At 39.6% G+C, this 72,089-nt stretch overlaps 1 protein-coding gene across 1 annotated transcript; it reads left to right on the top strand.

Moving 5' to 3' along the window:
- The first annotated feature begins 30,679 nt into the window (after positions 1 to 30,679).
- Positions 30,680 to 40,487, top strand: LOC147604272 (uncharacterized). The gene is made up of 10 exons (XM_086795661.1): positions 30,680 to 30,914; positions 37,397 to 37,568; positions 37,989 to 38,414; positions 38,549 to 38,756; positions 38,902 to 38,987; positions 39,158 to 39,339; positions 39,518 to 39,666; positions 39,759 to 39,838; positions 40,113 to 40,305; positions 40,422 to 40,487. The coding sequence occupies exons 1-10, from the start codon at positions 30,680 to 30,682 to the stop codon at positions 40,485 to 40,487; spliced, it is 1,797 nt and encodes a 598-aa protein (XP_086651787.1).
- The last annotated feature ends 31,602 nt before the right edge of the window (positions 40,488 to 72,089 follow it).

Raw genomic sequence — 72,089 nt, 5'->3', positions numbered from 1 at the left:
AACGACTAGCTCGGAAAGTTTATCAAAATACAACTAAGCTTCATGCTTCATACAAATGCCTTTGGCATGTGCCTTTAAATAGGCTTGCTAGTGGCCTAGGGTTAGGTGGCTCCCTTAGGACCATTCACACCCACACACCTTCTACACCCTTGTTTATTAAGGATCCAAGGCCTATATCTTCTATATCTTAATATGCAAGGCATTGAATCAAATGTTCAACGACTAGCTCGGAAAGTTTATCAAACTGAGCAATATAAAGAATGCATGTCCAATTTTTCCCGAAGATGTGGTAATATCTATTATAGACTTTGCTGAGAATTACTCTTTTAAGGAGAAAAATGAGATACAATCAATGCACTGGTATTCAAGCCAAGTGTCCATATTTGTGCATATTACATACTTTTGCATTGCATGTGACATCCACAAAACGAATCACTTTTATATCTCTTTGATGATAAGAAGCATGATACCCATTTTGTGCAACATTGTTTCATGCTAAATTATAATTGGGTATTACCCCCCATGGTATTCCCCTACAACATCATTGGGTTTGGTCTGATGGTGCTTTGTCTCAATTCAAAGCAAAAAGGCCTTTATACTTTGTTTCTAGGTACAGTGCCATCATCACAGGTTTGCAAATGACTTGGAATTTCTTTGGATCTGGTCATGGAAAGGGAGAGCACGATGGTGCAGGGGATGTGGTGAAGAGAGCACTAACTCATGAATAACTCAGGCCTAATGGTGCTAAGCTCCAATGTGCAGTTGATGTCGTAAAGTTTTTGTAAGAAACGCTCACCACCACTGGAGCCGAGTCCACGTATGAATCACAAGCTCGGTACATTAGTAGAGTCTTTTGGGAGATAAAGTTGGGTGATATAGATAGAGATAAGGCATGGAATGTCAAGGATGTAACAAACACAAGATCCCTACATTCAGTCTCTGCATACTCTCAGCACAATACAATAGCATTGAGGGTGCATCGGCGGTTATCATGTTATCATAGTAATTGTATGGAACACTTATGGCATAGGTGCAGCAATCAGTCTCATATTCATAGCTAGGACTACATTTCCCTTGAACCATTGGTAGATGGCACAAAGAAGACAATGTTGACATTGATGTTAACATCGCAAACGTTGAGGAGGCCACCTACTAAAGGCACCATGATACCCTTCGTGATGTCCTTCTTATTACAGGAGATAATTTCGCAGTGACAACTGAAAAAGGAAATCCAGAGAATGCGGACTTCTACATTCTGAAATGCACAAAGGAGAAAGAGCTCTACAAGAAACCTACAAAGGATGGATGGGGGAATGCCATTGCACGAAGTTGTTTTATTGTGAAAGGGTTCTTCTATGCACCTAAAGATGAGAAAACCTATGAGTTATGGGATTACAAGTCAGAGGCCTTGATAGCGATGCATCTTGTATGAGCAATGAAATTTACAAAATGGACCCACACCAAGTTAACACATCGAGTTAACAAAAACATGTTTGTCCTATCCCGTGAGGTACATGAAGTTGTGTACAATAGTATGTCGTTCAATTTTTAGCATACTTGCTAGATACAAAGCTATGTAAAATAGTGTGCCATCCAATTGTGTGCATACTTGACATGTTTCTATCTGTGCTCCATGAAATTTAGTGCTCAGGGACTATGTATTATGTAGCTTCAATGATTGAATTCTTGTGAATTATGATTGGATGCACGTAAACCTTGTTTAGAATTAAGATTTTGATGATTTGAGGTAGTTATGTTTAGACGCTTTAATGATCCATTTGCCAAAAAGATTTCGCGCCCATGGGGGTTTGTTTAAAAAAAATGTCCTTATTACTGATCATGCTAATTCCCTTTCAACTCGATATTGTTAAAAAAATATAGAGAACACTTTCTTTGCAAATGAGTAAATTAATCCTAAATTAGGGATTCCAATTAATACAACATCGACAAACATGGAGACACTTAAGTAGTTAATAACAATAGTAGAAATGACGCACAAAGAAGAAGAAGATGACTTAAAATAATCTCAATACTTCGAGTCTAATTTATACATACATCCGATTTTGTTATGTTTATGATTGCAACATATATTGTGTAATCATACACCATACTTTACAGTTGATTTGCATTGGGAGGAAGTGGGTCTCTCCTTCGTCTTCCTCTTGAACGTCATCTGTTGGGAGATCTATTCTTGGTAGTTGCACCTTTGGAAGTAACAGTTTTGGAGGAACACATCAGCTCTTTCTTGTCCTCATTAGATATCTTTTTCCATAAGGAGACAATGAGTTTGGTTCATTTGACTAAACACCCGCAAAGAAAATTGTTTCTCCACCAGCACCACTTTGCTGAGCATTCAATGGCACATCATATCCACCACAAAACCTGGAGAGTACTTTCAATGCAAATAAAGCTAATTTCTCATTGTATTTTGAGAATTCTTTATGAAATATAATGATATGTGCATCAAAATTGTAAGCATCATGATTCAAGTCAACTTACTATCAATTATAAGCAAGTTTCATAAAATGTACACACCTTTTAATGATTCAAATGTCATATATTCAACGAGACCAGCATCCTTTCAATGACCTGTTGATTTTGAACTGCTAGCACCGGATGATCTTGAGCCTCTTGCTCTCTTCAGGAAATCATCATCATATACAAAAACCTGCAAACAAGCAATATAATACGTTTAAACTGACAAAATACACGTGGGTTAGTCTAAAAGGGAGGAGAGAGAAACACGCCCCTACTTTTGGAGGGAAGAGGAAAGTGAGGGGGGTAACTTTTTGAACTAATAGCTTAAGAAGTTTTCGATGCTGTTACCTATTGATTTTCATCACCTTCAACAGTTTTGCTAGTCCACAAAGGGATCGTAGATTTACTGTCTTCATGTATGGTAGCTGCTATATATTTGTCCATATCTAACAAATCAAGATGGTCTGCAATTATTGAAGCCTCCTCCTCCTTGGAAGGCAATTGGCTTTCATATGCCCTCGCTTCATTGAACATGTCCCTTAATATATCCTTGCCAGGCAGATACTCAGAATCCTGGACTGTAGAATCAACTAGGAGGTGTTTTAAGTCCTTCCTTTGCCCACCCCATGTTTGCTTCACTATAATTTGCTAAAGTAGCCAAGAAATAGTCTTCACATGAATATTGAAATGATGTATAATGTTTGTCAATAATACATAATCACACTAGCCTTTCATCGTAAAGCTAGGCAAAGAAGGAAGTGACAAGTCCCTCTATTCATTCTCATTAGGTGGACTGGCTTCCAATGGGATTATGCTCATGGGTGCTGCTACACATCAACAACAACCAAGGGATGTACTTGTGGGAAACATTTCCTTTTCGACCTCTGCCCTCGCCTCCATTGGATCGATAGCCACCTCTTCTTCAACTACATCATCCTTGATTGGCACTTGACTGCCCACCCCATGTTTGCTTCACTATAATTTGCTAAAGTAGCCAAGAAATAGTCTTCACATGAATATTGAAATGATGTATAATGTTTGTCAATAATACATAATCACACTAGCCTTTCATCGTAAAGCTAGGCAAAGAAGGAAGTGACAAGTCCCTCTATTCATTCTCATTAGGTGGACTGGCTTCCAATGGGATTATGCTCATGGGTGCTGCTACACATCAACAACAACCAAGGGATGTACTTGTGGGAAACATTTCCTTTTCGACCTCTGCCCTCGCCTCCATTGGATCGATAGCCACCTCTTCTTCAACTACATCATCCTCGATTAGCACTTGACTGCTTGGTAAACCAGTTGTCTGGGGCTCAGAGTCTTCAGTATAAGGAGATGCAAAAAACAAAGAAATCCATGACTGTATTGGAGAAGGCGACACTTCTTTGACTGTAATGGGCGTTTCTTCTCTACTCTACTGCCACAGCTAGGGATCTTTTCAAGACAGCAATTGAGCCTTCTTTTCATGACTTTGTCTGTTTGCAAAATCAGATGGATAAACATATCGTTCACCGGACGTCACGATGTTGCCAGAAACTATCTAGATTCATATTCCTACTCCTCGTCACCGAGAACAATCCTAGAAATCTTGATGATGTTCTCAAAAAAAGGAAATTCTGCATTTAATATTACAAACAATTTAGGAGCGCGGTGGTGGGCATGTGCATTGTCTAAGAACATATACGACTTTTCTATACAAGACTCTTCCGCCTCGTCACAAGATTCCAAGATAATGTCCAACTCAGGAGCCGACATGCCTAAAGAAACATTTCAATCGATTAGGAAGAGCACGCTTAATATACAAGGGGTTAGTACTACCAAGTGATAAGAAGCTTAGGCGATGCATGTGAGCACCTTGTCGCTTTGGTACTGAGCATAAATCAAAAGGATACAAAAGGGGACAATATCAAGCGATTGGGGGCTACTACAATGCCTACGAGCTCCCTAGTGCTTGGTATTGACCCCTTTTATATAAAAGGATAGACATGGGGGTAAACATGAGGCCATATGGATTGTGGGGTCAGTAGTACCAAGCGATAGCGGGATTACATGATGTCTGCGAGCCCCTTATTGCTTCATAATGGGAGTTCCAAAAAACCCAAAAACAAAACAGGGTCAGTATCACAAGCAATTAGGGCCTTATGTGATGCCTGCGAGTTCCCTATTGCTTGGTACTGACCCCTTCTATATAAAAGGATAGACATGGGGGGAAACACGAGGCCATATCGATCATGGGGTCAGTACCAAGAGATAGGGGGATTGTGCGATGTCCGCAAGACCCTTACCACTTTGTACTAACCCATATAACAAAATGGAAGATCCTGAAAGAAAAAAAACAAAAGAAGGTCAGTATGAAGTGATTAGGGGCTTACGCAATGCCTGTGAATTCCCTACCTCTTGGTACTCACCCCTTTTGTACAAAAGGATAGACATGTGGGCAAACATGAGGCCGTATAGATCATGGGGTCAGTACCAAGCACGGTAGGGGGATTACACGATGTTCGCGAGCCGCCGCTGTAATAATGACCCAGATAACAAAATTAAAGCAAAGGGGGTCAGTAAGAATAAGCTATAAGGCACTACAAGGATACCTTCTTGCGATGGCGACGATGATGATGGGCAGGGAAGCTCGACACCAAAGCAATGGCAAGGCACAGGTTAGACGATGGCGATGGGGTGATGCAGAGGGACGACACAAAGGGCAGAGAGCTCGATGATGCCAAGGGTTTACGGAGAGTTTAGGATGGGCAAAAAGCTCGATGTCCCCAAGGAGATGTGGGCCATTTTAGACCCACGTGGTTGTCTTAGCACCACGCGTGTGGTGTGTCCTATTCATAAGTGGCATTATAAGGTCTCACACATTTATAAGCCATTTTACCCTTCATATATAAGGTTACCAAAAAATTTAAGGGGGTGAATTTTTCAATATCCCCTTGTAATCCCCTTGTAAGGTGGTTGAAGATGGAGAAGAGTTTTTTTCTTTTTGTATTTTGTGTGTGTGTGTGTGTGTGTGTGTGTGTGTTCAAAATGAATATTGTGAGTGTTTAATTAGAGAAAGAGATAGAGAGAAAAGCATGCCTACAGATTTGATTAAAAGCCTCAGCTTGCTTGTGGAGATAGAAGAAGAAGAAGGGGTGATGGTGATATAGAGGGGCGCGGTAAAGGGCGATTGCAGAGGGAATAAATGTAGAAGGGCGACGTAAAGGGCGATTGCAGGGAATCGCGAATAAATGTAGAGGGGCGATGGCGATGTAGAGGGGTGACGTAAAGGGAGATTGCAGGGAAACGCGAATAAATGAAGCTCCCAAGGGAGATACGGGCCGTTAAAGACCAATGTGGTCCCTTACCACATAGTCATAGCACCACTCCCGTGGTGTGTAGTGATGATCATAAGTGACATTTATAAGGTCTGACACATGAATGACACATCAATATGCTAGGTACTCTCACTCCTCTCCTCTACTACATATGTGCTTGATTTCTTTTTGTAAACATTGCCTTTGCTTGTGACTGCATCTGCCTCCTCATCGACCCCCCAAACTTAGACAATGCCATCGCCTCTACATCCATCGCTTTTGTAGGTATTTTGTTTGATTGCTTCAATAAGTGTTCGTTTTTAGGTCATTACCGTGCGATAAGGGGCTTGCAAGCACTCCGTGAGCTCTTTATCACCTGGTAACGACCTTTTCTTAACGAATAATAGTTGTTAGGGTAATGTTGTTAAGGTTTTGCACCAAGTGATAGAAGACTCCTTAGCATCCTACTGGCCCATATTGCTTGGTACACCAAACACCCTTAGGGTCATGTTGCTCATCTCTCACGGGGTCACGTTGGCATCCTTAATACTAATCACTATTGAGATTATTTTCCTCAAGGGGATTCAATACCAAGCGATAGGAGGCTAGTGGGCATTGTGATGGCCCAATATCACTTGGTACTGACTCCCCTTGAGATCGTTACTCATGGGGTCAGTACCAAGCAACACAAGCCTCATTGGCATCCTACATGCCCCATATCACTTGGTACTGACTGCCTTTTGCGGGTCAATTTTCTCACGAGGGTCAGTACCAAGCGTTTAGAGTCTCATTTGCACACACCATTTTGCATGGTACTGCTCCCCTAGCGGTAACATGGATACCAAGCGATAGGTGGCTCATGGGCATCGCGTTGGCCCCTTATCACTTGGTACTGACTTCCCTTGGGACACGTTGCTCTGACGGGGTTAGAACAACCAAGAGACAAGAGACTCGTAGCCATCCTTCATGCCCCATTTTGCTTGTTATTGACCCCTTACGATTGTTTTGCTCTCACGGGGTCAGTACCAATCGATATAAGATTTGTTGGCATGTTGTTGGCCCCATGTCATGAGGCATTAATAACAACCTTTTTCGGTATTTTTTCTCATGGGGTCAATACCAAGGGATATACGGCTTGTGACATCCTCCAGGCCCCATTTTGCTTGGTACTAACCCCTTGCATCATTTTGCTCATGGGGTTAGTACCAAGTGATATGAGACTCATTGGCAGCCTGTTGGCCTCATATCACTTGGTACTGACTCCCCATGAGGTCATGTTGTTGCTCACAGACTGTACTATATGATCTTCTTAGCGTGGGGGGTCAGTACCACAAAAATTAATTGCGAGTGGGCATCCTGCATGTCCATTTTTGCTTGGTATTGACTCTTAACAATTTTTCAATTGTGATCTTACTGAGTTTATTTATCACATGGGCGCATACCAAGCAAATTACTCGAAGGGTAGATAGAAGCAAAAGGCCTATAGAGTCATTTTAGGTGCAAGGTGGGAGGAGAAGATATCAAACCCACATGGCAGTTCTATGAGAGCTTCAATAGATTGAGCGACATATGCAACCTGGCAGCAGTAGCCAGGATACCATTTTAGAGGCTTGTGCATGAAATATGAGAACACTAGAGTATTGGCATGCGATGGCAAAGTAGTCGCAGTTTTGGCATGCGATGATGGCAAAGCAACCGCAGTTTTGTGTCTTCTTCAGGAAATTACTGAAGACTAGCTCATAGAGTTTTTTGAAGATGGATATTTCCTTGCTGTCCATTCCCATAGGCTTACAGTAATGCCTAGGGATTTTGATACACTCCATAGATTGAGGTACAGATATGATAGACTATTAGCACCTGTCTCTATTAGTGATCGTCGCATGCTGGATATGCTGACGGTCCCACCCCTCCATCCTTGTGCAAGGCCAGTTGAGGACACTCGTGCTGTTCACGACAGAGACACCTGCTCTCAGACTTGGAGAAGAGAAGAAGCACAAGACCAGCTGCAGCAAGATGCCGCACAACCAGAACCTCACGCACAATCAAAACCAGAGGCACAATCGAATCATGTTGTCGCACAATCACAATTGTCCGGTTTTGCCACTGATGGTGATATTTTTCGCGATGATCAAGTAGATAATGGTGCATGGCAACAAGAAGCCAACAAGATTAGTATAGAAATCAATGCCATTAAAGCAAAAAATACTAGACAATTAAGGGAGTTGGAGAATATTTCTCCCCCATGAATATGGCAATTACAATTCCGAGAAGCAGGCTATTAGCAGCTTAGATGCGGCTAACTTACGAGTTTTGTGATGTGGCGAGATACTGGAAGTCACAAACATAGCCGTGCATGTATCACTATGGTATGTTGGCATGATTGTGCTGTATTCTATTTTTCACAATTTTTCACAAATCCTATTTCTATTTTCTCCCAAATCCTAATTATATTTTCTATTCATTGTTGCCTGCTACATCTATTGTCTCTCTCTTCTACCAGAAGAGATACAAAATATTGCATATGTTATAGACCCTCTCATATCACGAAAATTGCAAAATGAGGGGGACATCATTTTTTGACCTAATGGACTGGTTTCATACCCTAGGATCTCTCTAGATAATTGTTATGCATAAACATGCATAAATTAAGCATAAACTCATCCACCCAACCACCCCCGTGCCCAAGGGATGCACACATGAATTATAATGAAGTACATCATACCTTTACCTTGATGTCCCATACCATCAAGAGGTATAACTCCAATCGAGTAGCATGTAGCTATAGTGAAGTACATCATACCTTTACCTTGATGTCTCATACCATCAAGAGGTATAACTCCAATCGAGTAGCACGTAGCTATAGTGTGAAATGTTAGGTGAATAGTTATGATCCTCTACACAAGAGAACATAACAAAACCTAGCCTCAAGATAACATCAAAAGACCATAGCCTAAGCCCCCCCTTCCTTGAGTGTGAAATGGTAGGTGAATAGTTATGATCCTCTACACAAGAGAACATAACAAAACCTAGCCTCAAGATAACATCAAAAGACCATAGCCTAAGCCCCCCCTTCCTTGAGTGTGCCCCATGCCCCTTCCTTGAGTGCTCCTATTATATAATAGGAGGGCCCTCAAGTGACTCTTTACTCTCCATCTCCCATGTGTGACCCTTGGACGCCTGACCCTAACCTTTCTGACCCTAACCTTAACTCTTTACTCTCCATCTCCCATGTGTGACCCTTGGACGCCTGACCCTAACCTTCTGACCCTAACCTTAACCCTTAAGGTTAGTCCTAACCCATGCTCCATGAGAGTTTGTTCCCATGCTCCCATGCTCACAAGCCTAATGTGGGTTAGCCTCCTACTAATGTGGGTTAGCCTCCTACTAATGTGGGTTAGCCTCCTAGTATATGCACACATAATGTGCATATAACATACTTCCCCTCTCTCAAAACATTGCACTCTTGTAATGAAAAGAAGGAGAACTGCACCGAACAATCTCAACCGACTCCCAAGTCGAATCCTCTATGTTCCTATCTTTCCACCTAATTTTAACCTCAAGGATTAGTCAATTACAAAGATTCCTTTCCCTGAATTCAAGTACCTTATCAGGTTCATGTGGAACATAGGATAATTCTTTGACTTCAATGAGTTCTTGAGGAGTAACTATGTTATCCTCACCTCCCAGTTTCCCTTTCAATCTATTGATATGAAAGACTGGATGAACTCTAACATGTGGAGGTAGTTTAAGTTCATAAGCAACCGTGCCAATCCGATGTATAAATCGAAATGGACCACAATATCTAGAAGATAAACTCGAGCATTTTCCTATTGACAAAGTTTGAAAATCTTAAGAAAATTTTAAATAAACCAACGCTCCTGATTCAAAAGACCAAATTGAAAGTCCTCTATCAGCATAGAACCGTTCCCTATCTTGAGCACTCCTGATAGAATCCCGAGCTTCGTTCAGCATTTCTTGCATATCACGCAAGAAATCCCTCGATACATTAAGCTCGATGTCCTTTTTAAGACTGACATCAATAGGTGCCATGGGTTGATACCCATACATAAGCATGAACGGACTAAAACCAATAGCCATATATTTAAAACTGTTATAGGTAAATTCCATCATTGGAATATTTTTTTTAATATTTGATGCTTTTCCAGAGACATATATGCACAAAGTATATCCTCTACAAACTGATTCATACGCTCTGTTTGCCCATCAGACTACTGCGGATGATGAAAGGAACTCATACTCAAAGTAGTTTCCTCGTTGTAAACCATTCGAAATAAAGTAAGAAAACATGGCATTATAACAGCAAGAACCAGGTATCCATCGGTGGCCCGATGTACCCCACATCTGCTCATGGGATTGTCAGTGTCCTGAGTTACCCATATCAGGATAGAGAGTCATCAACATATCGATGAGTCACATATGTCCATCAGCATATCGATGAGTCACATATGTCCATCTGTAAACCATCAGGTTGACTGTATAAATCACCTAAAGTACGAAACTAGAGAAAGAAATGCCAACAAAGGAAAAATCCAAATTTCCTTAATCTGAACACAACATTATAAACTCGTTGAACTCTAAAGAAAGAGATTTCAACAAGTGAAAATGCCGACAAGATTACACTCATCAATACATGCAGGCTATAGATAAAAGAAGTTTATCTAGAGAATGCCCACATAACAACTTTAAATGAATTCAGAAAATGAGATTGCCTTTGAATGTTGAGATGATCAACATGCTAAGTGATGTAAGCAAAGCAACAATCTTGAGCCCAAATTATCCCATAAGATAATATATGTGAGGGATCGCTAGCATCCCATACCACCATGATACCACCCATACATACCTTACCAATTTGAAACTCCCTAGTATGCCATCTAGGAGATATGAATAAAATCCTTTATAAAAGAAATAAGATGGCCTTATCCCAAACTTTCACATACTAAAACCTGTCTCTATATTCCTGAGACCACATCAAGGAATAACTCTTTCTGAGTACATCATTAGAAAAGAAATTGAATTATTGGTATCTTTCTAATGATAACTACCCAATAAACACAATAAAGCTGGGATAGAAAATTAACTCACCTAGATACATAAACAACTAGGTATCCAAGTTGGAATATGTATAAGAGTACAAGCAATATACTCCAAAATTAAGTATAAAAAACAAAGGCAAATGCTACCTTCAAAGCAAATGATATTATCCAAAAGATCAAAATATCCTTATAAAACCATGAATAAAAGCATACAAGCTCCTTAAATCCATAACAACCATAGTTGATCATAACAATCAATGCATGCAATCTAATGGTCATTAATCATGCCAAAAGAAACATTAAAATTGGTGGCCAACTCATCAATCCGGAGTATATGAACATGGTGTCGTTCAAGCAAAACTCCAAAAAGTAAGCAAGTGAAACACGTGTGTAACACTCATTAAAAAACCCCTAAAACTTGGAAATCATCCAATAAAATCCATCAAAACAAACCGATCAACTAACCCATGATAGAATTTATCTTAGGCTTAGGAAATTAAGCATAGACCACACTTAAAAAAGTGTAAAATAAATTATCATGGAAAAGTGTCAAAGGTGAGACACACTTTGAACACAAATTATAGCCATCATTGAAAAACTTAAGGAACATGTCCAAAAAGAATGGCTAAACAATGAAAAAAAAATCATGCAAACATCGTTTAGAATTAATCCAAATAGAAATAACTATTAATACGAGATATAATTGTATTAATAGTGTATGCAAATAACCCACGTATCTATCTAATGTCAGCATGAGAAAACGTACTTCATAATTAAATAACCCTCAAAAATATTAAATTCTCGAGAAAAAGAATTATCATGATTTTTTTCTAATTTTTTCTAATTTAATAGGGCCTCAAAATACGATAATTTTGAACTCCACCAAACCTATCTTATGGCATTCCAAACCTATATTTTTCCAAAAAAATCAACAAATAGATTTGCTAAAATACCAATTTCTAGGATTTCTAAAAATAATTTCTAGAATATTCCTAATTTTTTTTGAGAATCCCATCGCTCTCACGAAGTTTCCAATTCTGCCTGACAATTCTCAAATCCAATGAAAATTTATAATTTAAATAGATTTTTTAATTTTCTCGATCAAAAAATATATTTTAAAGAAATTTGAATGGTCACGGGTGCCGGAATGGACACACCACATGCCAAACACTAATCCCACATTTTCCAAAAAATTAAAATAACCTTTCTCTAATTTTTTAAAATTTTTAATTTACCCCGAACGCATTTAGAATACGAACGATCAAAAAATTTTGGAATCCCAATGGTCTTCCCGGAATACGGAAAGCCAACAGTTTCAGGAAAATGAAAAGACAAAAAAAAAAATCGGAATGTGAAAGGTCAAAAGTTTCCAGAATCCGAAAGGTCAAAAGATTTTCCGGAATTCGGAAAGCCAAAAGGTTTCTCGGGAATGCGGAAAGCCAAAGGGTTCCAAAAAAAAAACTCAAAAAATTTCAGAGAAATTTTTATCTCAAATTTCATATTTTCTTTTTTTTTTCTGGCTTTTTTCCAAGCTTTTTTGAAAGCATTGAAAAGCTTTTTATAAAAAAGAAATCTTTTTTAAATTAAAAAAATAAGCTTAAATAAAACTTTTTAAAGCTTAAAAAAACCTTTTTTTTTAATTCTTGGGGGGTGGCGATTTTTTGCCCTACGCCCCCCTCCCACCTCCCCACCCCCGGCGCGTGTTGGGAATAAAATGAGAGAGAGAGAGAGAGAAGCCTCTCTCTGTCTTCTCTTCTCTCCTCCTCTCCATCTCCAACTCTCATACTCTCTTTCTCCACCCCATCTTCTTTTGTCTCTGTTAAGAGAGGATTAAGCCTTAATAAAGATTACCTTAATCATAATTAAAGTTTTATGATTAAAATTTAATCAATTTGTGCCTAATAAGAGGCATTCACACGCGGGAGAGGAAAATAGAAGAGAAATTCTGATTTGAGAGACGAAGAGGATCCCACGCACACGGGAAAGCATTCTATGCTTCAATTTTATGATTAAAATTTAATCAATTTGTGCCTAATAAGAGGCATTCACACACGGGGGAGGAAAATAGAAGAGAAATTCTGATTTGAGAGACAAGGAGGATCCCACGCACACGGGAAAGCATTCTATGCTTCAATTGACTACCCCACACTGCTTTTCAGGAAAAAATTGGTAAAAAATTGAAAGCATACCCGCGGAAAACCCGCAAAATGCATTAAAAATATATTTTTAACCATCAAAATGCTCAAACAATTTCTAAAAAATTAGAAAATATTTCCTAAAAATTGTAAGAATTCAAGAAATTCATTCTACCAAAATAATTTACAGTAAAATATGCGATATTTTGGTAAAAATTTCCTTTAATGCTTATTTTAAGCCATAAAAAATAGCATTAAACTCACGGAATTCCCCAACAACATTGATTCATCCATTGAATAGAAGAAACACGCATTCCAACTACCATATTGATGATCCACGTGTAAATCATCAACACAAATCAATAAAATAATATTTTTATTTAGTAAATATTAAAATTTACTTCAAAAAATACCAAAAATTACAAAAAGAAAGAAAAATCAAGAACAATTAACTAGAGATTACTATGATACCACTATTAAAACCCTAAGATCTCTCTAGATAATTGTTATGCATAAACATGCATAAATCAGACATAAACTCATCCACCCGACCATCCCCTATGTGTCCAAGGGATGCACAAATGAATTATAATGAAGTACATCATATCTTTACCTTGATGTCCCATACCATCAAGAGATATAACTCCAATCCAGTAGCATGTAGCTATAGTGTGAAATGGTAGGTGAGTAGTTATGATCCTCTACACAAGAGAACATAACATAATTTAGCCTCAAGATAACATCAAGAGGCCATAGCCTAAGCCCCCCCTTGATGAGTGTGCCCCATGCCCCTATTATATAGGAGGGCCCTCAAGTGACTCTTGACTCTCCATCTCCCATGTGTGACCCTTGGATGCCTGACCCTAACCTTAACCCTCAAGTGACTCTTGACCCTCCATCTCCCATGTGTGACCCTTGGATGCCTGACCCTAACCTTAACCCTTAAGGTTAGTCCTAAGCCCCATGCCCCTTGAGTGTGCCCCATGCCCCCTTGAGTGTGCCCCATGCCGCTATTATATAGGAGGGCCCTCAAGTGACTCTTGACTCTCCATCTCCCATGTGTGACCCTTGGATGCCTAACCCTAACCTTAACCCTTAAGGTTAGTCCTAACCCATGCTCCACTAGAGCTTGTTCCCATGTTCCCATGCTCACAAGCCTAATGTGGGTTAGCCTCCTATAGTATATGCACACATAATGTGCATATAACATTTCAGGGGGTCAACCTTGATCTAAATTATTGTGATGGCTTATAACGAAGAGTGAGTCTCGTGTTAAGTTATAAACTGAAAACATATATTAGGTGATTTTTATGTGTTTTTTTTATAACACCTATGTCTTGTTTGTTTTTTCAGCGCACATTGGAGTTTGCTTCTTTATGACATTAAACAAAATACATCTTACTTCGCATTTTCTGTGTCCGGATATCATGGTCGCGTTAGAGAGTAAGTCCCTACAGACATTTTCCTCTTCCACAATCATTTAGATAGATTTATTAAAGTAGGATAAACTAATGCTTGTTTTGTCGACCTTTCAGATGTGCTTGAAAGTTCGCATATCAGTTGTGGAACACCTAATATTGGAGTCTAATCTTATTCAAACCATGAAATATCAAAGGATCAAGGTGCTAGTCTAGCCAGGCGCGATAATAGTTGTGGATGGAGGACGTGCCTTAACCCATTTTTCCTGCTACATCAAAAAATGCAATAGAATGCATTTTTTAGTGATTTTTAGCTTTCTCTAGAGCTAAACATAGAACTAGAATCATTAATTTTTGCTTGATTTGTGTGTTTTTTCTTTGATGTGTATGCATTAGAGTAAGATGTGGATTGGAAATAGTGGCAATTTTTAAAAGAACTCGAATATATCTTCGGAATTGAACTTAGAATTTTGAAAAGTTCTTTTTTTCAATGCAATTAAACACGCTTAAGTTCTATTCTAGAGAATTTTCATGACGTTATGGTAGTTGTCATTGGGCGAGTTTTCTTAATTCAATAACCACTCTTCTCCATTTGAATTTTCTTGATTCAATAACCACTCTTCTCCATTTGTATTTTCCTCCATTCAAATCTCTAATCTCTCAAGGAAGCCTTTAAGCTTTCACTTGAATCTCCTCTTTCCTTACATACAATTTATGCATGGACAACAATGAAGAGAGATTTAGCTTTCTGATGCCTTCAAGTGAAACCAAAAAGTCATATTTCCCTTCATTGATTTTCTATACTCAATTATTTTGTTACCAAGAAGTGTTATTGTATCAAGAAGGGCATCAAGAAGTGTTGCTACATTGCTCAATGGAGGTATGGCATTAATTTTTATTTTATTTAAAATGCAAGTGTCTGAAATTAATGATAATGTTTTACTACACCGTATATTTTTGCAAAGAAAGGAGTTAGTTACAGTTTCAGTACTATTTCATGGTCTGTAGAACATAAGAGATAATTCTAAGAAGCGATGTACACATGTGGACATAGATGATGAGTATGCTCCTCTCTATAAGAGAACATAGGCTTCTTAAGGTCAACCCTTATGTAATGCAACAAGCGAGGGAATTAGGGAGAAAGCATGTTGATATATAGGTGGGGGGATCAATTTACCCATCTGATCCCTAGACCCAACAACCACCTAATTTTTTAGGCCTAACTTCTTTGATCAAATATGTTTGTGAGGCCAATGTTGGCTTGTTTGGTTACACAACAAGGCTTGCTAGTCAGGTGCAAAAGTATTTGGATATTGTCACAAAGGATGATGATGATGAAGGAAGCTCAGATCAAGCAGTTAAATGCTCAAGGAGAATGAATACAATGAATTGGTAGAAGTTTGATAGATGTGAATGTATGGATAGATGTGGATAGTCGTTCATGTGAATGATTGGATGGATGTGGATGAATGAGATGGGATGTGTATGAATGAGATATGATGTGGATGTGATGTAACATGGATAGAATGTATGTGATGGGATGGGGAAACAATGAATGTGATGAATGTGGATGTGATGTGAGTTAAGTATGAATGGGTGAGATGTGATGTAGAATGGATGTGATGTGACATTAGGGGAAGGTTGAGGTCTATAAGGGGCCCTTTAAGATGCCATGCGATTAAAAGGTTATTAAGGAAAAGGGCCAATCATGTGATGCCATGTATACAAAAATGTTGGGTGATTAAAGGTGGTCAAAATATTCTCTAGAAGATGCCTTTTTGTACTTTTCATTCCTAAAAAGTGGGGGGGGGAAGTTTTTGAAATTTCGGACATCCATAACTTCTACATATGAGCTCAAAATTTGTCGGAGATTAGAGATCCAGAATCTACTCGCTGAGCTCTTTGCATAGATATGTCACATGATATGGTTTTTCCCACTCAATTTTAAATTCAATTTTGGCGGGAAACTTTGAAATTCAAACTTCTAGCCATTTGAAGAATAAGAAGGTATCTAAAGTCAAAGAAACTTAACATTTTAACAAAAAGTCATTAAAATCATAATATGGCAGCTTAAAGGGCCCCTATAGACCTCAACCTTCCCCTAATGTATGATGTAAATTGGGATAGATGTGAATGGATGAGATGTGATGTCATGTGAATCGGGATGTGAATGAATGATATGGGATGTGAATGGAGATGTGATGCTATGTGAATCGGGATGTGAATGAATGATATGGGATGTGAATGAATGAGATGTAATGTGATGTGAATCGGGATGTGAATGAATGAGATGTGATGTGAATGGATGAGATATAATGTGATGTGAATCGGGATGTGAGGTGAAATGGATGTGATGTGAATGGATGAGATGTGAATCGGGATAGATGTGAATGAATGAGATGTGAGGTGAAATGGATGTGATGTGATGTGGATCGGGGTAGATATGAATGGATGAGATGTGAATGAATGTGATGTAATGAGATGTGGATATGGGTAGATGCTAGTGGATGAGATGTGATGAGTATAAATGTGAAAAGATGTGATGAGATGGAAAATGATGTGATGAGATGGAAAATGATGTGATTGGATGAGAATGGATGTAGGACGATGAGTATAAATGTAAAAAGATGTGATGAGATGGAAAATGATGTGATTGGATGAGAATAGATGTAGGATGTGATTGGATGAGAATAGATGTAGGATGATGGGAATACATATGATTGGACTTGGATTAAGTAATGTGGATTGATGTGGAACAATGTGGAAAGACGAGAGTTCGTTATAGAAACTGTATTTATGACCTATTTTTAAATGACTATTTTATGTCAAGAATGCTGGGGAAGCATTTTGACCGTCTTGTGAATGAGGCCGTGGATACCTAACTGATAAAGTTGCAACAGTTGACAGCAGAGAGTCAACGGAGGACGTCTCGCGTAGCAAGGTCGGCCGAGGTCTTGACTAGCCTCGGTTCGATTTAAATGGTGAGCTTCCGGTATGGTGGATGAGGGACCAAGGAAGCGGCCTAAGAGTGAAGTGCTAGGTGATCTACAAAGGATCCTAGAGGGTGCTGATATGGTCCTCGAGCTCTAGGTCACCGAAGATGCCCACACGTGTGTCGAGGAAGAGTTGTTTTCTGAATTTGGGCATGGATCTAGTTGATTGAGCTTGCTGGTCCTCAACGGATGAGTCCATGGCTCTTTTATATGGATCTGTTGGTTGATCTTGTTGATCTTCAACGGAGATTCCATCTGGATTTTTATAAGTGAATATATTACCGGGTACTATGAGCTAGGAGCCATCGAAAAGACCCTTGAGTGGACAAGTGGTGAGCATTCTTGTTACCAACGATGCCATAGGTACACCGATGAAGGAATGATTGGAAATTAGAATTCAACTGGATATTTTGGAGGATTATGATCAGTGATTCTATGGTTTCATTAAAAGATTGTTTTAAAGATAGCTGAATCTATGAAACAAGCAATTTCATATTGCGTGTGTAAGTGGTGTGACTAGCTTGAAGTTTGCATGAAACTCTGGCAAGGAGGCCTGATAACTCTTTTCCTTGGTACCTAAGACAAAACCTAACCAAATTTGCATGAAACTCTGGCAAGGAGGCCTGAGAACTCTTTTCCATGGTACCTAAGACAAAACCTAACCAAATTCCTAAATGGATCCCATCACTACAATGGTTGGGCGGTTGGCTAACCCATGGGGTTAGGCTGGACTAATGGATCCCTAAAACGAGACTCAATCCTGTTATGGTACGATAGATGAAGCAAATCCCGGATAGTAATTGTTCTATGGAAAAGAATCAATGGCTATGCCTCTCGATGAGGAAAAAAGCGTTGGTCTCTATGATCCAAGTGCAAGTTTCTTTCTTGATCTGACCAAGTGACTTACAGGTTCGGTCGACGGATTAGTTTGGTCAGTGAGATGACCTTGACTATGTTAGAGTAAAAATGAGTCTTGGAGAAATCGCCCGTGCTTTCTGGGCGAGGGAAGTTTTTTTGGGTTTGGTTTTGGAAGAACCGAGGGATTAGTCTCTTGTCCGGATATCCATGGGCGAGGCTTGGAGTGAGAGGCTCTGCCCTGCACAAGAAGTGCTACTTCCGCTGCTAGAACCCCTGAATTCATTGCGTGGAGTGGGCAAGGATCTTTCAAAACATATTTTGAAATCAAAACATGGCTTTATTGGGTTGGAGAACGAGGTGCGCACATACCTTAAAAACCAATTGTGAGAGGAGTGCCATGTGAAGCTTCAGCCACTTTGATCTGTTAGGTCCCTAATGAGTAAGAGCTTTCTTGGCCCATGTACGATCTGCATCACTAAATTTTAACAATAACGATTGTGGATTGACAAGAACCACACGTTGTATCATAAATATATCATGTGCCATTGTGTTCAGCACATGAATGGTAGTGACCTTGGCAATTTTACATGCAAAATAAATAAGGTATATGTTGACATATAAGATGTTTGTTCATCTCAATCACAAAAAACAAGATACAATCCACTTACTTGTTTATCATGAGCAGCACCAACAAGAACTCGGCCTCCTTCTCCTCAAGGAATTGGACCACCCCTCTACAAATCACCTTGGGAACCTTCTCTCTTTTAACTCAAGCAATTTTTTCCCATTCCTGCCATGCTTTGAGTCAATGGTTACCATCTCAAACAAAAAACATCTTCCCAACCATGTGCTGCCATCCTTCTGTCTGCTTATGTCAAACTTTGCTGATAATGATAGGTCGTGGTGGCTGACTACACTTCGATGGTCAAATGGAAAGGGCAATGCCACCATTGTTGACTCGTATGTGCTTTCTTCCATGATTTTAATAAGCCTTCAATGGAATCCTCATTCGTATGGATTTTCGGGTTTGCAAGGAGGTGGCAAAGAGACACTCTAGGAAGGCAGTTATGATTATCAACCAAGTGGTCCGATCCACCCAATTTGTGGAGATATGTGAATCAACCACTTGGCCAAAACTCTCCTTTATGAACTCCTCTTGGCAATCATGGTACTACTTCTGGCAACACAATTTTTGGTGGGTGTTGCAAGCGTAGGCCTCACAAACTTGTGACATGCCCACTTCCTACGATATTGCAATCTCATCTGGATTTTCGGTGAAGCCCTTGGATTCCAAATGCATCTCGGGGAGGCATTTTCTTTGTAGACGTGGAGGTTTGAGAACTCATGATGGAGAGAGATGGAGGCACTGAGAGGGAGAGGGCATTGAGCACATTGAGGGAGAGGGCGTGAGTGCATTGAGGGAGAGGGCACTTGTAAGGTGGAGGGCACGTTAAGAGGGAGGGCTCGTTGTGAGGGAGAGGGCACTTGTGAGGGGGAGGTCTTGTTGAGGAAGAGGGCGGTTGTGAGACTGGTTTTCGTTAGGCAGCGTGACATGCGCCACATTTGTGGCATGCATATGCCATGCAGCATTGCCATGTGTAATGCTCAAGCTCGGGCATTACATGTGATGCACAGGCATTATACGTAGCATTCCTACGTGGATTGCACTATCTGTGTAGGCAGTCTAGAGAGAGAGAGAGAGAGAGAGAGAGAGAGAGAGAAAGAGAGAGATCCTCTTCATTACACTCCCCTCCCAATGTCGTAGTTGAAAAGCCTACACATTCTATTATTATAAGTTGTGTTGCTCTCACAGAGTGATTGATATACATATCAATCTAAAGGAAATTAATTTAACTTAATGAGACATTTTCTAATGATATAACAGTGCAATGGAGTCAATGCTAAATGTTTTAGATGGAGAAAGAACAAAGCTCCAAATAAAGGTTAAGTAAAAAACTAAAGATTCCATCTCCACTTTACAAGATTGATCACTTACATGTCATAAGAGTAGATGTCATTGGGGCTACAATCATGCACTCTACATGCAAAAATGATGTATTGCTTTGAAAGGATATATATTATGTATATTGCAAGGTCTCTGATGGAGTAAATTGACATAATAAAACATAAGGTTAGTGGGTATATCAAGACATTGTATAGAGCATTGATTGTTACATTTATGTGAGCCTATAATGTTTGGTTATACACAAGGAGATACTCATTTTCTTAAATATTATATATATATATATATATAAACCACATATTTTTTTGGAATTAAAACTTTTTTTAAAATATTAATTACTTTAAACGGTTAAATAATAAATGCACAACTTATTTAAGGGTGTTAATCACCATTCATTTTGTGTGTACTTGGTACCTGTTATGTCATTCTTTTTTGTTCCTATTTAGAATGAGCTGTACAATCTTCTTCCCATCTTCTTGTTGGGGTTCATCAACACAAACACAAATACAACAAGCAGACACAAATTCTCCCCAAGAAACATGTTGATTAGGCAAAAACAGAAATTCAGACACAGCAGAAACTGAATATGCAGAGAGAAATCTGACAGAGCCAACTCACACAAGAGATAGAAAAAAACCTTAAGATCTGCTTCATTCTCCTTACATTACTTCCTTTCTTTTCTACCTTGCCCAAAACGTTACTCTTTCTCCCAAAACGTTCAAGATCCCCAAGACATTGTTAACTTCCAAGATCTCAAGACATTGTTAACTTCCAAGATCCCAAGACATTCATCAGACATTCCTGCCACCTTATAATTCCGACTTAGCACATATCCGACTTACTATATATCCGACTTAGCACATATCCGACTTACTTCAAAATATCCAACTAAGCAACATTCAACCTAAGAGAACTATGTCTTCAACACATGGCATGTCCCGGTGGTAGATTACAAAGAAATCTAACTCGGATCCACATATCCCTTGATCTGATCAAAATAATGTCAGAAAAAAGTAAAATCATGCTGCTTCATCAAATAGTTGTAGCAACATCAAAAGTCTGGTCCACCTCATAACATCAGGTTCAGCAACCTGAACATCCTTGTCTGTTGCTACTACATCCATACTTTGTCTGTTGCTACTACATCCATACTTTGTAATGAAACTGGTTCCTTGAACTGCTCAGCAACCTGTATCTGCTCTGCACCATGCATCTCTACATCAGGCACTTGGTCTGCAAACTATCTCAACTGATTCTTCCAGCAAACCTGCAACTTGTGTCTTGAAACTCCGATTCTTCTTCAAGTCCTGCACTTTCTGCATTGAAGGTGCTCTCCCCATAAAGTAATCATCACTCTTAGTGGGCATGCAGCCCCCGGCACGATCGCCAATTGTGTTGGGGTACAAATACAACACAAGTAGACACAATTTCTCCCCAAGAAACATGTTGATTAGGCGAAAACAAAAATTCAGACACAGTAGAAACTGAATATGCAGACAAAAATCTGACAGAGCCAACTCACACAAGAGATAGAAAAAAACCTTGAAATCTGCTTCATTCTCCTTACATTACATTACTTCCCTTCTTTCCTACCTTCCCCAAAACATTACTCTTTCCCCCAAAATGTTCAAGATCCCCAAGACATTGTTAACTTCCAAGATCCCAAGACATTCATTAGCCATTCCTACCACCTTACAATTCCAACTTAGCACATATCCGACTTAGCACATATCCGACTTACTACAAAATATCCGACTAAGCAACATTCAACCTAAGAGAAATATATCTTCAACACTTCTAAGAAGAATCTATGTTTTAGCACTTCAACCTAAGAGAAATATGTCTTCAACACTTCTAAGAAGAATCTATGTTTTAGCAAATGATCAAGTTCTCATGAGTGGAAAGTTCTTACAAGAACAAGTAGCTCCCTTATCATTTTATGGATTGCAGGAATAGTAAATATTGGGTCCCAAGAGTTGCATGTTCCTCAAGAGCCAACCTCTAATCATGAGGAGGAGGAGTTCTATATACTTGAGGACTCTCTTTCACCAAATTACTCCGCAATAGTTGATGCTTCATTAAATGCAAACCCACAACTAACAGCCATCTTAGATAGTCCACCCAGAGCAATTTAGCCTAATGTGATAGATATACGTAGCCCCTTACAAGATAACAACAAAATTGGTGTATCAGCCTCATCCACTATTGTAAGAGAAGATGGTAAGAGAATTTCAGAATACCTTTGGAGCATGAAGAAGGGAAACATATTAACAAAGATTTTGTTAAATTTCAAAGAGGTTATCAAGGCTGTGGAGATTCCTAGGTAATATAATGGTGATATTGCATTTTATTTCCCACCAACCATGGAAACACATGCAAGAATGGACTCCATGGAGCATAAGTATGATCCCCACTGGTGGTCAAAGCCGCAAACCTCTAACATTACCTTCCTTAGAGTGTGTCGGCAAAAGCCATTTCCTTCCCAGAGTGTGTCAAGACAAGCCATTACCTAGGTAGTTTGAAGTGTGTACTTGGTACTTCTTATGTCATTTTGTGTGTACTTAGTACCTGTTATGTCATTCTTTTTTGTTCCTATTTAGGATGATCTGTACAATCTAGAAGAATCTATGTTTTAGCAATGATCAAGTTCTCATGAGTGGAAAGTTCTTACAAGAACAAGTAGCTCCCTTATCATTTTATGGATTGCAGCAATAGTAAATATTGGGTCCCAAGAGTTGCATGTTCCTCGAGAACCAACCTCTAATCATGAGGAGGAGGAGTTCTATATATTTGAGGACTCTCTTTGCCCTATTACTCCGTAATAGTTGATGCTTCATTAAACACAAACCCACAACTATAGCCATCTTAGATAGTCCACCCAAAGGACTTCTTATTTAGTCTAATGTGATAGATTTACATAGCCCCTTACAAGATAACAACAAAATTGGTGTATCAGCCTCATCCACTATTATAAGAGAAGATGGTAAGAGAGTTTCAGAATACCTTTGGTGCATGAAGAAGGGAAACATATTAACAAAGATTTTGTTGAATTTCAAAGGCTATGGAGATTCCTACGTAATATAATGGTGATATTGCATTTTATTTTCCACCAACCATGGAGACACGTGCAAGAATGAACTCCATGGAGCATAAGTATGATCCCAACTCGTGGTCAAAGCCGCAAACCTCTAACATTACCTTCCCTAGAGTGTGTCGGGAAAAGTCATTTCCTTCCCAGAGTGTGTCGAGACAAGCCATTACCTAGGTAGTTTGAAGTGTGTGAATGAACTTTGCCCATGTTTAAAGAACCATAGGGTCTCAAATACATCACATTTTATTGGAAGCATGCTAAAGTCAGTAGAGAGGAGTGCAACAATGCATCTAGAAAGCTTCTTTGCCACATGATTGCTTAGTGCCAACAATGTGCATTGCTACATGTAATTGCTACATCTATTATGTGATGCCCTCCAGTGAGATGATGAGTCGATTAATGATACACATTGGTTTCCATCAACATAATGTACAGGCAAACACATCCAAGGCACTAAACTGATAGGACAAAGCAAATGGTGTCTAGGGTGTGTTAGAAGAAGTTCGCAATTCCGAGGCAAGAAAGGTATAAATGTGTGTGGCAAAAGGAATCATAAATGGCAGCACTAGTTCAAGAAAGTGGTTCCTCACATTTCATTGGGGAACAAGAGTGCATTAACATTAACGAGTATATGGGGATGATAAAAATCCATTCTAGTAACTAACGATGGTTGGTAATGGTCCAAGAAGTATTTTGCCCAAGCCTATCGTTTGGCAATTGGTCTAACTACTAAATGGTCGAAAGTCCTTCAAACTACACCAATGTGGTCATCGATAACGTTAGTATAAGGCCGTACTCATCGATTCAGACTATAAAATTTAGAGTCCTTTCTCCCATAAATCCATTCTAGTCTCACTAACGATGGTTGGTAATGGTCCAACAAGTATTTTGCCCAAGCCTTTCGTTTGGCAATTGGTCTAACTACTAAATGGTCGAAGGTCCCTTTAAACTACACCAATGTGGTCATCGATAACGTTAGTATAAGGCCGTACTACATCAATTCAGACTATAAAATTTAGAGTCATTTCTCCCATAAACCATAGCTCTAATACCACCTATAAGATACCCGCCCGTCCCCTCACCAGGGATAGGGATGCACCTCACTTGGTTATGGAGTCTACTTGAACAAATCCACTCTTATCTCTATGCATGGTTGCTTATGGTCCTTGAGTCACCACCTTGAACCACTTCACATAAAAAATGAACATAGAAAACTTTCTGAACCCAACCTTGATAATGTCTTGTATCGTTTCACAGTAAATCAAGCATGCCAAATTCACTATTCAAGTGACTTACACTTGAATGACTTTCTTGCATGAAATGGCCCTGACACCACGGCCAAATGTTGTTTTCTTCTTATCTATTCACTCCACTCAAAAGAGACGACCATGTCCCCAAAGTGCACCAAATTTGTAATAATACAAGCAAAAGAACATCATGAAAATTGTATGAAAAACAAAAACTTATATAAGACTATGTCATACAGTTTCTTGTGTACATATAAAAACTCACATGGTAATTAGAACCATATGCAGCCTCCTTCTCCTCATCGCTTCTTACAACCTTGCCACTATGTTTTTCTTATTGTATGATTTGCCAAATCCATGTACTAGAAGGAAGTTCTAGAGGTTGAGCGAGTGAATCTAGGTATGGCAATGCTCGAGTGATTTACCTCTTTCTAAAATTCAAACAATCTCGATCTCTTTTGCTCTTTGCTAGGTTATACCTCTCGATCCATTTCTCCATAGCACATGAGTTCTGGATGCAAAATTTATTAATCTTATCTCGTAATTCCATATCCATTGTTCTTTGAAGGCCTTGTCCTTGAGGCTCTTCCCTAATGAGTCGATCATCCTCTTCTTGTGTGTCCATAGTCGTGGCATATATGGTTTAGGATCTTGTGTTCCGATGCCAAGTCATTAAAGATACAATGCATTTGCATCTGAACATTGTTTGAATACATGAAATAATGGGGAAGTGTCATAAGACTTTAGCAGAAGCAAGGACCCTTTTTCCATAGACATCTTGCCTATATCTCGATGAACCACATTGTGGAAACTCGTGAGGTGAAGAATGGCATACTCTTGCTGCCCGAAAGAGAATAAAATTCTTTGAACAAGCATGGTGTGTGTTGTAGTCCATCCCTGTGGAGTGTAACATTGATTCTTGGGACAAGCATGGTGTGTGTTGTAGTCCATCCCTATGGAGTGCAACATTGATTCTTGGGACAAGCATGGTGTGTGTTGTAGTCCATCCTTATGGAGTGCAACATTGATTTTGCTCATGCACGGTCCAAAGGTATCTCATTTTCTTATTGTAGAATTTGATCCTTCAATAACCTATATGATATAAAACAACGAACAATAAAGGAGAAAGAGAAGACATTCCTGCAAGCATCTGAAACATAGAGAGGGGAAGGGACACATAGAGAGGGGAAGGGACACATACCCCATAAGTTTTGAAATTCTTATATCATACCACCCATATATTTATTGCATATATAGAATCAAGTGTGCAAAACCAAAACACATGCTCCACGGTAAAGCGGTAGATGGGCAAGCCAATGTATCTCTTTCTCCTCTCGAGAAGCATGCTCCACACATCATCTGATGTCATCTACTTCTTGGGCCGTTTCAAGCTCTGATGTGATCATCTACTCTGTGGCTTGTGATGTGCAGGGTATCTATCATGTTGTCCATGTCATGTTCTAGAACTCGATTTGAGCCGTCAAGTTCCAATCCCATCAAGCTTGTCTCTGCCCTTGCTCATTTTCTCCACTCATGTTGGATATCCATATGATCAACTAGTTAATTATTGTTTGGGTGCACATTGAGGCCACTAAGTAGATGTTTGCAAAGCGATCCATGTGTGTTTGCATTGTGGAAGAGCAGTGAGTGCTTCCCTTTTGATCCAGGTGGACAACAGTTAGTTTGAGAGCTACTACAGGACATAAATGTTTTGGCAGACTTGGAGGTTGGGCAAACTATGTTAGGAGTTTTTTTAGTGTAGTTTTCTGGCATATGTACATATAGATGCATGTTCATATAACATTTGGATGGGGCCAATACCTCACCCACTGAGGATGACAAGAACCATTTTTGTGGATTTCTTTGAGATTGCAAGCTCACATAGGTGGAGAGATGGTATCTGTAGGTTGCAAGGCCAAGAATGGATCCATTGTTAAACAGACACCGCCATGTGAGAGCCATTGCCACACATTTCTTTAGCTCTCTCTTCATGGGTGCCCCCATATCTTCACAAGTGCTAGAAGCGATTGAGTGGGTTTGGTGACATACGAGAGAGGTGGCTCCTCTCAGTCTTAGAACCTTCATGTTGACCCCCTTTATAGCAGAGGAGTTGGCGGAGGCTATGATGGCACTACCTACTAGGAAAAAATGCCTGATAGAGGATGGGCTTTTAGTCTCCTTATTTCTCCGACATTGGGATCTCATTGAATGTAGCCTCAAAGTTTCCTTCAATGAGATAATGATTATGGGAGCCATGTCGGAGCCATGTCAGAGAGGTTGTCAAAAGTATTGATCCATTGAATGTAGCCTCAAAGTTTCCTTCAATGAGATAATGATTATGGGAGCCATGTCGGAGAGGTTGTCAAAAGTATTGATCCATTTGATGAGGGTGGCGATAGATTGGAGACTCGACAGTGGTGGGGAGACCCATCACCCTCCCTGCCTACAAATTTCTAGCCAAGGCCATCAACCAATGACGATTACAACCTATCCTCCTTGACTTGATACATGGTACTACACATACGGGTGTCGTTCAAGATTAGAGAATTTTGGACATCTTCACTTTCTCGGAGGCAACTGCATCAGCCAGGATGCGTCAAGATGAACTTATTATTCTCTTTCTTAATTTTGAGAAAGCCTATGACATAGTAGATTAGAGATTTTTAGAGGGGATGATGGGTAGGATGGGTTTTCTCGAAGAGTGGGTATGAGGTGTTTTTGGACTCTACTCAGCTTCACACAGCTAGGTTCTCATTTAGGGAGCCAGAGGTAATAGATTTCTACTTTCTTGCTCGATCTAACAGGGCTGCCCACTAGCACCTCATCTCTTTTTGTTTGTAGCCAAGACCATGTGAGTAGTTTTCTCTCTATCTAGGAGACTGGGCTTCAGGGAATGCATCTTCTCATCCTCATGTAGGAGGAGCTACATGATTCTGAGTTTGCCAATGACACTATAACATACTTATCTGGGGATGAGAGGAACCTCCATAGATTTGCCGAGGTGATAGAGATCTTATGTCATGCGTGTTCATGTTTGACTGCTTGAGCCAGCATAAAGAAGAAAATGAGAAGTATTCGATCTTATGCATTCCACATGAAAGTGTCAAAATTTTGTTCACGCCATGAAACTTTTTTTGACTTTTCAAGCCGTGAACAAAATTTCAAAGTTTCATGCCGTGAAAAAAATTCAAAAATGTTCACACCGTGAAACAACAATTTCTCACTGGACCAATCACATAGCGCCACATGGAATGCTTCATTAAGGAAGCCACCCTGTCTGATGGCTACATTATAAAATTGCATTTCTTTCCTATTTTCATCATTCTGCATTGTATGATCGACTGTGAATCGCTCTCGATTGCATCTCCTGAGCCAGCCATCTCCCTTCAACCTATTTGACCTATTCACAATCTACCTCGAGGTGGGAGCTTGATACTCTTCTTTTTGTTTTCTTTTTTATTTTATTTCTATTTTTGATTTTGTTTTTGGTCTTCTTTCAAGATTCATATCATCTTGAGTATACACATTGAAAATTGTATAACCAATGACTTCATAGCCCCTTCACATGTGCATCATTCAATAAAATAAAATGAAAAAATCCTCATACACCAAAAAAGCATAACCAACGATTAACAATACATCCTGTAGTTTCATGGAAACTAATACTTTCACGGCCTGTGTTTTCACTGCCAAACTTTTCACGGCGTGTGTTTTCACAGCGTGAGACATTTCACAGCCAAACCTTCACAGCCTGTGTTCTCTCACGAATAACTCTTTCACGGCCTATGTTCTCTCACGAATAACTCTTTCACGGCCTGTGTTTTCAAGCCTACTTTTTCACGCTTGACCTTTTCACATGGCCTCACAAACTAACTCTAATCATGCACCTCCACGCCATAACCTAACTATTAACACATCCCAAGATTGTTCCTACACTAACAAACTCTTCAACCCAACTAACCTATTCCCCAATTTTTTTCTTTTTTAAAGAAGAAAGATGATATCAACCCCACCAGTCATTAGACTGATCCGATGTGCTCGTACCAGATGTCAGCCTTGGAGTCAGAAGCTCACGAGACCCAACTACAACTCAAGCTACCAGCGCTATTAAATCCCTAGCAAGTTAAAGAAGGAGGACAACACAGCGGCCCAAGATAAATTTTTTGGGTCCTTATGCCCAAGCTTTCCATGGGACCATCATCCGCAAGGAGGCTCACACGGCCCATGAAAAGATAGCCCTCTAGTACCACAGCCCAAAATGCTTACAAATACTGGAAGAGGCCAAAGTAAAGGCAAAATTGGACAAAGTGGGTCTAGGTAAGATGGCGCGCAGATACTCCCATGAAGTATCAACACAGACCTATGCGCAGAGTACCTTCAAGACCTATGACAAGGGGACCAAAAGAGGAACAATCACCAAAGCAAACGGCACTACCGAGAAACTCCTGATCACAGAGGAACTCATTCGGGAGGCACTACAACTTTAGGGGTCCACGTACACACCATTGACAAGATGCCTCTAGATACTATGCTCAAGAAAAATTCATACAATTAGAATAGGCCCGAGTATGAAAATATCCAAGATGAGGCTACAGAGAAAGCTTGGAGGGCCATGTCCTTGATGATAAGCCAATAGATAGATACAACAGGGTTGGTCTCAATAGGATTGCAAAAGTACATGAAGAGAAAGTAAACGATTGGGCATACTATCTACATAAGGATATGGAGAACTACTTGAAATCTCACCAATCTAAAATATGTAACCCATACCTTCTCACACAGGTTCTCAATCACATAGCAAAAAGACCTCTCAAGGAGCCCGAACCAGAGGAACATATGCAGTTGGCACTACTACCAGACCAGCCCAAGCTAACAGCTGAAGATATGCAAGAAGGGCAATCTATCTTGATGGAGACCAAGGGGATATAATAAAGCAGATGAAGAAAGATCGCAACAAGAAGAAAACTGATAGAAGATGAGGGGAGTGTGTTCAGATGTGGCTGAGTAACAGAGATTAGAGGAAGTGGCCAAGGAAATCCACACTTACCAAGAAGCCCTTCAAGAGAACATTCTCAGCCATACAACACAGGAGCCCCTGCAACAAAACACTCCTCTAAGAGGCCCAACACAACTCATATTTACAGATCTCTCTCCTCTCAAAGAATCAAATCTGGCAAACATGCCAATAGAGACAGCTCCTAAACAAGCAACACCAATATAGATTGAGGAAAGACAAGGTGTTGAGCAGGCCATAGCTCCAGCCATAGCTCCAGTGCAAGAACCAAAGGCCCCAATAGATGCAAGCAAAAGACAAAGAACTCCAGAGCCATCTAGTCCAAGCAAGAGAATAACATTGGAAGATGAAGAAAGACTACCCTAGCTAGCCTCACTGCATAACATAGACTATCAACAATTCTTGCAGGAGGAGACCGTGGAAGGACTTGACGAGCTACTCAACCAACCATAGACTAGGCTGGAAGCCGAATCAAGCACAAATGCAATGTGGGAACAAGAACAAAAGGTTTGGCAATGTAACCTCTTTACAACACATATGCTCCACAACTGTAACACCGCCCTCTGGAAGCAGGTAAAAGATGCATCCACCACGAGCGTAACACCGCCCTCTGGAAGCAGGTAAAAGATGCATCCACACAGGTACAAAGGCTAAAAGCCAACTTCGAAGCAGCTAAGGCTATCCACAAAGATGACATCATGAAGAGTTTGAAGGCTATGGAGGAGCAGGAGAAAAGGTACAATGCCCTAGAAAATAATAACATGGTCTTAAGATAAACAATAGTGCAAAGAATCAAGGAGAATGTTGACCTCAACGACAAATTGGAAAAAGCAAAGGAGCAGCTCCAAAAAGAAGTCACCCACATAAAGGAGCTCACTACACTTCACGCACAACAAATACAAGAATTCCAAGCCAATTCCAGGGCCAAAGAAGAAGAAATGCAATGCCGAATCCAGCAAGCTAGCAACACAACTAAAAGCAGAGGAGGAAAAGGGTAAACCATTTACAACATGAAAGGGAACAAACAAACAAGGCTCATGCAGAGAAGATCAAAGCACTTAATGAAACAATAAGTGAAATCCATTCTGAAGCACAAAGAAAAGAGTTGGCACACCAAGAGGCAGTGATGCAGCTTATGGCAACAACTACACGACACTCAAAGGTTGGCTACCCAAAGGCTCCAACAGATTACCAAAGCTTAGGACAGGGAAGCGATGGGCCCAAGAAGATGCAACAAGAAGATTCAAAGAATTGGATGTTGCAAGGATGGTCAAAGAAACGTCAATTTCAAACCTCCTTAAGTAACACAGACTCTCGCCTCTCCAAAGCATTAGAGCGTCAGCTGGCAGTCCAAGAAAGAAGTTAGCGGCGGCGGCCGAAGCCCTAGCAAACGATGATCTCCGTCTCCTCCTTGAGCATGCCTCCGAGTTGGGTCAGCTATGCCAATAACTCCTCGGGCCCCTCCTCAAACTCTTTCCTTATTTTTGTCTACACTAACACTCTCTCTACTTCAATATGACATAAATCAATGTAAAGATATAGGCCTAGGAGAACTAACATTAATCAAACAAAAATACTGAAAGAGATGTTGATCCATAATAATGGAAATTTTGAGGGGAGACTTAATATTAACTAATCCTCAAGACATCTTTTTATACCCTCTACATCCTATAGTGCTAAACCTTCGTAGTTGGTGTCGCATTCTCTAAAATTTAGAAATTTTGGACAACAATGTCAAAAAATTAGACCTGTTTGTTGTTGAAATTTGAGCGTTGTGATGAGCTATGACCTGTTTGAGCATTGTGATGAGCTATGGTGAATCAAACACTAGAATCAACATCATTAACAAATTGATTAGCAAATAATTAAGATGTAATTAGTGGATAATTAACAAATAGATTAATGTAGGCATGGATAATCAAATAGATTAATGTAGGCATGGATAATCAAAAACCAGCAAATTCTCATTAGGGCAATGCCTCAATTTATAGAGTTTACATCAAGCATCTAATCCCACTAATTTTTCCATGATTCACTCCACCTCTTTTCCCGGATTCTCTCCACCTCTTCACTTTTCCCAAAATATCTCCACATTTCCCAGAATATCTCCACACTTCCTAAATCTTCTCATGCTACCCTTTATTCTCTCCGGGCCTAGTAGGTTCTTTCACATTTACAGATTCTCTTTTACAGCCTCTAACCAAGGGCTTGTTCCCGCACACACCCTATTCACTTGTATTTTCAACACCTCCCCTCAAGTGAATACTCCTAGAACACCTAGACCCTATACCAAGTTTTCCTCCCCTTACTTGATAGTCCGCGATTAGTGCCTACACTTCTCTCAAGTTATCTTAGCACACCTGGACCCTGTAACAAGTTTCTTTCTTACTTGACAGTCTGCGAGGCCAGTGCCTCAAGTCCCTAAACTCCATAGTCCTTGATACTCTCTCTCTCTATGTGTCCAAGGCTACTATAAGTGCCCGCGACCTTGACTAAAGTGCTCACACATACATCTACCACATGGCTCATTGGTGGATCAGAGGTGGTTTTACTTTGTTGGGGCAGGTTACATTGGGTTGTGCGGTCTCTCTCTCTCTCTCTCTCAGAGATTTTCACATGGCTCCTCACTCTTTGGAGCCTCACATCTTCTCTTATCTTCAGTCTTCTCTTATCTTCAGTCTTCTCTTATCTTCAGTCTTCTTGTCGTGGTAGCTTCTCTCCATGTGTCCGTCTCTTCTTTCAGTCTTCTTGTGGCACCTTCTCTTCTCGTGTCCATGTCTTCCTTTAGATCTTCTTGGTGTGGATCTTCCTCTTGGCAGGAGATGTTCTTCTTCTTTCATGGCTAGGGCCATGAGCTTGTCCGTCAGGTCTTTTTGCTCCATGTGAGCAACATGTTTCAATGTTTTACTGACAGATCCTTTGGGTTTTTGATGTTTATCTTGTGTCATTATGCAATGCAAACCCAAAATTATGCGGGAGGTCTTACCTCTTGCCTTATTCTGGACAAGGGCAGTGTCTGATCCCATATTTACACTGATGTAATGTGCCCAATACATAATGCGTATAGCATTCATTCTCATGCACATTCCCAAATGCAACTCTCACACTAACCAAGGGTTAAATGCAAAATGATGATTATCACAAATTTATTAGCACAATTTTTCTAAAAATTACATTAAATCAAGGGTAACCAATTTGTACGGAATGGTTGGAGTATCAAACCAACTTCGAATTGTAATCTAAAGTTATAGGGATCTGTATCAGATACCTAATGGTTAATTTGAACCCTCAATTGCACCAAAATACATTGATTAGCATTGATTAATCATTGATTAACAAATTAATCCACTATTTTGTGTGCAAAAAAATAGAGTATGCAGGGAGTCGAGATCTGGTGCCTTAGACTTCAAATGAGCTCAAATGCTTTCAAACCCATCAATAGCAATGAGTCTAGTAGAGGATTAATCCAAGAAACACAAGATTTGACCAAATATTGAAAGCTTAATCTCTATTTTACCAAAGTCACCTCTGTAGATTTGATGAAGAGCTTGGATCTCACTTTCTGTAGACTTGATGAAATTGAATTTTGTCTTTACCAGCTTGTAGAGAATGCTTGAAAACCCCCGGAGCCAAGAGGAATTAGAGCAATTTGATTTGATGAAGTGGAAATTACTAATTTGCTGCTGTCAGAAAAACATAGCTTGATAAAAACACGATTTCTCTTCATCCGGTTGGCGGTTTACGCTTCTGATTCGACTGGCTCAAGTAGTAAGGAGTTGGCTATCTATGGCTAAAAGGGTTTAGGCTAATTTTATGTGTGCAAGGAGGGGGAGCTCCTCCACTGGCTGGGGGTACAGAGGTGAGTTGAAAAAAGAGGAAAAATTATAATTTTCTACTAATCCTAGTTAGCAAAATAATTAGCAAGATAACAGGCTCACAAATTAGCATGGCTCTGATACCATGTTGAAATTTGAGCATTGTGATGAGCTATGGTGGATCAAACACTAGAATCAACATCATTAACAAAGTGATTAGCAAATAATTAAGATGTAATTAGTGGGTAATTAAGACATAATTAGTGGGTAATTAAGATGTAATTAGTGGGTAATTAAGATGTAATTAGTGGGTAATTAAGACGTAATTAGTGGGTAATTAACAAATAGATTAATGTAGGCATGGATAATCAAAAACCAGCAAATTCTCATTAGGGCAATGCCTCAATTTATAGAGTTTACATCAAGCATCTAATCCCACTGATTTTTCCATGATTCACTCCACCTCTTTTCCCTGATTCTCTCCACCTCTTCACTTTTCCCAGAATATCTCCACACTTCCCAGAATATCTCCACACTTCCTAAATCTTCTCATGCTACCCTTTATTCTCTCCCAATAGATTCTTCTCACCTTTTCACAGGTTCTTTCACATTTACAAATTCTCTTTTACAGCCTCTAACCAAGGGCTTGTTCCCACACACACCCTATTCACTTGTATTTTCAACATTTGTCCCCCAGATGACATTCCAGAGACACCCGCCAACTATGAGGTAGTAGCACATAGTTACCAATGGGTTATAAATCATGGGTGGCTAGAGGTCTATAACACTCACCAACATCTAATTTTATGTGATTCCACTCTATATCATCCTTTTGGCATTCTAAAACTCTACTCCAATATTTACAAACATTTAGAAGCAATGCTAACAAGTGTACTATACAATTTTGATGCTACCCACATAGAATATCCTACTATCAATGCTAACAAGTGTACTATACAATTTTGATGCTACCCACATAGAATATCCTACTATCAATGACAAAGAAATTCCAGACTTACAACCATTTATTAAGTCTCGTAAGCCTAGCCACCCAGGCCCTAGCATAGGTCAAGGTCAAGATGAATCCTCTTCTTCATTTTCAACATCAACTTACCCTGTCTATTCTAATGTCATTAGTAAGCTACTTAACCCATATCCTAACACACCACCTACTAACACCTCTCAAGCTGACTGCATTTTCTCATCTTTCCATTCTCCTGATATAGATTTTTCCACTCACCCTCTCGCCCTCAATGAGGTACTAGCACCTCATCCATCTCCACCATGTCACTCTCAAGAGGTACTAGCACCTCATCCATCTCCACCATGTCACTCTCAAGAGGTACGACATCCTATCCCACAAGATAATCTTGAAGCATTTACTGATGATACCATTTTGGATTCTTTATCAGCTGTAGAGTACGAGGGGTTCATTTGTGTAGGCAAACCTCTGTTGAAGCCAAAGTTAATGTTTAAACTCCTCATGCAGATAATTCCATTTAAGCCCACAAGATAAATCATGCTAGAAGTTTATTCCGAAATCACTCCAACAAAACAGCATAATGTACCATATCCTCTCCGCGCTCCATGCCCTGACTTAGAGGAACTACTTCCATTGGCTAGAGAGGGTACATTATGGCCGAATGTGGCCGAATGTGGCAAAGCACACACAAAGCTGGCAAATCCTCAGTTAGCTGATCTGCTAGAGATACGGATTGTTACATTTATGATCAGCTATTGTTTCTATAGGTGGGGAGGAAAGCAAACCCTGTGTGGCTACACCACAATAGTCACCATTGAAGAGCACCCATGACTGGAAGTCTTTGGAATACAGCCAGATTGGAGGAAGGAGTACCTAGCAATTCCAGAATTCAGCCGTGTATATGGGCACGCCACCAACACTACGGGTCGATCCTTTACACATGCCAGTAAAAGAATATAGACACCGCTAGAATTTCAGGAAGCCAAGAGACGTGACTCACATGTGTGCTACAACTTTTCCATTTTCATACCAGCAACATTTGCAAACATTTAGGAGCAAAGACAGCAAATTCTTACATGGATAAGGGCATGGTGGCGACGAATTCTAGACCCCACTATTGTGGCTAGTGCCAAATTTTTGAAATTGGTGGTGGTGCTGATAGACCAAAGGAGCCCTACGATGGCTATGAAGCAAAACACCTAAAATTCAACATGAACCAAGGGCCATCTGGATAGGGGTATCATGCTTTACTACCACAGACTGCGATGTCTTCCCGGCTACATGCATATCACTTTTGAAGACATGGTGGTTTACAATCTTTTGGAGATCACACTCGGCATTCCGATGAACACTCAAAAATCTCCAATCCAGGAGGAACTTCTACCAACATGAGTTCAGTGACCAAGTTTTTAGACCTCGGTAACAGGTTCTGCAAGGACAAAATCTACATTAAGAAGGGGGGATGTTAATCCCATTTTAACAAACATGATCCTCCAATTAAGGACATTAATAAGTGTTATGAAACGGCACTATAAAAGTTGTACATTATGAGATATTGGCCACCCAAGGCCTAGTAAGTAAGTTTTGGCCCAAGTGTGAATAAGGGCCAAATGTATATAAGGCATTTTCTCATAATGAAAAGACACAATCCCCTTTGTACTATAGAGAGCTCTCCCTTATGTCTTGAGAGAGATTGAAGGAGAGAGAGAGCATTCTAGCATTGTTCCTCTTTTATGCTTGTGTGATTCATGCTTGTGTGTGATTCATGCTTGTGTGTGAGAGAGTGAGAGAGAGAGCATTCTAGCATTGTTCCTCTTTTATGCTTGTGTGATTCATGCTTGTGTGTGAGAGAGTGAGAGAGAGAGTGATTGCCTTGCGATGGTGCAAGAGACTCTACAGTGACAACGTGGAGGCGGAGGTTGGAGGTTGGAGCTTAACAAGCAAGCCTAGAGGCCTCAAGGGACTCAAGTTTGAAGCATTGGTAAGTGCCCTATGTCTTTTTTGATCTATTGCTCATTCTTTAGGTGAATGTGTTGATTTCCCTCTCTTGGAGGTGTCCATTTTGGATTAACAAACATGATCCTCCAATTGAGGACATTAATAAGTGTCATGAAACTGCACTATAAAAAGTTGTACATTATGAGATATTGGCCAACCAAGGCCTAGTAAAAGTAAGTTTTGGGCGCCCAAGTGTGAATAAGTTTTGGGCGCCCAAGTGTGAATAAGGGCCAAATGTATATAAGGCATTTTCTCATAATGAAAAGACACAATCCCCTTTATGCTATAGAGAGCTCTCTCTTGTGTCTTGAGAGAGATTAAAGGAGAGAGAGAGCATTCTAGCATTGTTCCTCTTTTATGCTTGTGTGATTCATGCTTGTGTGAGAGAGTGAGAGTGAGAGAGAGAGAGAGAGAGAGTGATTGCCTTATACGATGGTGCAAGCGACTCTACAGTGACAGCGTGGAGGTGGGTGAAGCTTGGAGGTTGGATTTTAACAAGTGAGCTTGGAGGCCTCAAGGGACTCAAGTTTGAAGCATTGGTAAGTGCCCTACGACAGCTGTGATCTATTACTCATCCTTTAGGTGAATGTGTTGAGTTCCCTCTTGGAGGTGTGGTATCCCATAACAACGAGGATACCAAAATTAAGAGTCTAATTAATCTCCTATTTTAGATTAATTTACACATTTGTTGATGCATATAGACTAGCATTCCCTTGCTCTATCCAATGATGTGCTCAATTGTGTGAATTAATTAGGGATTAATGGTTAATTAGAGTCCTTGATTAGTGTAAAAGAGGGAAAGATTAGTGAAAAGATTAATCTTTGATTAATTCTTAATAACTTTTTTACATAACTCATTGAGTCTAATCAACATTCAATGAGTAGATACTCATGAGTTGTCAAATTGTCCATTTTTTTGTAAGGGGTGTCATAAAAAGGTTGACTTTTTGCACCTAGACAGAATAGAGATGAGAGATGGTACATTGACTCTGGGGATTCTAATCACATGACACCCCACGGAGAGTGGTTCGATGAGTTGGTTTTGCAGGTTCACATGGTTATGTGTGCACTGGGGATGACACCCAGCACGATATTGAGCACACAGGAGTTGTTCCGTTGATGATGCCTAATGGCAAGAAGAAAAGCCTGCATGATGTACTGCATGTACCGTCAATAACCAAGAATCTTTTGTCTGTGGGACAAATGGCAGAACAAAATCTGTAGGTGAGATTCAATAAAGATGGATGCTTTATTGAAGAATATGGTAATGGCTGTAAATTAATTGCTAGAGGTAGAAGGGATGGCAGGATGTTCACCTTGGGATGCATCCATTCTTGAACTTAAGGCAGCCATGTTTGCACATGATGCGGGTGCTATTCCGGGGATGTGGAGATTTGGCACAAGAGGATTTGCCATGTCAATGTACAAAAGCTGAAATCTATGCAGCAGAAGGAAGTGGTACTTGGATTGCCCAAATTCAAGTATAATGACTTTGGTCATGTATGTCCTACATGTCAGTTTGGAAAGCAGGCAAGATTTCCCTTCATGAAACATGTACACTCTAATGTTTGGGGTCCATCGCATAATGCTTCGTTTGGAGGAGCTTGTTACTATGTATCTTTCATTGATGATTTTAGCAGGTACACTTGGCTGTACATACTGAAGCATAAAGATGACGTGTTTGATGCCTTCAAGGACTTCAAACAGCATGCTGAAAATGAGTTGGGCTGCTGCTACGTATCTTGTCTTAGGTATGGAGGCAGAGAATATGTCTCTAAGGAGTTTGACAGATATCTTGCAAAGTATGGGATAAGAAGGCAGCTCACTTGCACCTATACACGACAGCAGAACGATGTTGCAGAGAGGAAAAACAGGGTACTGATGGAGTCAGCTAGAGCTATGCTGAATGAAAAATGTCTACCTGATGTTTACTGGGCTGAAGCAGTGCTGACTGCTGTCTATGTGCTGAATCGAATCCCTATAGCAGGGATTCATGATGTTACACCTTATGAGAGGTTGTATGGTAAACCTGACATTAGGCACTTAAAAGTTTTTGGCTGCATTACGTATGTGCATATACCATATGAAAGAGAAAGAAATTGGATCCTAAGGCAGTAAAGAGCGTGTTTTTGGGTTATGCACAGGAAAGAAAAGCCTATAAATGCTATGTGCCATCTACACATGAGACACTGATAAGCAGAGATGTCTTTGACGAATTAGCTTCCTGGTATGGGAATCCAGTTACTGTGCCTACTACTGATGGATCAGCCAGCACAAGTAATGCTGAAAATACCCCTGCAGTTAGTACAACCATGAGTGGTCAGACAAGTGATGTATCATCTACAGTGAGTCCTTGGTGTGGCAGATTGCGGAATTGCACTCCTACGTCCACTGACATGGACATGTCAGTGAGGGGAAGTTTGTTTAAGGGAAAAGAAAAAATATTTGAAGATGTAATAGGACCACTTACTTGCAGGTTATGAGTCGTCCAGCAGTGATAGCTTGGACAGTGAGTTGGGGATTCCGTCTGTCATGACGCCAAGTGTTAGGTAGAATCGTTATGTGCCGCCTCATGAGAGGCAAGCTCAGAGTGAGCCACAGTTGAGGAGATCTGAGAGGGTCAAGAGACCCATTGACAGGTACACTTATTCTAGATATTCAGCCCGTCATTATGCTTACATGACGAAAGTGAGAGGTTTTAAAGAACCCACTAAGTTTGATGAGGCAGTTTGCAGATGAGAAGTGGTGTGCTGCCATGGATGAGGAGTATTCAGCTTTGGCTGAAAATGGAACATGGGATTTAGTGCAGTTGCCTGATGGGAAAGTCCCCATTGGCTGCAAATGGGTGTACAAGGTTAAGTGCAGATGGGTCATTAGAGTGCTACAAGGCCAGGCTGGTTAAAATAGCTACGGTCAGAATTGTCATTGCATTGGCAGTAGCTAAAGGCTGGAAGTTATGGCAGATGGATGTGAAAAATGCCTTTCTGAATGGTGAGTTGCAAGAAGAGGTTTATATGGGAGCAGCCTGAAGGCTATGTGCATCCGTATTTTCCAACACATGTATGCAGATTGAAAAAGGCATTATATGGATTGAAATAGGCACCTAGAGCATGGAATGCTCGAATTAGCAGCTATTTACAACAACATGGGTTTAAGTTGGGTGATGCAGATCACAGTTTGTTTGTGAAGAAGACAGATCATGGCTGTGTATTTCTGGTTGTCTATGTCGATGACTTAATCATTATACTGGAGATGATGAAAGCGGGATTGCTAAAATTAAATCATGTTTGTAGGCTGAATTCAAAGTCAAAGATCTTGGTGAGTTGAAATATTTTTTGGGAATTGAGGAAGTGTCGTCACCTCAAGGCATATGGTTGCTACAGAAGCAATATGCTCATGACATGTTACAGAAGTATGGTATGGCTGAATGCAAGGCTATGGATACACTCCTAGAGCAAAATGTCAAGCTACAAATTGATGTTGGGGCTTGGTGAGTTGAAATATTTTTTGGGAATTGAGGTAGTGTCGTCACCTCAAGGCATATGGTTGCTATATAGAAGCAATATGCTCATGACATGTTACAGAAGTATGGTATGGCTGAATGCAAGGCTATGGATACACTCCTAGAGCAAAATGTCAAGCTACAAATTGATGTTGGGGCTGAAGTAGAGAATGTAACCATGTATCGTCAGATGGTGGGAGGGTAGCTTGATCTACTTGACTATTACGCGACCTAACTTGAGTTATGCTGTGGGGCTGATCAGTCAGTTCATGCAGAAGCCTCGCAAGCAGCATTTGGATGTAGTCAAGAGAATCAAGAGATATGTAAAGGCTACGACAGATTATGGGTTGTTTTATGCATATGGTAAACCCCTTGACTTGACAGGGTATACTGACGCGCTGGACTGGGCTAGTTGTGCCTATCAAGAGATATGTAAAGGCTACGACAGATTATGGGTTGTTTTATGCATATGGGAAACCCCTTGACTTGACAGGGTATACTGACGCGCTGGACTGGGCTAGTTGTGCCTATCAACCAGTGGCTATGCATTTAGCATGATTAGTTGTGGCAGAGTAAGAAACAGCCTACAGTTGCATTGTCTAGTACAAAAGTTGAGTACCATGGTGCGCGGCCTTAGCGGCCTGTGAAGTTGTTTGGTTACAGAAGTTACTGAATGACTTTGGGATCCACTTGGACAATAAAGTGAAGCTACATTTTGTGATAATTTGAGCAGTGTCATGCTTGCAAGCAATCCCTTCTACCATGCAAGATCAAAATACATTGAAGTTCATTACCATTTCATCATAGAAATGGTACTAGTAGAGCAGGTTGACTTGGTGCATGTGAAGGCTGAAGACCAGGTAGTAGCGGACATCTTTACCAAATCACTTGGTAAAGATAAGTTCATTTATTTTAGGCAGCTACTTGGAGTGTTGCAAATGGTTTGAGCTTGAGGGGGAGTGTTGGAAGTCAAGCTCTAGCTCCACCCCGCGTGTGTCATCTTTATGTTGTGTGATCATGACCGACACCAGCTAGGTACACCTGGACATGTGTGTTGTAGTAAATAAGTCAGTCACAGCTAGATATTAGTAGCGTAGGTCTCTTTTCTGTGTATGAGTGTGAAAGTAATGAATAGAAGAAGGTGAGCCTGTAGGCTCTGGGTTCTGATCCATTCTCTATCTGTCTCTCCCTCTCTTCCAATAAGATGCGGGCCCATCTTTCCCACATGAGGAGAGCAAGGTGCTACTTGAGCTTGAGATCAATCTATTGACGAGCACCATTGTGGTGGAAGGTAAAGAATACTTCTTTACCTTCTTTATTCATGACCTTCAAAAGACAGTTGGCTTGAGAATGGATGAATGCTTGGGCATTAAATGCACGCGATGTGAGGTGGACCTTGATACGTCCAACCTCGGTCCTCACCTAGATAGTGCTATATTACCCCTTGGAGAATCTATCGTAGAGATAGTTGCTTTGGTCAAGGAAACTGTGGTTGAGACCACGGAGCAAGCCCTAGTTCCAAAGGGGGAATTCACAACCTTACAAGACAAGCTAGAGGTTGACAAGGATACCCTTGCTGTGCTGGAGTAATGGAGGAGACCAAAGCACCAAAAAAGGATGAGGCTAAGTCCTCGATTGACGTCCACCAGCACTTTGGCAAAAGAAGACATTGAGCAAGAGGTAATAATAGACCTTTTACAACCTAGAAACATTTGTAATTATGTATAGGAAACTATTTTGACTTTTCCTTTGATTGCAGAGGGTGGTTAAAATTGATGCATTTACTCGGAGAGGCGGCGGCAGCAGCCAGCAGCCAGCAGAGACCAGGCCAAGGTCCATGGACATGATGCTGCGTTGGCGCACTATCTTGGTCAACTTCCTGTGGATGGCATGGCCATTATCCACAGGGAATACGCCCCTCAATCTGCCTTCACTCTCTTCTTTTTGAAAGCTCTCTCTAAGGTGCTCTGTGTAGCCTCTATGGCACAGAGCACCAAATGTATAGTTCTTATTAAAAAATCCCTTGCCTTCGATGTTTTTGGTTTTGGATTTAGGGTAAGCTTCTTGCTCATATAGGTATAGCCAAAAGCATAGGCATAGAGGATCCTCAAGAAATAGCCCAATCACTCCTTGAGACACTCTATCCCTAATAACAAGAGAAGGAAGCTCAATATTGTAAGAAAGCTTTTGTAAAGATGATGTATCACTTCTTATTAATGATTACAATACAATTTTTGCAAACTTATTTTCATCAAGTATATCATTGCTTTTTCTAGTTTGTACCATCAATGTTTTTGTGAATGCATCAGAAATGTCACTGGGAGCCTAGGGGAGTAGTGCTAGAACAGTGCAAATTTTGAGCTGTGAATTTTGAGCCTGCACCACTGCTGTAGAGCCCAAATTTGCATTGTTTTGGCACAGCTTCCCCAGCCCTTCATCAGGAGCAATTCTGATGCATTAGATGACAAATAATGTATTTTTACACATGATTAAAGGTATTTTTATCTTGTAAATTATTGTTTCTCATAATCAATGTACTCAACTTGATTATAAATGCATCAAAAATGATTCTGAGTGGCTAGGTCACTTCAATTTTCATGTTTCCGCCATGGCAGTCCATAGAATTCAAAAGATGCTGTAATTTACCAAGGGCTGAAACTTTCCTCTCTTGTGTAGGCATTGTGAATGCATAATCGATATGGCACTTAAACAATCGATCAAAGATTCTCATGAATGCATAAAGTGTGCAAAAGTGAATATTCTTTAGTGGAAAATTAATGATGGGGCTCCAATTTGAATTCATGTTTGGTTCTCCTAGCATATCACGAGACATGACACCTTCCACCCATCTTGCATTTGGTTGTTCCTCATCTTCATCATCAGTTGACTCGATTGGATCTACTTCATCTTCTTGTTGCTTCTTCCCTTTTTTGGGTCCTTTCGAGGCATCCTTCCCAATAGAACCAACCTTCTGTATACCTTTTCCATTTGTCTTTTTCTGCCTAGGAATATCAATTTGAGCATTGTAGTATGGACAAGGCCATCTTGATGTCGCACCTCGAGCACAGCCCATCATGCATTTAATTGTCTTCAAATCTCCCCCAAGATGCCAATCCACCTTGAACTTTCCTACATTTTCTACATCTAAAAGTTGACCATCAATTTGCTTTTTGATTACATCTATTATCTAGGGAGTCCTTTCAAACATCCATGTCAATACCTCATGTGTCTCCTTCAGTACCTTGAATGCACCAAGCCACCATATCTCTTTCTCAAATTACACACTAAAACTTGGTTTGGTAGTCTTTTTCCATGCACAGATCATGGCCTTGAATGCACCAAGCCACCATACCTCTTTCTCAGATTACACACTAAGATCATGGCCTCATTCAACATGAGTGTAATGCTCATACATTCCAGCTTCTGACCTTTCACAATTTGGCACTCATCTAGCTTGAGCAGCACAAATGAAAGTGTGCTCCCCAAAACTACAAATAAATGGTAATTTACAATATTCAAAACAAAATAATCGTCTTCATTTTCTACTGAAAAACATGAATAGTAGCAATTGCAACTTCTCACCTTCTGGTGTGAAAGGCCATAGAACTTCACCATAGCTTGTTGTAGTCTCTCAATATGAACAAAGATGTTATTGTAAACATCATAGTGAAATTCTATACTTGTTGTCTTGATTTTCTTTCTGCTCGACCCTGTGTCTAATGTTAGTGTGCCCTCAACATGATAAAACTGTCCTATAGCTCGCTGCACATCATCATTATTGATACGCTTGACATTGTCAATCACCTTGAATGTAGGGAAAAAAGTGCCAGTGATTCCTTGTCTTAGAAATGCATCTTTTACAACCTGATGGATTGCTTGACCCTTTCATGTTGATTCCAGCCACATCACAAGCATGTTGAATTAATGAAGAATCGATGGAGGTGGTAATCTCGGTCACTACATTGCTAACAACAGCTTGGCGTATTTTAGGATGATGAGGGTTAGTAATAATTGAGAGAATATCCTTGGTATTCAGAATGGCTTTAACCAAATCCTTCCATCCCTCTTCATTAGAGCCACACACCTCTTGTTGCAGAAAATTCTTGGGCAGAACACAAATCATGACTATTTTGTTTAAATCACTGTGAGTGCATAATGAAAGTTTATGTTACTTACTTTGTTGTACGAATCCTTTTCTTCCGTGCTCCACCTTTAAATGCAAGAGATTCTATACCAGCCAATGTCTTTTTGTGTTCACGAGCACCATTTGGCGTTGCTTTGAGTCGTTTTGATAATTTCCTCTAGCCTTTGAATCTTTGCATCCTTTTCCACATTCTCTGCGCGACGAGGATCTCTTTCATTTTATTTGATGATGTTTTAAGTCCTTCTTGACATTGTAAAAGGCTGAATTGTGATGCTTGCAATTGAGATTGTAAAAGGCTGAATTGTGATGCTTGCAATTGAGATTGGAGAATATGGGTTTGCCAAGATCCACTTGCAATCAATCTCTTTCATTTTATTTGATGATGTTTTAAGTCCTTCTTGACATTGTAAAAGGCTGAATTGTGATGCTTGCAATTGAGATTGGAGAATATGGGTTTGCCAAGATCCACTTGCAATCAATCTTCTGTAGTATCCTAGCAAGCCAAGCTCTCCTTCACCAACAAATTGCATAAAAGTTGATAAATTGCGGAAAGGAGGGTTTCCTCTAATGGAGGGTCAACTGGATAGAGATGTCCATCAACCCAAAGATCTACATTTTTCTCCTTAGCTATCCTACGAGCTTGGACAGATTGTGCATCAGTAGGATGGGTTTTTTTAGAGCTGCCATACTCTTCAGGAATACGAATGTGTAAATCAACCTTCCATTTTCTAGCTCCATAGCTAAGTAGATGAAGAAGCTAAAGCAGAGAGATCCTCAGGATGGGTTTTTTTAGAGCTGCCATACTCTTCAGGAATACGAATGTGTAAATCAACCTTCCATTTTCTAGCTCCATAGCTAAGTAGATGAAGAAGCTAAAGCAGAGAGATCCTCATAGGGGGGGGGGGAGAGAGAGAGAGAGAGAGAGAGAGAGAGAGAGAGAGAGAGAGAGAGAGAGAGAGAGAGAGGGAGTGAGTGAGAGAGACTGTTAAAACTTTGCTGTTGTAGGTTTAACACAAATCCATTTTTCTAAGTAGAAAATGATATTTTTGATATACAAATATACTAACATGGAGTTTTTCATCAATAAATTACATTTATGAGAAAATTTAAAAAATAATAATGTTTGGGATCCCCACAATTTTGGGATCTGACAGTTAGTTATGTTTATGGGGTTGTCGGGACCTGACAGTTAGTTATGGATGTACTGGCTCCTGTGATGACAGGCTTCTGATGTGACCCTTGAATTACAAGCTTTTTGGAGGGAAAAAATTATTTTCATCATACATATTCGTTGGGTGGTGTTTTTTCCACCTCAAAATATTAAAAAAACACCATATTGGGGAATACGGGAATTTTCTACAAGTTTGGGACATGTGGTCAAAAGTTTGGATTAACCATAACTTGAACACCACTAATCCAAAATGAGCGCTTTATAGCTCTTTAGATTCCATTTTTCAAGCGCTTTCCAACGATAGGTCATATGATAGGGTTTTGAGAAACTTACAAACATGTTATCCATGTCCCCTTTTTTAAGTATTCAAAAATGGGAATTGGAAAATTCCCAAATTCACTAATATGGTGTTAAAATAATAAATAAAATTTTTTCACTTTTTCACTTCAAAAATGGAAATTGGAAAATTCCCAAATTCACTAATATGGTGTTAAAATAATAAATAAAATTTTTTCACTTTTTGGGGCTCACCTAAATACGAGAATGTTTTGCTGATGTGGAAGGGAGATATGGTGGGAGTTAATGAGAAAGGAGATTTCAAATTAACAAGACGTGTGGTCATCAATGAATGTTAGGTAGTACCTGCACCACCCATAGACATAGTCTTCGCAAGACCCCATACATCTGAATGCACAACATCTAGTACATTCCTACTCACATTTCTATCATGTGGAAATATATGCTTTGTTTACTTTCTGAATTGACATGCTTCACATACTTTCTACATACCTTCAACTTTAAACTTAGGTAGCCTTGTCACAATTTTTTTAGTTTGCATAGACTTCATTCTTTGCACTTTTATATGCCCAATTCTCCTATGCTGAATGTCTGTATCTGTAATAACTCTTGAACCACAACATACTATACATCATCCTTACACGCTGCTATATCATTTCTAGACACACCATTAACCACATGTAGCATAACAAACAACCTCTCATTGTCCTCATTATTTCTGCTAGAGAATGCATAGTTGTTTTGTTGCACCTTTCCATTTCGCATGTCACTCTGCTTCTTATAGCAATCTTCCTGTACATGTCAAGGCTTACCATAGTAAAAACAACCTCGTGTATCATTATGCTACCTTTGCCAATTACCATGACCTCTTTGACTCCCCCTGCCTACTGGCCTCTTCCACATGTGTGTGTTGTTGTTGGTGAATCCTGGGACTGTGCCATTGTTTGCAGCTAACCATAATTCTGATTACCTGTTCGGCACCACCTTGGCCACGTCCACGACCTCTGCCTCATCCTATACCTACACTTGTGTAGAAGGCCTACTGCTCTGAACTTTTTTTTTTTGTGAAGACTGTTGATCTTTACCCAAATTCTTATCGTCAATGATCAGCATTGACACCAAATCTGTGAAGATGGGAATGTTCTCCCGAGTCTGAATAGATGTCTTAAACTCCTTGTATTGTGGCCCGAGAGCACGTAGACACACTTCCACCTTATCATCATCATCAACAAAAACACCAATTGATGCAAGGGATTACACAATGCCATTGATCTTCAAAGCATAATCATTCACAGACATATTTTTCTTCTCCACTTATTCTTCAACTAAATCTTTCGTGCCTTGGTGTTGGTTTCATATAGCTTCACCAAGGTGTCCCATGCCTCCTTAGGTGACTTGGCATCATGTATATGCCCAATCATGGTGTCCTGTGTATACTAATAAAAAGCCAATACATGACTTTCCTTGCTCCTTGATTTCAATCCTTGAATTCTTTTACATCTGCAGACAGCAGTTGGATTAATCTCTAGTATCTCTGGTGCCTCCTCATGTTCACCTTCAATGGAGTCCCAATAACCTTTTCCCATCAAGAAATTTGTTAATGTAAACCTCCAAGCATGGAAGTTATTCTTGTCGAGCTTCTCTACAACAATCTAGTTTATTCCATCATTTGACATCTTGTCTGCGCAACACAAATTTACCAAAAATAGCACTCTTGTTTGACCTACACAAACTATTATATTCTCTAGAGCGGTACTATACTACACCCAAAGTGTCACAATCAGTGACCTCAATTTGCATACATACACCCATCAATGGTAACTTTAAGACCTCTTTTGCAATACACACAATGTCTTCACAACCTATCGCCCTTCCTGCAGTTCTAAAAATAGACTTGAGTGGTTCTTTAGTGATGACAGCATACTTGATCCTGCACGATGTCAACTTTGAGCTATGTTCTTTTGGCTCCCATGGGTGTCAACAGGAGCCTATGTTCTTTGGGCTCAGATAATTTCCTATCGGTGCATTTTTTGCCACTTTGGCCAGCACATGGTTTTGACTATGTGGCACATCATTTTGATGCACCTATATCACATTTTGGTCATGACATACATGATGTGGCACATCATTTTGATGCACCTATATCACATTTCGGTCATGACATACATGATGTTTCTTTTATACTGAAACTATTTCACATTCCTGCTAGGAGTTTTCGTTCCACTTGGTGGATACTACCTCAGAATTTGGATTCACACCGTGATCGTGAGGACGGTTTATGGGCTTTCCCTTCAACCCTAGAGCTACCATGACATCAATATCGAGGATCCCTGATGTGTACCTCACCTATCCATTTGATCCTAGAGGGTACACGACTAGCTTCGCCATCAACGGTGGTTCCTTAGCCTCTCCATTTACACCAGCAGATCATCTCACGGGACCACTTTTTTAGATTTAGAGTGACTTGGATTTACCTTTTCGATCTAGGCAAGAGCTTGTCTAGCCTCATCATGGGGGAGTTCACTAAACTTTTCATTCAATATCCAAGCATCGTCGAAGATCACCTTTTGACGATGGGGTGGCACTACTTCACGTCAGGTGGCTACACATTCGTGGGGCGAGGGGAGATACGACCTACCCTTTCGACCCGGATGGCACGAGATCTATGTCCTTCATCATGTGACTCTTCGGTTTTCCATTTGATCTAGGCGTCCTCTAGAGATCTTTGTCACCAACAATGATCTTTATTTCCACACTTAAATGTATACGGACTATATGTTTAATTTTGGCTTTTGTATATAGCCTCTTGTATGTGTATTCTCATGCATGACCACCCTTAGATTTTGAGGACAGAATCATGTTCAAAGGGGATGGTTTGCAACAAAGTTTCCACCCACTTGTTTATCCTCTTGGTTTGTCCATCAGTTTTGAGGTGATAGGTAGTACTAGGTGTCAAAATAGTCCCCATGATCTCAAACAATGTCCTCCAAAATGTACTCATAAACTTCACATCTCAATCACTAACAATTTGTTATTGCACTCCATGCAACTTGAATACATAATCCATCACAAACTGCTTTGCAACCATAGATGCTGAAAATTTGACCTTATAAAAGGAATAAAATGTGCCACTTTTGTCAAGCAGTCCACCACTACATATATACTATCCCATCCCCTCTTTGTGTGAGGAAGCCTCGTGATGATGAAATCCATAGAAACATGTGTCCATCAAGAATATTCAAAGGCTGAAGCAAACCACCAGGCTTATGTGTGGGATCCTTGTTTTGTTGATAAGGATAAGCAACTTTTCATAAAAGCATACAGATCTTTCCACATTCCTTTTCTATAAAAACTCTTCCGCACCTTCTCAAAACGGTCTTAAACAGCCCTATGTGCCCTGATAATGGAGAAAAATGCATCTCTTCTAACACCATCTTCTTGTAGCTTGATGTAGGCACAAGGTAGACTTTACATTTGTAGTAAATGAGTCCATTAACGAAGCTCAAAATGTAGCAAATCATCATGGGACCCTTGCTATATTTTTTGCCACATTATTGCCACTTCCTTATCCAATAGGTATTCCTCTTGGATATCCAAAATCCAATCTTTATGTACCTTCGAAATTTCCATGCATGTACATGCCCACATACGTGACAATGCATCCATCACAACATTCTCTTTCCCTTTCATGTAGAGATATCAAAATCATAATTTGGCAATGTAGCCTCCCATCTTCTTTGCTTGGGAGAGAGCATAGGTTGAGACAAAAAATATTGAAGTACTATGTTCACAAAGAAGTGACTCCCATATACAAGTAATGATGCCACTTCGTAATCGCATGAAGTATTGCCAACATCTAAACATTTATTTCTCATCAAGCTTCCGACTCTCAAATACCCCAATGCCTCTTCCATATGCATAGGATTGAACCAGAAATGGCTTCATGAAGCCCGGGCATACAAGTATAGGGGCTGATGTGAGCATTCCCTTGAGCTCTTGGAAGCTCTTATCGGCTATAACATCCCAAAAGAAAGCTTCTTTCTGAAGCTTGTCATTCGCTAAGAGGAGCGGTAATATAAGCATATCTCTTAATGAACCTCCTATAAGATGATGACAAGTCCAAGAACCCCCTCAATTGAGTGGTATTTGTTGTAGATGTGGGCCAATTCTTAACACACTCAACCTTCTTAGGATCCACCATAATGCCTTCTTTACTCACTATGTGTCCAAGATACTCATATACACTTTCTCTCCTTTTGCATACAAGGTTTTGGCTCTTAAGGCATCCAAAACAACCCTTACATGGATTAATCACTCTTTCTCCCCCTTGCTATATATCAAGATATCATCGAAGAATACAAGCACCCATTTGTAGAGAAAGGGTCCAAGCACCTTGTTCATTAGGGCTTGAAATGTTGCCAGTGCATTGCACAACCCAAACGACATAACCAAATAGTGGTAGAGACCTCTCTTAGTCCAAAATCCTATCTTGTACTTATCACCTTCTTTGATTCTTAATTGGTGATAACCTAATCTCAAATAAAAAACATGCACCTTTCAACTCATCAAGCAAGCCATCAATTCTTTTGGAATAGGAAATCTATTCTTGATTGTAGATTTATTCAAATCCCTATAATCCACACACATGCAAAAAAAGTGACATCACAATCATCCACATCCTCCTTAATGTATTCATGGCAAGGTTTGGTGAGAAACATGCTTAGAGTCATCTTTTTGGCCCTACAAACCATCCAATTATCCATGTTCCATTTGTCACCACACTTGAAGCACAAGCCTTTGTCCTTTAAATCATTATTTTGGTCTTCACAATTAACCTTGCTCTTTTTAGATGCTTTTCCATCAACGTGCTTCCCATCAACATTTTGAGGTCAAGGAAAAGAGTTACCAAATCTAAAATTTCCTCTTACACCTCTTTCATAGACGGTTGGTGTAAGATTCCTCCCCAGCCCCTCAAGATGTCCAGTTTCTTCCCCTGTAAATCAATCCCCTTTTCAAAATAATAAAAGATCTTGTTTTTACCTGTTTTGGCCTAGAGAGAGAAAATGTTCTAGAGAGAGGTAATTCAATTTTTAGATATCTTTGGATGGAAAAATATCCTTTCTTATTAAAATAAATTCCCCCCAACTAGAAGTTTAAAAAGAAATTCCTAAGGTGCATTAGAAATAAATTATAACCTGCTCAAAAGTCCTTAGCCTAAGGGTCCAGATTTTCTAAAAATTTTGGATTAAGGTTTTGAGGGACCAATAAGATTAATCCAAATGTAGGGAGGAGATAAATTGTAGAATAAAAGAAAAACCCCCCAAAAATGAGTAAATTCTCACATATAAGATGAAGAGTGGACTAAGGACCAAAGAAAATAGTAAAAAAAATCAATTTTGACACCTCAGAGTGGGGATTCTCCCTCTTGAAAGAGGCACCTTTTTTCTCATCATTACTCCCCAATTTTAAATCAGTTAAATGAGATATTTCATCTCTCCTCTCTCCTATTTTAAGTCTAGTTCCAAAAAGTAAGCTAAACTGACCCAAAAATGGTAAAAAAATTGACCAAACTGATCTCGAAAATTCTAGAATCCGTTTGCTTGGTTTGAGGCTCACTTTTTCCTATAAATAGAAGCCTCCCCTTTGTAAAAGCTTAATAGTGTTTATGCACTGTTACTCTACTCTTACCTAGAGCCAATTACATTGAATTTTCTTGATAATTCAATTGTTTTTGGCTTAATGCTCTCCAAAGTAATTGGTGGCCACTCTTGCTTCAAACAAGAGTAGAACCCTCAATCCCTCAAGCCAAAGAAAAGCTTACAACTTCATGTAAGCTAAATTTTTCATACTTTTTAAATTTTAAATCTATAGTTTTCTTGATTTTCTTGTTTTATAGTCGATTAAAGTAAATTCTAATGCTATGCCTTTATGACCACCCCCTTCTCTTCTTTACAATTCAGCCTTTCTTTATCCTAGAATGATTAACAAAAAGATTAATTAAACTTTTCTTATTGTTTACTCTCTTGATTTCTGAAAATTGTATAGATTAGAGTTCTAGACATCTAATTGGGGTTAATTTAAATTGAAAATAGAATGTTAAAAATGAGAAATGGTTAGCCATACAAAGGAGCTTATGGTAAAATTTTATAGAATTTTGTGGAAAAGAAAGTTTATTTTTATGTTATTCCAAAAGAGTGATTCCCACCGTTTGTGCATTCTAAAAGAAATATTCTAATTTACTCCATGTACATATTCACCTAAGAATATGCATGGACATCACTGATATTAATTATTAAATTTAATTTCTATGCATAGAAAGATGCATAATGGAAATTTTTATTATAAAAGTGTTATTTTCATTGAATTTAATTTCTATGCATAAAAAGATGCATAATGGAAATTTTTTTATTATAAAAGTGTTATTTTCATTGAATTTAATTTCTATGCATAGAAAGATGCATAATGGAAATTTTTTTAGTGTTATTCCTATTAAAATTGATTTTATGCATAAAAGGATTTTTTTATAAGTGTTATTCCCATTGAAGTTGATTTTTATGCATAAATAAATGCATAAAGAATTTTTATATCAAAGTTAGAATTCTCTTAAAGTCTATGTTTAAATTCTATGAGAAATTGATAAATGATTAATTAAATACTCTGAGAGAGTGAATTCTATCGTTTTATATTCACACAGATTGTAAAAAGAAAATTCAAGAAATCTATCGAGATCGAAATATTCACATAAATGATTAACTTATTCCTCATCAAAATTTATAATTAATTTAATAATCAGTTAAGTGAATATTCAATTAATGAAATTCAGTAAATTAGTACTGAATTATCAATCCTTTTTTAGAAAGATAGTTCAGGAAAAATCTTATCAAACTCAAACCTTGAATCAAACTATGACCAAGACCAAACTCTCTCATTAGTTTCGAGGAAAGAAAATGTGACCAGTTTAGAAAAATACACTCAAAACTCTCGCCAAATCTGAGACTAAGTTTAAGACCCTTCAAATTGATCTGTGGATCAAGTTACAAAATTTAAGGAATTCTGTTATGGAATTCTGAATTAAGATCAAGAAGTTTTGGGGATACTGATTCAAGAAATACTCCTTGTATTCAAATGAAAATCAAACTGAAAACTTGCATAGAAACCATGTTTTCTTAAAGGACTGTCTTACGCCAGAATGCTGGAGGGAGCATTTGGTATATGTTTTTCTAAGGGAGGTTCGGTTGTAACAGGTAGCGGGGAGTGTTCAAAGGATAGCTCACGTGGCAAAGCCTGGCCAAGTCTTGTGACTAGCCTCCGTACGGTTAAAATGGTGCACTTTCGGTACGATGGACGAGGGCCAACGAAGCGGTCCCTGAGTGAAGTGCAAGGACACCTAAGAAGGATCCTAGAGGGTTCTGACCAGGTGATGCATGGGCTCGCGGTGCCTAGGACACCCATGCGTATGTCATGGAAGATATGTATGATGGACGGAATGATTATTGTAATCTGTTACTGGATCTTGTTGGTTTGTTAACCAGTTGGTTTCAACGGAGAGTCTAGAGTGATTCTGTTTTTGAGAAACAAGGGACTGGATGAAATTTTTGAGTTATGACATCTGTAACCAATAACTATTTGTCAATGGATTGTTTTATAAGTTAAAGTTTTAAAGAGGAGTGTGTGCGTATTTGTATTCGAAAAGCAAAAGTTAAGAAAGGCATTCAATTATGGGTGGGTGAGTAATTGTCTGGTTCTACCGATTCCAGTGGTTGGCTAACCCATGGCTAACCCATGGGGTTAGGCTGGAATCAATGGAGTTTTAATATTAAAATTGAAATAATAGGATTACGCTTAGATCTCGAGTAGTTAAATAAAAACCTGAAGACTTTCTCAAATGAATAGATCAATGGATGTGCCTGATTTCAGTTAAAAAGCGTTGATTTCTTCAAGTTAAGTCTGTAATAGTTTTCCTTCTATCTAGTTTATTCAGGTGAAGATTAGTTTAGTCTCTTGACCCATTTAGAAAATTCGTTCAGAAAAACCAAAAAGGTGGAATCATCCTTGTTTTTCGGTCAACGGAAATTTTCTCGGTTTCGATTTCAGAATGACCACCAGATTAGTCTCATGCCTAGACATTCGTGGGGGTGAGGCCTCGAGCGGGAAACCCTACCCCGCACAAGAGGAAGCTACTTCCACTGCTGGTAGCAACCAAAAATACGGTGCGCGAAGGAGGGGGCAGAGGGGTCACATAGGTGGTATCAGAGTTGACAAAAATCTCGTTTTGTTAAAATCATGAGGCGCACGGCCTGTGGTAGGCAACCAGATCCTCTTACCGATGATGAAGAGTTAGATCCGGACGTTCATAAAGCCCTGCACTGATCCCAACCTGGTCCATTCAAGGGTGAAAGGGGAACAGCTAGGAGAAACAGTTGAAAAATGGATCGAGGCAATAGAAGAATATTTTGATATAAGCGGTTATAATGAGAGAAGCAAGATGGCTCTCCCCAGATTAAAAATTGTGGAAACGGCTAGGGTCGCATGGAGGAACCATAGCGAGATAAACCGTCTCAACCAAAATACCCAGACCTGGTCAGATCTTAAATCTTACCTCAAGAAGAGGTTCTGTCCTCCGAGCTTCCAAAAAAATCTTATCAGACTCGAACCTTGAATCAAACCATGACCAAGACCAAACTCTTTCGTCAGTTTTGAGGAAAGAAAATGTGACCAGTTTAGAAAAATACACTCAAAACTCCCACCAAATCTGAAACTAAGTTTAAGACCATTCGAATTGATCTGTGGATCAAAGTTACAGAATTCAAGGAATTCTGTTATGGAATTGAGAATTACGATCAAGAAGTTTTGGGGATACTGATTCAAGAAATACTGATTCAAGAAATACTCCTTGTATTCAAATGAGAATCAGACTGAAAACTTGCATAGAAGCCCTGTTTTCTTAAAGGACTGTCTTATGTCAGATGCTAGAGGGAGCATTTGGTATATGTTTTTCTAAGGGAAGTTCGGTTGCAATAGCTAGCGAGGAGTGTTCAAAGGACAGCTCATGTGGCAAAGCCTTGACCACAGCCTCGGTACGGTTAAAATGGTGCGCTTCCGGTACGATGGACGAGGGCAGACGAAGCGGTCCCTGAGTGAATTGACAGGACACCTAAGGAGGATCCTGGAGGGTTCTGACCAGGCGATGCACGGGCTCGCGGTGCCTAGGACACCCATGCGTATGTCGTGGCAGATACGTATGATGGACGGAATGATTATTGTAATCTGTTACTAGATCTCGTTGTTGTTAACCAGTTGGTTTCCAACAGAGAGTCCAGAGTGATTCTGTTTTTGAGAAACAAGGGACTGGATGGAATTTTTGAGTTATGACATTTGTATCCAATAACTGCTTGTCAATGGATTGTTTTATAAGTTAAAGTTTAAAAGAGGAGTGTGTGCGTATCTATATTCGAAAGCAAAAGTAAAGCAAGGCATTCAATTATGGGTGGGTGAGTAATTGTCTGGTTCTACCGATTCCAGTGGTTGGGTGGTGGCTAACCCATGGGCCAGATGGGGTTAGGCTGGAATCAGTGGAGTTTTAATATTAAAATTGAAATAATAGAAACATGCTTAGATCTCGAGTAGTTAAATAAAAACCTGAAGACTTTCTCAAATGAATAGATCAATGGATGTGCCTGATTTCAGTTAGGAAGAAAGCGTTGATTTCTTCAAGTTAAGTCTGTAATAGTTTTCCTTCTATCTAGTTTAATCAGGTGAAGGTTAGTTTAGTCTCTTGACCCTGTTATTATTTACAAAGTTCATTAAGAAAATCAAAAAGGTGGCATCAAGGGAAGGTTGAGGTCTATGGGGGCCCTTTAAGCTGCCATGAGATTAAGGAGATGATTAGTGTGAAGGCCAATAGGAAAAATACATGTGTACAAAAATGTTGGGTTGATTAAGAACCTAAATCTTGTGGTCAAAGGTAGAATCTTACCTTTTTCAGATCTGCCAGCAAAGAAAATCTTCAATATCTTTTCTTTTTATATTTTTTTAAAGGAAAAGTTTCAAAAAGTTACCCCCTCCCACTTTCCTCCAAAAGTAGGGGCGTGTTTCTCTCTCCTCCCTTTTAGACTAACCCACTTTCTCCATCTACCACTCACTACACCCTCACTTGCAGCCCTATCTTCATCTCCAACTTGAGGAAATCTCTTTGCTACCACCTACTCAGAGAAAGCTCTGTTATCAACCTCTCTCTCTCTGTAGGAAGCTCTGTTATTATCAGACTCTGTATCTCTCTCTCTCTCTCTCTCTCTCTCTCTCTCTCTCTCTCTCTCTCTCTCTCTCTGTGTGCAAGCAGGCACCTAATGCAATCTCTCATTAGCTTTCTTTTGAGGAAAGCTCTTTGCTACTAGCTACTCAGAGAAAGCTCTGTTATCAGCCCTTCTCTCTCTCTCTCTAGAGGAAGCTCTGTTGTTATCAGCCCTTCTCTCTCTAGAGGAAGCTCTGTTATCAGACTCTCTCTCGCTCTCTCGCTCTCTCTCTCTCTCTCTCTGCATGTAGGCACCTAATGCAATCTCTCATTTGCTTTCTTTTGAAGGTTTAGCTTTCTCTGTGTGTGTGCGTGCGTGCGTGTGTGTGTGTGTGTGTGTGTGTGTGTGTGTGTGTGTTGTGTGTGTGTGTGTGTGTATGGATTTGCAACAAACTTCTTTGAAGCTTTAGCTAGCTCTCTCTCTCTCTCTCTCTCTCTCTCTCTCTCTCTCTCTCTCTCTCTCTCTCTCTGAGAGCAGTTATTTGCTTTTTTGCCATATTCTTAACATTCACTTTCTTTTCATTTGGGCCATCTATGGCTCTTCAGTGTGTACGCAGGCCATCATCCACTATCGAGTCCATGGCTATTTCCAAAGTACAGGATGATGAAGGTTATTGGATTCCTACCGTTTTTAAGGGGTTCATGTGGATAACAATGCAGCCCAGTTTGAGGAGTGCACACAAGGTTCCTCGAAGGCACATGGCTTCCACAATCCATCATCACTGGAAAGGAAGGATCTTAGAATTCAAAGTTTGCAACAAGGATGGAAAGCAGCTTGCAAAGGTGCAACATGTTTACACCTCAAGCTAAATACATCTTGAAGATGAGAACTCACCACGGTTTCCAACTAACTATAAGTTTCAGAACTTGTTTAATGTTTCTTTGCTTTAGAGAAATGCTTGCATGAAGACTATGTGAATAAAGAACTCCAATGTAATCTATTGTATGCAGATGTGTTCCCTTCAACATGGGTGGAATGGCAGCCTCTAGAATGTTTTACAGGGACCTTCAAATCATGTCATGTTGATCTAGGTAGGCTTATGTATGCTGGGGAACAAGTTTCGAACTTGCAAATAGAGGAGTATTTTTCATTGCTACAACATATGTTGTGCCACAGAGGGGAAGGTTTGGAGCACTTGAGCCAATTTCTCCTCCTGCACTAAATAGCCCGGAATGGCCCATTCTAGACCCCACCACAATGGAGAGCTTTCAGCGCAGGATTTTCCACCATGACATTCAGTCAAGCCTAAAGGCTGCATATGGATCCCACGGGATAAGTGTATCTCTTTTCATGCCTTTACATGTGTTTATTGCTATTTTCAAGGTAGGCAAGTTCCATCGCACCCCAACAATGTGGGTAAGCAAAGATGGGGCCTTTGAAGCTCTAGATACATTTCTAAAAGGCGATTGGACCACCAAGGTGGCAAAACATCAGGGCGATGTAATAAAGTGCTCAGCGGTAATGTCAATGGTAAGATGTAGGTATCAGATAGGCAAGCAAAATCTAACTATGGTGTACCCTATTAGAAGGTGGAAATGCTCGCATGGTGAATGGGAAGCTTTGGACTCTGATCTCTATGCTAGGGAGGAGGTAGAACTTCATATTGAAGTTCACCCAAGAGAGGAGCATATAGTGGTAGTTAATGATGATTGGAATTTTGCTCAGATGAGAGATCGTATTGTCATGTCCTTTAATGTAAGGAACCAATTCAAGTTTGGTGTTTCTAATCAACCCATGCGTCACAGGTCATACACTCTGTGTGTCATTGGAGCCCCCTAGGGTCCTTAGCTTGAAAGACTGTTAAGTTACAGACTTAGGTAACATTTTGAGTGATTTTTGGCGATAATTTGTAGCGGTTTACTTTTGAATACAAAATTATTGATTGCACCATAGCCCCAATGTCCTCTGTATTAATTTTGTTAATTTTAAATTTTTTAAGTATGTTCTATAAATTTATTAAATGTTATAGTGGAATGCTTTATAAGAATAGGTTTTGCTCTATAAAGCTCATTTCATTCTTAAGATCTTGCAGTTTCTATTTCCCTTCAATATCCCGCCATGGCTTCAAGCTCTAACTCGCTATGTGCAAAGCTTGAGAAAATTGGGCTCTCAACAAGTCAGGTGCAAGTCAAAACATCGCCATTTTTGAGGGGGTGATTGATATGCAGAGAACTATAGACCTTCACGCAGAGGCTTTTCAAGAGCAGGTCCAGTACATGAATGATGTAGTGGCACAATATGTCGTGCAATTGCCTGAGTCCACCACTAAATGGGTTCCAGTGGACTTAATCAGGCATCCGTACCATGGTGACAAGTCGTTCCGATTCAAGGGCTTACATCTAGCAATTACAGGGTTGAAGATGATGACACCGTTTATGAATTGCAGGTTGGTAATGTAGGCACCACCTTCCTTTCATGGGATATGACGTTAGCACTATTTCTGCAAGAAGCCAGGGATGCAGACAAAAAGAAGGGAAAGGCAATGAGTAAAGAAGTAGCTCTTGTGAAGGAATCCAAAGGCGAGGTGGAAGAGGTTTTCTCAGAAGAAGCTGAAGCGTCCATGGTATTGGTGCTTCACCAACAAGGGTCAACTGAGGATGAAGAGCCTCATCGTGACCTCGAGGGGGATGAAATTATGGAAGAGATACCTGAGTTGGATGTAACCACTTTGAATCCCATCATCATGGATAACAAGGAATTTCTTTTCCTTGATGACATTTGTAAATCCTTGGGGTTAAGGGAGGATGAGGCCCTAAGCATATTAGCAATTGGGTCTGGTTTTTGTAAAGAAGACACACTTGAGCAGCAGACTGCAGGTGTACAGATTGATTTTGATGACCATGATCTTACCAAAGCGCTAGCATTCCAAGGTTATGATACAGAACGTACAATTGAGGAAACTGTTTCCAATGCTCTTGTTGCTATAGAAAATGTAGCAGTAGAGTATGAAAGTGTCCCTCAAGAAGCATTTCAACCACATAAGCGCTTGCATGTAGATACATCAGTTGAGCAGCGTGGAAGCATAGACATATGCAACCCACGCACAAGCCAATGTGATGATGACATTGAGGTGGGGTTAAATCAAAGTCGTGCCTTCATATTTATAAGTGAGTTATTACCAACACCTGATCTTTTTATCTTGTAGAAAGCTTATATTTTTGACAAGTTTGCTGCACGTGGAGGTGGAGTTCGTGTGCAATTCGATGGACGAGACACCTCCTTGATTCATTACCTTCCTAGCCTCTCTCCATCATTTATTCAAGTAATCCATTTAGAGTACTCTAAGGAGGCACAAGCAGAGCTCATCAAGTGTAAAGCTCTAAGTGGGGTTCTCACCGAAGATGGCCTAGCAAATAATGCAAACAAATGTATACTTATTAGGAGGGAGGCAGCTATGTATACATTTGCAGGCAACTACACCGGCCATGTGCTAAGCCATTGTGCTACATCAATCTCCAAAGGTGTAACCAATCCTATTATTATAGCTAATAGTCTAGGTGAGAAAGCCACGTAGAGTGACGAAGCTAAAGAAGCTCTCAGAAATCTTCTCAGGAACTTGTAAGTTTCTTTCTACGAAATCAATATAAAATGTATACTTTTTTAATTGTAATGTTTTTAAGAATTCTCAACCATTTCTCTTGTTTATTTGTTGTGTCAACACTGTGCCTTATAAACTTTTGGCAGGCATGTGAATGTGTAGGAAATTTCATTGATAATGATCAAATATTTGTTCAAATATTGTCACTTAACATCAAGTTGAAATCTGGCAGTACAAAATCTAAACAATTTTTAAAAAAATCAAATTTTTTATGTTTTTTGATGTTTGTAAGCATATTTTTCATCAAAAAAGTGTACATGATGCTTGAAAGAGTACAAAAAAGAAAAAAACAAGCCTCTGCGCTATGGCACGAATTTATGCCTTTCAAAGTTCAGGACAGGCTTAAATTCGTGCCGTAGCGCACAGGCATCATTTGATCATTTTTGTACACTTTAATGCCTTGTGTACACTTTTTTTGATGATTACTCTGCCTAGAAACATCCAAAAAAAAAAGAAAAACTTTTACTTTTTTAAAAAATGTTCTATCTAATGCCAAACTTCACCAAGTGATTTTGAGCCCCAAATAACCTTTTTTTTGTCCTTGAGCTTTTCTAAGGCCTTATTGAGCTTGAAGCCTTTTTTGGACCTATAATAAATTCAATTTAATTTTGTTTCTGCACTATGTAAGGATCCTTTGTTCAATGCCAACAACAATACCACGTATAACAAGATAATATTCAAATTTCATATTGGTTTTCACAATCACCTTATCAATAATATAAATTTTGTTTCTATTTGACTAAGGCTCTTATGATCAACAGTTTTACCCATTCAAACAACAATACAAGAAATGAAATGTCTGCTTTTATAACACAGTTGAAACAAATGAATACGTTGGTTGAGTCATTGACAATATCTTATAGATTCAAAAAAATGTATTACAATGTTCGAGATTACAGAAGGCACAAAGGCTGCCGCCTAAAAGCTTAATCCTATCCTATAAATCCTTCCTTATGGAGCGCTTTATCCTGACGTAAACGTAGTGCAAGTGCCATGTTAACAGGCTTTAGGGTCACCCTTTTGGCATGAGCATGGCACAGCACCGAATCTTGAAACAGAGAGACCAAAATTGTTTCTGATGCCTCTTGGAGGAGGGCCTCGAGTGCCGTACTCTGTACCCGAGTGACCCTGTCACTGTACTTGTCGATGACTTCTTTTACAACTCTTGCAAAAGGGGCCTTCGCCATGATGGGGTCTATGCTCTTTTGGTACTTTTTGATTTCTCGCAGAGCCACGGTCCCCGGTTTCCATCTTCTCTTCTTGTTGGCTATAGGGGGTGGTGGTGGATGTGACCTCTCTTCCCATGGTTGTCTATCATTTCTAAAAAAAATTTGCCTTTCTTACTCGGCTGGATCTAGATTTAGTCTTCTTTTACTTCTTCTGCCTTCTTCTTTTCTTGTTCTTGTTTTAATCTGCGTGCTTCTTGAATTCTTTGTTCCCGTCTTTCCCTCTCCCTTTGCTCCTCCTACTCCAGTCTTTGCCTCTCCCTTTGCTCCTCTACTTGTCATCGATCCTCCTCTTCCATCTCCACCTCTTGCTGCCTGTTTGCACGTTCCTTCTTTCTCTTGACACAAATCTTTATTCTTTGTTTTTTAGGTGGAGGCTGGGGCTGATGCCTCTCAAGCTCCTCATGTAGTGTTTGTGCTAAGAGCCTATCCTGCTCTTCACGACGGCTTATTTCCTCTACTTCATAGAATTCAGCAGCCTATTGATACTGCTCTTGCTCGTACACAAAAGTGCTTCCTGGTCTTCCTCAAATGCGACCCTTAGCTCCTCTTGTAGCTGCTGTTGAGGGAGTAGGGCTTGCTGTTGCTTTCTTCTTCTATGCGCCTCCTCATCAATCTAGTTTTGTTGCTCTTCCAGCACACGCTCTTGCTGCTCAGCCTCTAAGAGAGGTCAGGGAAATGGTGTACGCGTGGCTCTAAATGAGCCGGTGTCTCCAGGCTGCTTGGAGACATCCTCAATATTGTCCAGTCCTGAAAACACATTCGGCTGTACATCTTCCTGTCGAGTCTCTACCTCTCTGTCCATGCTTGTATGCTTCTTTTTGATGCGTTTTTGCACTTGTTGAAATGCCTATGCCGCGGCGACTGCCTGTATCAAATCATGTGCACCAGACGGTACGTTTGGGTTCTCAGTTTTGCATGCAGTGTGCTTAGTTCTAGCCATCCATTGACTTACACGAGTGAATGAACGTGAAAATGTAATTTTAAAACTCACTTTTACAGGTTTATATAGTTTTTGAAAAAAACTTATTAATAAAAAAAACTCTAGAAATTTTTAAAAAAAGCTTTAACTTAAAAAAGGCTACAATTTTTTAATATGGAGCCCATTTTTTACCCATACGCCTCCGTGCAGCGAACCACTCACGCATCCCATGCATGGCACTTGATGCTCGCCATGCAATTGCAAATTGACATTTTTACAACCCTTCGTAGTAATGACACCTGCCCTTTTGGTTTTTGTCGACGTCGACCTCCCAAACTGTGATAAAACCAATTAAACATCTCATGCAAGGCATTACTTTTTTCCTTACCACCTCCACCATGTCGCGTGTTCTTAAAGTATGCTGCCTTAGCTTGATAATGAGAGTGCTCCATTTCTTGGGTGCTCCAAATTGCCATTGGACCATATTGGTCGAGAAAAAACTGTGCGTGGGCAAATATAATGTGCTACAGCAAAGATCATATCAGAATTTTACTATTTGGCGATTAATATCAGTAAATAGATAGAAAGGTAAATACCATATAGTGGGTGATATGTGTTTCTCCCCATGCATCAACCATTTGCTGAATGTATGTATTGCAGTCTTTAAGTTTGCAATCTCCTCAGCACAACAAGTGGAGCCTTTTCTAGCAATTGAATCATTTTGTCAAGTGACTCCCACAGCCTTCCCCGCTTGAGACCAAGCTCTGCATTATTCCCACGATAAGTGGTGCATTCACAAATGGCCTTCCATAATTCATATTTTGTGTGACTATTGTACCCCTCGTAATTTGAGAGAAGGTGTCTTGCTTTGGACCCACCCATGCATATTTTGTTTGGATTATCCTGACCCGATCCTGACTTTTTAGTATCCTTAGTTAACTTTACAGTACCACCATGAAGCCCCACGCTTGAAAGGACATCTTCCAGCTTACTGATGCATTCATTGCGAAGATGTTCAAGCTCCATATTCCATGCATAATTAATATGTAACTTCAATAATTTGTCCATTATGCATAACCTAGCATGAAGCGTGCAAATATGAACACGGGAAAGTGGAATCTCTAATATAGGGCTCCATGAGATATCTTCTTGATCACGATTAGGTGGACAATTGGTATTAAAATTCATAATGCCATTAACCCACTGCATAGGTTTCTTTGGATATTTGTTTTGCATTGTATTCATTGAAGTTGGTTGTAAATTTTTCTTGCCCTTTGCATGAGATTTGGTCGTCTTGGTGGCTGCAACCTTGCCTGAAGCTTTGCCGCGATCAATATACTCTGATTTTGAATGGCAGCAATAAATACATGGAAAAAAAGTATTTGCTCCTGGCTTGCATCCTAGCATACACTTCAATGTCTTTAAATCACCTGCCATGTGCCACTCAACTGTAAATGTTCCTACAACTTTCACATGCAAAGTTTCTCCTTTTTATTGCAATGATATGACATCTCGGATGCCTGTTCGGGTAAGGTACCATCGCAATGTATCATTCGTCTCCTGTGGAAGCTCAAATGCTGACAACCACCATATATTCTTTTCTGATTGCACTCCATAGTAATCTTTTCCGTGACATTGACTTCCCTTGTTGGAATTTGAGGCTTGTGCACTACAGTCAAGAAGATTATCATCCTGTTCTAGATTTCCTTTGATAGCCCTGTTCATAAGTGTTAGGCTGACTCTTTCTAATTTTCGTCCTTTTACAATTTGACACTCATCAAGCTTTAACACAAACATAGCCTGACCTTGGCACTCCTCAATGCTTAGACCATAATAAGAAATCATAGCTCTTTGAAGGGTCCTTAAATCAATAAAGACATTGTTGTACTTGTATTCAAATACCTTTATAGTACATACAGGCAGAGCATCCTCCACATGACGGTAGCCACCTAACATGTTCGCAATTTCTGAGTTTGCACTTTTTCTTGCCATGGTTACACTGTATGGAGTTGGTAGCATGGGTCGAAGAAGTCCTTTAGCACGATGACCTAGTGTAAACACCCTGTAAATGGCTTCATATCCCTTCCTACTGACACCAGCACTATCACATGCATCCATAATGTGTATGGGGCTTACCATATTTTGCAGCTCTCCAAAAATTTTGTTTCAGATTTGCTTAGATATTTTGCATGTGGGATCTTCTAGCAGCTTTGATATGTCTGATAACTTAACAACATGTTTCAATATGCCTACTCTACATTCCTCAGCACCACCTTCATATCCCATCATATCCCCAGCAATATCTCTACATGGAACATAAATACAAAATAACATCAATATGTTTCACAAAACAGAATGGCCAAACAATGGCAAGAATAGAAGTTACCTTGTTGCTCATACACATCGTTTTCTTGCTCCACATAGGGTTGCCAATGTTTCTAGGGACTGACGCTTTCTTTTCCGTTGTCGAAAGCCTACTGAAAGCTTCTTCAGGCTTGCAAGGTGTCGTTGCTTGTTTCGTGCATCATCCTGTTTGGCTGCATTCATCTTGTCTCGTTCAATATCAAAGGCCTGCTTAAGCAACAAGTTGTTCTTCTGGGGAGCTCCTGATTCTGAGTTTTCAAGTTGTTCACTCATCACTTCTTCAAGCCTATCAATGTCCTTCTTGTGTTGCTGCTACAACTCAAGCCATAAGCCTCGAAAATGCACTCTTGAATGCGATTCCTGAGCTGCAACAAAAGAAAGCCTCCTACAATAGCCAAATAGACCATTAGCTCCATCACCTACATAACTAAGAAATGTAGTGATATTAACAAAATGAGGTGGAGCATTGGTGAGCGGGTCAATAGGGTATATGAATCCATTCTCCAGAGGTCAATACATTTTCGCCCTTGTGATCGAAGAGTGCCCAATGGCACATTGGTCACACCACTTGATTTTGTGCTGCGGCGGCAGATGGTAGCATACTCAGCAGCCAAATCTACATGTAACCTCAACTTTGGTGCTCTGTTAGATATATCTTCAAGTGGCATTTTCTTTAGGGTTAGGCAATGCTAAAAAGAGCTTCTTGTAGAACACAATGCAAGAGTGAGGATAGGGTATTCTGAGGAGAGTGCAATGAAGTTTTACTGTAAAAAATATTAGAAGATCATAGATCTTCTGATTAGGTAATAGGAGAAAGGACAAGGAAGATGGCAAGAGGCATAGAAAATGGTAGATTGAGGTTTTGCAGCATAATACAGTAGAGAGAGAGAGAGAGAGAGAGAGATGTAGATTGCAGACGAAAGTAGGGGATATGTATGATGGTAAACAATGCAAGAATGGAAAGTGGTAAGCTCTGAAGCTATGGAGGTTGACAGAGGGATTTTCTGCACTTCAATGTGGGAAGACATGAGAGAGAGAGAGAGAGAGCAAAAAATGATAAAAAGATGAGGCATGGAGGATGAAAGAGTGTGAGATATCTGCATTTGGAAGTGCAGAGGTTATGGAAGCTTACTAATCATAGATGCAGAGCCATGGCACACCCAAATGTGAGAAAGGGGAAGAGAAAGAGAGTGGTAGAGAGACGAGAGAGAATGTAGAGAGAGAAAGTGGGGAGGGACCAAAAAGTGGAGGGAAGAGAGGAGGGAAGGCTTTTCAGCCATTTTGAATTTGGGGAAACCAAAAAGTTACCCCCGTTTTAGCTCAAGCAAATATATATTTGAAAAAATAGAAATTCAAATAATGATTGCATAAAGATCCCCTTGTCAGGCCTAGTCAAAGTATGCTTAGAGTCCTTAAGCAAAAGTACTTAAAAACATAATATGGTAGCTTAAAGGGCCCCCATAGACCTCAACCTTCCTCCAATGAATCGTCCTCGTTTTTCGGGCAAGGGAAGTTTTCCCAGTTTCGGTTTTGTAATGACCAATAGATTAGTCTCGTGCCTGGACATTCATGGGCGAGGCCCCGAGTGGGAAACCCTGCCCCGTGCAAGAGGAAGCTACTTTCGCTGCTGCTACTGCTAGCAAACTGGGAATACGATGCGGGGGCAGAGGGGTCACACAGCTGCTGGTATCAGAGCACTGTTATAAACTTATGAAACAGCAGCAGAAATTGCCTAAAATTTTAAAGAAAATCTGGGAAATAATGTTTTCACTTGCTAAGATTATCTTTGAAATGAATCCATAAATTGAAAACTCATAAATTGAACTGGATTTTTAGATGGATACCCCAAATTTGTCTAGCACTCCTGGACTTTCCCAGAGTCAGGATATGATCGCCTTTGCCTTCGAAAATCTCATCAACTCCGCTACAACCCGAGAAAGCAAAGTGAGACTTGCTCGTCACTTTGAGGATCTATACTTTCCTGATCCAGTAGAGCGACGTCAACACATGTCATTCTCTCGAGGGTGATGCATTAACGTCAATACCAATCAACGTCAGAGACTCAAACAAAATATCTCGCTAGCCATGATCTTGTTAAGGCTAGGAGTTATTCATTATGTCCAACTCTATAATCATTCACCCCGAAACTTTAGAATTTCTTGTTTAATTTTTAGATTTCTGAGCCGCTTTATTCCTAGGAGCAGAATTATAGCACCATTATCAGTGATGAATCGTGAATATCATAGCATGTCTCCATCGTAGTATTGCCTTTTTATTCTTACGCGATTGAGGCAGTGACTTTTGGAGCCGAGATGCTCTATGTATATATCAAAAACTTTTGATAATAAATGATGTTTTGCAAAAGATTCCAAGTTGTTTTCGTGGTTGTGAATATTGGTTAACAAAATTATCAGAGTGAATCTTGTTTTAAAAAATTATGATGGAATATTTATTGTTTAAGAAATAAATCTTAAAAATTAAAGTCATAAATCTGATGTCAAAGTTAATTTGACAAAAATCTCATTTTGTTAGAATCATGAGACGCGTGGCCCATGGTAGGCAACCGGATCCTCTTACCGATGATGAAGAGTTAGATCCGGACGTTCGTAAAGCCCTGCACCGATCCCAACCTGGTCCATTCAAGGGTGAAGGGGAACAGTTATTTAGGAGAAACAGTGGAAAAATGGATCAAAGCAATGGAAGAATATTTTAATGTAACCGGTTTTATAATGAGAGGAGCAAGATGGCTCTCGCCAGATTAAAAATTGTGGAAACGGCCAGGGTCACATGGAGGAACCATTGCGAGACAAACCATCTCGACCGAAATACCCAGACCTAGTCAGATCTTAAAGCTTACCTCAGGAAGAGGTTCTATCCCTCTGAGCTTCTTGGAAACCAAAATGAATGAGTTCTTGGAATTGAAGCAGGATAGCCGGACAATTGAAGAATACCATCAGGCATTTGCCCTTCTGTTGAAATATTCTACACTTTTGGATGAAGAGCACCTGATGGCCAGATTCATTCAAGGGATGAACGAGCCATTGGATACTTTTCAGTGAAAAATGCCAAACTAGTCTCAATGGCAGAAGCTGTCAGAATGGCAAAGGACTTTGCCAATGCATTTGTTGTTAAGGTCCCGCCAAAGCCTACACCCTCAAACTTTAAAAGTTTCCAAACCCCAGGAAGTACTTCAAACTTTAGGTAGCAAGGCCCTAATCAGAATCAAGAGGCTAGGAGATTCAAAAGTGAAGGAAGACCCTTCCCTCAGAACACTTTCTCAAGAGCCCCACCTTTCTCAAGGATTCAGAGGGATGAACTTAGAAGTGAGAACATGTGTTTTGGGTGTCAGGGTTTCGGTCACCAGCTTAAAGACTGCCCAACTCTCCTGCCATGTCAAGAGGACAAGGAAGTCAAGGACCTAGAGTGCAGAGACCAGCCACTTCCTATCAGTCAAACCAGGGTCCCATCTTGTCAAAATCAGGGTAATCCTAGGAGGAATCCAGCTCATCCATCTGCCTCTATTCAGAGGAATCTCAAAACTCCCTCACAAAACTGGGGTTACCAAAGAGAAAGAGTTCCACCCCAGTCTCTGCAGCAGCAGCTAGAGCAGTTACGATAGTAGTGAAAGAGGAAAGAGGTCAGATTTATTCCGCAATTGAAAACCAAGGGCCAAATCGTCAATTCTCTGTCATCCATACTCCAGCTGAGTATAAGGGTAAGTCATTTAAGCTTTTTATTGATTCAGGCAGTACTCATTTATTTCCCCAGGATGCTTGTGTAACCTAGTCTTAGAACAGAAATCAAGGAATCCTATGCAAGTTGAATTGGCCAGTGGGTGGGAAGATTCTTTTCACTCACCCATGAGACAGATCGTATTCAGTTTAATCTAGATGGGAATGTAACTGACTGCCAGTTCAGAGTCTTACCTTTGGGAGTTTTCAACAAAATCCTTGGAATGGATTGGATCCACAAAAATCAAGCTGACATTCACTGTCTCACAATGGAATCATTTCCTTCCATGACCTTCACGAGAATAAAGTTCAAGGAACCAGAATTTTTGGATCCCCAATTAGTAAAAGCTTCTAAGTTACTGAAAGGACTTAGAAAGAAGCAACGTATTTATATTGTCAAAATGAATCCGGTACACAAAGTTAAAAGCTAAAGAACCAGAATGGTTAAGTGAGTATGAAGATCTATTCCCAGCAGAGCTAACTCACATGCCTCTGATTCGGGAAGTAGATCATGTGATAGAATTGACCCTCGATAGCTTCCCCCTGACTAATCTTCTCAAAAAGAATACCCCGTTTCAATGGTCTGCCAGGTGTCACAGCGCTTTTGATAAGCTGAAGATCCCGTTCTGAAGTTATAAGATTTTTGTCTACCCTTTGAGGTAGTAACTGATGCTAGTGGTTTTGCCCTAGGAGGTGCACTCATGCACGAAGGTCATGTAGTGGCCTATGAATCCCGAAAACTCAGAATGCATGAGAGAAATTATGCTGTCCACCACGACCTAGAGCTACTTTCAGTAGTCTATGCCTTGAAGTCATGGAGACATTACCTACTAGATCAAAGATTCACTTTGATGACAAATCATCAGAGCTTAAAGTGGATCTTCACTTTGATGACAGATCATCAGAGCTTAAAGTGGATCTTCACGGATCTCAACATGCGCCAAAGAAGGTGGATGCAAACCTGTAGGAATTTGATTTTGAAATCAAGTATTGCCTAGGCAAAGAAAATGTGGTAGCAGATGCCCTCAGCAGAAAAGCCTCCTTGCTTGTAATCATAGTGGTGTCAAATCCATTGATTAATGAAGCAAGAGAGAAGATCATGCAGGATAGATTCTTTGTCCCTATTGTTACCCTACTTACGTAGGAAAGCAAAACTCCTCAAGAGCAAGTTCAAGGGTACAGCCTGGATGATGGAATTATGTATTATAATAGCAGGCTATGCATTCCCAATGATGAGGAAACTAAGGGTCAAATTTTGAATAAATCCCATGATAGCCTTATAGTGGGACATCCAGGTTTTATCACGACCTACATGGCTATAAACAAAAGCTTCTTTTGGCTTGGACTAAAAAAAGGATGTACTTAATCATGTACGTCAATGCTTGATATGTCAGAAAGTCAAAGCCAAGAGACTAAAAATGCCCAGGAAGTTACATCCATTAGACATCCCCCAGCAGATGAAGTGGGAATGTATCAGTATGGATTTTATTACTGGACTACCTTCAGTGCAATCAAGCTCCATCTCTTCATGGCCAAAGTTGTCCATCTGATTCCAGTAAAAGAAACCTACACTGAAGGTGGATGTGGCCAGAGTGTTCCTCAACGAAATCTTGAGATTGCATGGCCTACCTAGGAGAATAGTAAGTGATCGAGATCCCAAGTTCACATCAAGATTCTGGACTGCATTTTTCAAAGCAGTAGGAACTTTCTTGGATCTCAGCACAGCTTACCGCCCCGAGAGACCGATGGTCAAACAGAAAGGGTGAACCAAGTAATCGAAGATATACTTTGGTCATGTTGTGGTGGGGCAGGGAACCCAAGAAGTGGCTAAGCTATCTACACCTAGTTGAATTCGCCTATAATGCCTCTTATCACCGAAGTATCGGGATGAGCCCTTTCAAAGCTCTATATGGACAAGACTACCTAACACCATAAACTTGGTCCGACCCATTGATTAGGGTCCAGATATCCAGATAGATGCTTGAGGATATGGAGCAGCAGAGATGCAGTCAATCCGCAAAGATATAAAAGCTACCCAGGATAGACAGAAGCAGTATGCAGATAAAAAGAGGTCAGACAAAAAATTTGAAGAAGCAGATATGGTCTTCATTCGAGTACGCCCCAAAAGAAGTTCTCTATCTCTTGGGAAGTACAAGACGTTATCCCCCCAGATATTGTGGGCCATATCTGATTACAAAGAAAGTAGGTGACTTAGCCTATGAACTTCTTCTACCTCCTCATCTCAAAGTACATAATGTATTTCATGTCAACCTACTTAAGAAGTATGTACCAAGCCCGAATCATGTGCTTAATGATGAACTCTTAACTTCTTTAACCCCCAAGGGCCGATGGAACTCCAACCTGAAGAAATCCTTGATGTTCGAGAGAAGGTTCTCAAGAACATAATTCTAAGAGAATTATTAGTCAAATGGAAGTTCTATCCTTTTGAACATGCCACCTTGATAGAAATAAGCCGAACTGATTACCCCCAATTTGCGAGATGAGGACATCTCGTGTTTTTCAAGTGGGAGATAATGTAAGATTCCTCCCCAGCCCCTCAAGATGTCCAGTTTCTTCCCATGTAATCAATCCCCTTTTCAGAATAATAAAATATCTTGTTTCTACCTAGAGAGAGATAATATTCTAGAGAGAGATAATTCAATTTTTAGATATCTTTGGATGGAAAAATATCCTTTCTTATTAAAATAAATTCCCTCGAAACAGAAGTTTAAAAAGAAATTCCTAAGATGCATTAGAAATAAATTATAATCTCCTTAAAAGACCTTAGCCTACGGGTCCAGATTTTCTAAAAATTTTGGATTAAGGTTCTAAGGACCAATAAGATGAATCCAAATGTAGGGAGGAGATAAATTGAAGGATAAAAGAACAACCCCCCAAAAATGAGTAAATGTTCACATAAGATGAAGAGTGGACTAAGGACCAAATAAAACATTAAAAAAACTGAATTTTGACACCTCAGAGGGAATTCCCCCTCTTGAAAGAGGCACCTTTTTTCTCATCATTACTCCCCAATTTTAAATCAATTAAATGAGATATTTCATCTCTCCTCTCTCCTATTTCAAGTCTAGTTTCAAAAAGTAAGCTGAACTGACCCAAAAATGGTCAAAAATTGACCAAACTGATCTAGAAAATTCTAGAATCAATTTGCTTGGTTTGAGACTCACTTTTTCCTATAAATAGAAGCCTCCCCCTTTGTAAAATCTTACTAGTGTTTATGCACTATTACTCTACTCTTACCTAGAGCCAATTACATTGAATAGAAGCTTATAAATAGAAGCCTCCCCCTCTGTAAAAGCTTAATAGCGTTTATGCACTGTTACTCTACTCTTACCTAGAGCCAATTACATTAAATTTTCTTGATAATTCAATTATTTTTGGCTTAATCCTCTCCAAAGTAATTGGTGGCCACTCTTGCTTCAAACAAGAGTAGAACCCTCAATCCCTCAAGCCAAAGGAAATCTTACAACTCCATGTAAGCTAAATTTTTCTTACTTTTTAAATTTTAAATCTTACAACTCCATGTAAGCTAAATTTTTCTTACTTTTTAAATTTTAAATCTATAGTTTTCTTGATTTTCTGGTTTTATAGTTGATTAAAGTAAATTCTAATGCTATGCCTTGATGAAAAGGCCACCCCCTTCTCTTCTTTACAATTCAGCCTTTCTTTATCCTAGAATGATTAACAAAAAGATTAATTACACTTTTCTTATTGTTTACTCTCTTGATTTCTGAAAATTGTATAGATTAGAGTCCTAGACATCTAATTGGGGTTAATTTAAATTGAAAATAGAATGTTAAAAATGAGAAATGGTCAGCCATACAAAGGAGGTTATGGCAAAATTTTCTAGAATTTTGTGGAAAAGAAAATTTATTTTTATGTTATTCCAAAAGAGTAATTCCCACCGTTTGTGCATTATAAAAGAAATATTCTAATTTACTCCATGTACATATTCACCTATGAATATGCATGGATATCACTGATATTAATTATTAAATTTAATTTCTATGCATAGAAAGATGCATAATGGAAATTTTTATTATAAAAGTGTTATTTTCATTGAGTTTAATTTCTATGCATAGAAAGAGGCATAATGGAAATTCTTTTATTATAAAAGTGTTATTTTCATTGAATTTAATTTCTATGCATAGAAAGATGCATAATGAAAAAATTTTATTATAAAAGTGTTATTGTCATTGAATTTAATTTCTATGCATAGAAAGATGCATAGAAATTTTTTTATTATAAAAGTGTTATTGTCATTGAATTTAATTTCTATGCATAGAAAGATGCATAATGGAAATTTTTTTATTATAAAGTGTTATTTTCATTGAATTTAATTTCTATGCATAGAAAGATGCAAAATGAAAATTTTTTTAATGTTATTCCTATAAAAAATGATTTTATGCATAAAAGGATTTTTTTATAAGTGTTATTCTCATTGAAGTTGATTTTTATGCATAAATAGATGCATCA

The sequence above is a fragment of the Cibotium barometz genome, chromosome 62 (assembly GCF_041138505.1).
Source record: "Cibotium barometz isolate CiBa-2024 chromosome 62, ASM4113850v1, whole genome shotgun sequence".
NCBI classification, from domain to species: Eukaryota; Viridiplantae; Streptophyta; class Polypodiopsida; order Cyatheales; family Cibotiaceae; genus Cibotium; species Cibotium barometz.
Note: the sequence above shows the minus strand (reverse complement) of the source record. Positions and strands in the feature narration are given on the sequence as shown.

Coding starts and splice junctions, on each gene's coding strand:
- LOC147604272 (XM_086795661.1), top strand. CDS start 30,680: ATGCAGCTTATGGCAACAACTACACGACACTCAAAGGTTGGCTACCCA. Junction 39,667..39,758: donor ATTCAAAGTCAAAGATCTTG/GTGAGTTGAAAT, acceptor GACATGTTACAG/AAGTATGGTATGGCTGAATG. Junction 39,839..40,112: donor CAAATTGATGTTGGGGCTTG/GTGAGTTGAAAT, acceptor GGGGCTGATCAG/TCAGTTCATGCAGAAGCCTC.